This window comes from Mobula birostris, chromosome 1 (genome assembly GCF_030028105.1).
Source record: "Mobula birostris isolate sMobBir1 chromosome 1, sMobBir1.hap1, whole genome shotgun sequence".
In the NCBI taxonomy this organism is placed as follows: domain Eukaryota; kingdom Metazoa; phylum Chordata; class Chondrichthyes; order Myliobatiformes; family Myliobatidae; genus Mobula; species Mobula birostris.
Window position 1 is genome coordinate 139602553 of NC_092370.1, and position 72089 is coordinate 139674641.

The window sequence follows — 72089 nt, forward strand, 5'->3', positions numbered from 1 at the left end:
TGTCGGAGGGCTGGTCGGAGGCTCGAAGCTTTCAGACGGACTCAGAGTCAGACTGTGGTCAGGTGCTTCCAGGATGCTGCATCGGCAAGTTTGCGGCGCTGGAAGCTCATGGCAGGGAGAGTTTCTTCCTTCTACCGTCTGCGTGAGATGTTGGGGCTATCGGGACTTTGAGACTTTTTTTTAACCGTGTCCATGTCTGCTCTTATTAAATTATGGTATTACTTTGCACTGTTGTAACAATATGTTATAATTATGTGGTTTTTGTCAGTTTTAGTTCTGGTCAGTCTTGTGTTTCTGTGATATCATACCGGAGGAACATCGTATCATTTTTTAACGCATGCATTTCTAAATGACAATAAACGAGGACTGAGTGTCCTCATAATCTAATCTAATCTAACAATGAATGCTTAATCAAATAATATATTCACTATATTACTCAAATATTACTGAAATATTAAATACACAACAGCTCCCTGAAGTCATATTGTGAGTATAACCCGTATCTTAACTCTTGAGATTGCTTCACCTCTTAGTGGTTGACATGGCGGCAAAGCATTTAGTGCATTGCTTGATAAGGGTCCAATTTCCACCACTGCCTCTAAGCAGTTTGCATGTTCTTCCCATGACTGTTTGGGTTTTCTCCAGTTCCTTTGGTTTCCTCCCACATCCTAAAGACGATTGATTAGGGTTAGTGAATTGAGGGCATGCTATGTTGGTGCCAGAAGCACGGCGACACTTGCCCAGCACAAATCTCACTGATTTGATTTGATATAAAAGCTGCTTTTCATTGTATGTTCAATGAACATGTGTCAAATAAATCTATTTCATTCTCTTCCTTTCTTTAGAATGTAATTCAAAAGTCTATATTTTCAACATCCTCAAATAAAGATAAAAAGTTGCTTCAAGTCAGTTATAAACTGCTAGTTCTTGATTCTCCCAAAAGAGCAAATACTTCTCTACATCCATTCTATCAAAGCACCTGTTGTGACTATAAATGAACCACACATACTGTAGAGCTGTAGATGTAAAAGGTGTTTATTCAAGCAGGCATTCTGGAAGAACATCTAATTACACCAAGGTGTCATACTTCGTGAGCAATAGGTAACAGGAGGTCATAAATCCATTTGCAGTGCTTATAATTATGTGATTTACTTTGACATTTTGGTTCTGGACAAGTAATTTCATAATATTACATATTCATAAAGAAAGCGCAGCTTATTTGAGAAGACTCCTTTAAATATTCACATTACTGCAGATGTTTCAAAGGGTTCTGAGCAAATAATACCAGATACCCAAAATATAGTTGTTTTATCTCAAAAATGAGGGACAGCTAGATCTTTAAACACCACAAAAATTGATTGTCTAGGGATTAAGTGGCAGGATGGCCACTTAATTCCTTTCCTCAGCTCAGCCTGGGTGTTGGAATGTGAGCCAATTAGCAGGACTGGTCATCTATTATTCTTCCCTGTACAACTTACAATGGCTTAAAACCAGAACACCTCATGTACAATGGCTGGTGTCAATGTCTATAAAGTATTTTGCAATGTTCCATTGTTTAATGAACTCTTTTGTACAGCTGTGAATGGAAGAAATTGGTTTGTCTTTTTCTAAAGTTGATCTCTTACGTGATCTCCCACTGTGAACTTTGGTGTAAAGAGCTGCTGGCCACATAATTATTGGTTGATGTCCCATATTTAGCAGACCCTAACAGCCCATTAGAATATATGCTTAAATCAAGTCTTTCCACTTGACCGACCCCAGCAGATATGTGCCTAGGCTGCCTCATCTTTCTTGAAAAGATAACCTGGTAACAATCTAATATGCCATCTCTGAACTGCTTTCATTGCATTAACATGCTTCAGTAAAGAAGGAGCCAGATATATTTCTTCTCTATCCTATAACCAAGACAATTGTATATTTAATTCACCTTGGATGCCATGGGAGCTAATCTTTTGAATAGCTTTCATGTAGGATTTTGTCAAATGCTCTATTAAGTTCCATCTGTAGCACGTCAACCTCACTATCCCCATCAATAAACGTATTTTCAATTACGTCTTTGAAAGATATGCCAAATGAACTAGAACAGGAATCAAGTTTATTATTTCTGACATGTCATGAAATTTGTTGTTTTGCGGCAGCAATATAGAGCAAAACACAAAATACGCTATCAATTACAATAAGAAAAAATATATAAATCAATGTAAACATATATAAACTAAATATGCTCTATACAAAATAAATTAAATAAGTAGTGTAAAAAAGAACAAATAATAGTGAGGTAGCATTCATGGGTTCATAGAGTATTTGGGGATCTGATGGTGGTGGGGAAGAAGTTATTCCTAAAATGTTGAGTGCGTGTCCTCAGACTACTGTACTCGTGGTAGTAATGAAAAGAGTACTGGGTGATGAGTGACCTTAATAATAGATGCTGCCTTTTTGAGGGATCACCTTTTGATATTAAAATCAACTTTTCCCCAGAACATCAATATCCCTCTCCATTACAATCTTGAAACTTAGAGTTATGGTCACTTTCTCAAAACTGCCTGCCAACTGACCAGTTTCGTCCATAGCATTAAGTCAGTACTTTCCCATTCCTATATTAATGCATTGGCAAAAGAAGCTTTCCTCACTGCATTTTCAAATCCTCCTCCATATAATCTTCTCACAGCAGGGAAAACCCACTATTATAGGAGAACATCTTTGAACATTCAGCTCTTTGTTCACCAGTAGTCAAAGTACTCAAAGTAAATATATTCTCAAAGATCATATATGTCACCTTTCACAACCATAAGATTAATTTTCTTGCAGGCATTCACAGTAAATACAAAGAAAACAAACACTCAAAGAAAAACCAAAATAATGATAAAAACATCGGAAACATGAAATGAAGAGGCCTTGAAGGTGAGTCTATAAGTTGTGGAAATACTTTGGTATTAGGGTGAGTGAAGTTATCCCCTCTGGTCATAATTTATAATGAGAAATACTGTTGATCACACCAGTTTATCTCTAATTGTACCATTAATTGTACCCTTTACTTGCACCATAGTTGGGCGTTTTTCATTGATTCTGATCTAGTTATTACTCTATAGATTTGCTGAGTATGAACATTGGGTTTAATATGGTGACATATATAATAAAATTTACTTTGAAAATGAATTTCAGGGTTGTATATGGTGACATATATATATACTTTGATAATAAAATTTACTTTGAACTTTGAACTTTAATTAGTCTACTAGATTCTGAATGCTACGAGTATTTAAAGATAGCACCTATAATTCTGTTATTTTAATATTTTTTCACATTTTATTCTATTTCTACTCCCCAACCATTTTGCTCAATGCTTTTTGAATTCCCCTTTTCTGCTTTGTTTTGCTCCTTCCTAAATATTCTGTACATAATGGTTTTCTTCTCCTATCTCTGGCTCTTTGCCAGTTCTTTAAATCCTTATCCTATTACCATCAATCCTTCAGTCATCGGAAAGCCTTTATTCACTCTAAGTCCTCCATGATTTTAAAGTGTGTGCTCTAATGTCAATACACCTACCCAATTGTACCTAAATTCAATGACAATTAATTCTTAATTTGTAATGCAGCAAAACACTCTGATGTAAATTTCTCTTCAGATTATCAGTGACCATATATGGTGGTGAGGCTTCACAGAAATTCTATTCATCAGATGGGTTTGTGTGAAATGCACCTCTGTAAATGAAATACCTTTACCATAATGCTTACACATACTGCGTCTTTGACTAAATTTTTAGTATGTGCTTGCATCCTTTAATGCTTCTGAGGAAAATCATGGAAAAGACATTAGCAAATTTTGATTGAGCAACTTCAGATAATTTCATACATTATCCATTCAAATTTTACTTGCTTTTAGTCAATGGATTTCTCAGTATATATACTTAGTGGCCATTTTATTCGGTACACCTATACACCTGCTCATTAATACAGATTTCCAATCAGCCAATCAATACATTAAAGCATGCAGACATGGTCAAGAGGTTCAGTTTCTGTTCAGACCAAACATCAGAATAGGGAAGAAATGTGACCTAAGTGACTTTGACCGTGGAATGATTGTTGGTACCAGACAGGGTGGTTGGAGTATCTCAGAAACTACAGATCTCTTGGGATATTCATGTCAAACAGTCTCAAGAGTTTGCAGAGAATGGTACAAGAATCAAAACGCATCCAGTGATTGGCAGTTCTGTAGTCAAAATGCCTTGTTAATGAGAGAGGTCAGAGTTTAATGGCCAGACTGGTTCAAGCTGACAGGAAGGTGACAGCAACTCAAATAGCTATGCATTACAACAGTGGTGTATGGGGTGCTCAGGAAGCAGTAGCAGTTCTGCTGGTGAGCTTGTCATGTTCTACCCAGGGGCAGCTCACCCACCTTTAGACACCATCTGCCACCCAGCTCTCACCTGTTGCTCAAAGTAACTGTCTGCATGCCACAGTGGCCACACCCTGGTACCCCGCTTTGACAGGCATGCTAAACCAGGTGAGGGTGGCCGGGAACCTCCAACCCCTGTGAGGCAGGAATATGCCTGCCTCAGCATGTGAAGCCAGTTCCAGTGGACTGAGGGGATAAGATCAACTACAAGATCTAATGCCCCAGAAGGTTGTGCTGCCAAGCGTATGGCCAAGTGCAATAGGAATCGATGTGAAAGGTGAGGGGAGTAAAAATATTACTTTAAAAGGATTAAAAGTATTATATATGAATGCACGGAGTATAAGAAATAAAGTGGATGAGCTTGAGGCTCAGTTGGAAATTGGAAAGTATGATGTTGTGGGAATAACAGAGACATGGCTGCAAGAGAACCAGGGCTGGGAAATGAATATTCAGGGATATACATCCTGTCAAAAGGGCAGACAGGTTGGCAGAAGGGGTGGGGTGGCTCTGCTGGTGAGGAATGAAATTCAGCCACTTGTGAGGGGGGGACATAGAATCAGGAGATGTAGGGTCAGTATGGATAGAACTGAGAAACTGTAAGGGCAAAAAGACCCTGATGGGAGTTATCCACAGGCCCCAAACAGTAGCCTGGATATAGAGTGCAAGTTAAATCAAGAGTTAAAATTGGCATGTCGCAAAGGTAATTCTACGGTTGTTATGGGGGATTTTAAGATGCAGGTAGACTGGGAAAATCAGGTTGGTACTGGACCCCAAGAAAGGGAGTTTGTGGAATGCCTCAGAGATGGATTCTTAGAGCAGCTTGTGTTAGAGCCTACCAGGGAGAAGGCAATTCTGGATTTACTGTTTTGTAATGAGCCAGATTTAATAAGGGAACTTGAGGTAAAGGAGCCATTAGGAGGTAGTGACCATAATATGATAAGCTTTAATCTACAATTTGACAGGGAGAAGGGAAGATCAGAAGTGTCAGTATTACAGTTGAACAAAGGAGACTATGGAGCCATGAGGGACGAGCTGGCCAAAGTTGACTGGAAAGATACCCTAGCAGGGATGACAGTGGAACAACAATGGCAGGTATTTCTGGGAATAATACAAAAGGTGCAGGATCAGTTCATTCCAAAGAGGAAGAAAGATTCTAAGGGGAGTAAGGGGTGACCGTGGATGACAAGGGAAGTTGAGGACAGTGTAAAAATAAAAGAGAGTAAGTATAACATAGCAAGGATGAGTGGGATGCCAGAGGATTGGGAGACTTTTAAAGAGCAACAGAAGATAACTAAAAAGGCAACGGGGGGGGGGGGGGGGTGGAAAGATGAAGTATGAAGGTAAGCTAACCAAGAATATAAAGGAGGATAGTAAAAGCTTCTTTAGGTATGTGAAGAGGAAAAATTAGTTATGACCAAAGTTGGGCCTTTGAAGAGAGAAACAGGTGAAATTATTATGGGGAACAAGGAAATGGCAGACGAACTAAACAGGTACTTTGGATCTGTCTTCACTATGGAAGACACAAACAATCTCCCAGATGTAATAGTGGCCAGAGGACCTAGGGTGACAGAGGAACTGAAGGAAATTCGCATCAGGCACAAAATGGTGTTGGGTAAAGTGATGGGACTGAAGGCTGGTAAATCCCCAGGGCCTGATGGTCTGCATCCCAGGGTACTTAAGGAGGTGGCTCTAGAAAGCATAGATGCATTGGTAATCATTTTCCAATGTTCTATAGATTCAGGATCAGTTCCTGCAGATTGGAGGGTAGCTAATGTTATCCCACTTTTTAAGAAAGGAGGGAGAGAGAAAACAGGCAATTATAGACCACTTAGTCTGTCATCAGTGGTAGGGAGAATGCTGGAATCAATTATAAAAGATGAAATAGCGGTATATTTGGATAGCAGTGGCAGGATAGGTTCGAGACAGCATGGATTTACCAAGGGGAAATCATGCTTGACTAATCTTCTGGAATTTTTTGAGAATGTAACTATGAAAATGGATATGGGAAAGCCAGTGGATGTGGTGTACCTGGACTTTCAGAAAGCCTTTGATAAGGTCCCATATAGGAGGTTAGTGGGCAAAATTAGAGCAAATGGTGTTGGGGGTAGGGTACTGACATGGATAGAAAATTGGTTGGCAGACAGGAAACAAAGAGTAGGGATTAATAGGTCCTTTTCAGAATGGCAGGCAGTGACTGGTGGGGTACCGCAAGGCTCGGTGCTGGGACTGCAGCTATTTACAATATACATTAACGATTTAGATGAAGGGATTAAAAGTAACATTAGCAAATTTGCAGATAACACAAAGCTGGGTGGCAGTGTGAAATATGAGGAGAATGTTATGAGAATGCAGGATGACTTGGACAGGTTGGGTGAGTGGGCAGATGCATGGCAGATGCAGTTTAATGTGGATAAATGTGAGTTTATCCACTTTGGGGGTAAGAACAGGAAGGCGGATTACTATCTGAATGGTGTCAAGTTAGGAAAAGGGGAGGTACAACGAGATCTAGGTGTCCTTATTCATCAGTCACTGAAAGTAAGCATGCAGGTATAGCAGGCAGTGAAGAAAACTAATGGCATGTTGGCCTTCATAACAAGAGGAGTTGAGTACAGGAGCAAAGAGGTCCTTCTGCAGTTGTACAGGGCCCTGGTGAGACCACACCTGGAGTATTGTGTACAGTTTTGGTCTCCAAATTTGAAGAAGGACATTCTAGCTATTGAGGGAGTGCAGCGTAGGTTCACAAGGTTAATTCCCGGGATGGTGGGACTGTCGTATGTTGAAAGATTGGAGCGACTAGGCTTGTATACACTGGAATTTAGAAGGATGAAAGGGGAACTGATTTAAACATATATGATTATTAAGGGATTGGACACGCTAGAGACAGGAAACATGTTCCCGATGTTGGGGGAGTCCAGAAACAGAGGGCACAGTTTAAGAATAAAGGGTAGACCATTTAGACCATTTAGGAGTTGAGGAAAAACTTTTTCACACAGAGGGTTGTGGTTTTGTGGAATGCTCTGCCTCAGAAGGTAGTGGAGGCCAATTTTCTGTATTCTTTCAAGAAAGGGTTAAACAGAGCTCTTAAAGGTAGCAGAGTCAAGGGATATGGGGAGAAGGCAGGAGAGGGATACTGATTGTAGATGATCAGCCATGATCACAGTGAATGGCAGTGCTGGCTCGAGGGGCTGAATGGCCTACTCCTGCACCTATTACCTATTGTTTGCTGCAACGCTTTGTGGCGAGCAAAGGGCATGCAAGGCACAGAAGATGTCACGGCTGTCTACTGCAGCCAAGGAAGTCTCCAGTCATGACGATTTTTTGTAATATTGGATCAAGACATTTGAGGTCGAGAGAGTGGGACTGCCCCAGTGCAATGACTTTTTCACGATAAAATTTCCTCCCCGCAGGTTACATCATCAATGGCCACTTTATTAAGTGTGGGAGATAGTTAAAAAAGTGGCCACTGAGTGTATACTGAGAAAAATCAAAATGGAAAAGTTCATGTGAGCAATAAAATCTCTCAATGTTTGCAAAGCTCCAGAAGGGAGTTGCCATGGAAGTCATCAACACCCATGTTTTTAACATCGTAAAGCAATCATATCTGGAAGTTAGTTGTAACATGTCCCTGACTGAATGCTGAGAATAGATGGGCTGTATCCATACTTAAGTGTTGGATTGAACCAAACACTCTCAGAAATTGGTCCAATATTTATTAAAACACAACAATTTAGACAAGTATTATGAATTCGCTTTTCTTTTTTGAAAGAGATAATAAATTAGTTTTGTTTTAATTATGTTTCAAATCCCTCAATTAGTTGATCGCAGATGAGTAAGACAATGTCACTGTATTTTCTTCCTGGTTCATAATTTGACTTTTGGATAAATCTGTCAAGAAATCAGTGAAAAGCAAAAAAGCTAAAGGTTAGCCCATCCTGTATAGTGAACAATTGTGGTCAACTATTGTATGAAATTGTTCCTATTCTCAAATAATACGAACCTCTGGAAGATTCAAATCTGTCAGGAAAAATTACGAGGAAGCTTACGATCAAGAAAAGTTACTGTTCTATCAGGGCAAAATTTTTCAAGATTTGTTCAAATCATTCACTGCAATTTCAATGACGAACAGCAGAACCTCCAGAAAAACTAGGTAATGGCTGATATAGTGTCATAGAGTTGAACAGCATGGGAACAGATTCTCTGGCCCAGCCTGGCTGTGCTATCTAATTTGCCAAAATCAATTAGTCCCATTTGCTTGTATTTAACCCATGTCCTTCTAAACCATTGCTGTCCATTTACCTATCCACATGCCTTATAAGTGTTGTAATTTTATCCACTTCTTCGATTTGCTTTTGCTGTTCATTTTATGTACTCATTACCTGTTGTATCAATATCAGAATCATATTTGTAATCACTGTTTTATATGTTGTGAAATATAATGCTTTGTTGCAGCAGTACAGTGCAAAAACATAAAATTACTGTAAGTTACAAAATAAATAGCTTCAAAGAAATAATGTGGTAGTGTTCATAGATTCATTGGTCTTCTATAAATCTGAAAGCAGAAGGGATAAAGCTGTTTCTGAATGATTGAATGCGAGTCTTCAGGCTCCTGTACCTCCTCCCTGATGGTAGCAATGAGAAGAGGGCATGTGCCATACGGTGAGGGTCCTTAGTGATTGATGCCACCTTCTTGAGTCACCGCTTCTTGAAGATGTCCTTGATGGTCAGGAGAGTTGTGCCATTATGAAATTGACTACAACCCCCTGCAATCTCTTTTACATTGGATCCTCCATACAAGGGCATGATGCAACCAGTCAGAATGTTCTCCACCATACATCTATTGAAATTTGCAAGAGTCTTTGGAGACATACCAAATGCCAAACTACTAACAAAGTGATTGCTTCAGTGTTTTGAGCTCAGGAGAGATGCTTTGAGATGTTGACACCCAGGAACTTAAAGCTGCTCACCTTTCCTCTGCTGACCCTTCTAATGAGGATAGGTGTGTTTTCTCCCAACTTCCCCTTCCTGAAGTCTATAATATTCCCTGTTCTTGCAGATATTGCATGTGAGGTTGCTATGACATCACCGTGCTCGCTGAACAATCTCTCCACTGTACACCTCCTCTTTGTTATCTGAGATTGTACCAACGACAGTGATGTTTTAGTGAATTTATAGATAACATTTAAGCTGTGCGTAGCCATTCAGTCATGAGTGCAGAAGCAACAGTGTAGCTGGCTATGCATGTGTCTTTGATGTGTGTCTGTGCTAACTGTCAGTGAGGAGGAGAGGCTACCACTGATCTGTGCTGACAGCTGTCTCCCGATGAAGAAGTCAAGGGAGGTACAGAAACACGGGTTTACAAACTTTTCAAATCTTTTTATTGTATATATAGGAAAAATAACATGAGTACATTGAAGTAACAACACTTACAATGCCTCAAAAAAAACCCATCATCTTAAAGATTGAAAACAAAATTTTGTGATAACAAAAAAAACCTACTGAGCAGAAAAGTGAGAAAAAAAAGAGAACCCATTAGGTGTACAACCCCGGAGCCATGCGCCATACAAAAAGCTTCTAAAAATAAACATCAAACCACCAGCAAGAAAAGAAAATATACTAAAAAAATTGACAATTAGATCGTGGAAAAATTTTATCAATTAACTCAAATGATAATAACGAGCAAATGAGCCCCATTTTTTCTCAAAATCAAATAAAGGTTCAAAGGTTCAACTTCTAATTTTCTCCAAACTAAGACATAGCATCACTTGAGAGAACCATTGTGACAAAGTGGGAGCTGATGTATCCTTCCACTTCAACAAAATGGCCCTCCTAGCTATCAATTTAACAAATGCAATAACATGTTGGTCAGACACAGAAATACCATGAATATTTTGAGGAACTATTCCAAAAAGCACAGTTAATTTATTAGGTTGTAAATTAATTTTAAGTGCTTCAGAAATTGTTGAGAAAACCGATTTCCAGAACTGTTCCAATATAGAACAAGACCAAAACATATGTGTCAGTGTAGCTATCTCAGTTTTACATCTATCACAATAACTATCAACATTAGGAAAGATTTTAGAAAGTCTCTCCTTTGTCAAATGATAACGATGTACAATTTTAAATTGAATCAATGAATGGCTAGCACAAATTGAGGAAGAGTTAACCAACTTCAATATCCGCATCCAATCCTCTGTCATAAACCTCAAATTAAGTTCCTTTTCCCAATCCTGTTTAATCTTAGATAAAGGATGCTTATCCCATTGTAATAGTAAATTATAAATTCTTCCAATAGAACCCTTAATCGAAGGATTCATACTCATAATAGTATCTAACAGGTCAGCCTCCAATATGTAAGGGAAATTACCTAAATATTTTTGTAAAAAATATCTAACTTGAATGTATTGCAGAAAGTGTGAGTATGAAAGAGAATATTTATCAATTAATTGTTCAAAGTACATCAATCTATCTTCTTTAGATAAATCCAAAAAAGAATTAATACCTTTATTCTTCCAAAGTAAAAAAATTGGATCACTCAAAGAAGGCTTAAAAAAGTAATTTTAGTAAATTAAACTACAAAGTTTAAATTTTTCAAGGTTAAAAAATTGCAGAACAAGGGCCAAATTTGTAGAGAATACTTAATCACAGGATATAGGTTTAAATTAACAACTTTACCTAATTGCATAGGTAAAGGAGCTCCCAATAACGAGGTTAAATAAAACTGTTTTACAACTTTTAGTTCCAGGTCTACCCAAATTGGCCGATCACTCTTATCAACCCAGTATATCCGAAAAGACATATATCGCAGATTAACAGCCCAATAATACATTCTAAAATTAGGCAAAGCAAGACCTCCAACCTTTTTCAATTTTTGTAAATGACATTTACTAATTCTTGGTCTTTTATTATTCCAAACAAAAGATAAAATAATAGAATCAATCTGATCAAAAAAACTTCCTAGTCAAAAAAAACAGGAATATTCTGGAATAAGTATAAAAACTTCAGTAAAATCATCATTTTAACTATATGAATACAACCAACAAGTGAAAATGTAAGTTGACTCCATCTGCTAAATAAATACTTCATAGAGTCTACTAAGGGAACAAAATTAGCTTTATAAAGATCCTTATATTTTTTAGTAATTATAATACCTAAATATCTAAAAGAGTCTGAAACTTTAAAAGGAGTATTATCATATATAGAGACAGAATCATTTAAAGGAAACAATTTACTTTTACTAAAATTAATTTTATATCCTGAAAAACCTCCGATTTCATTAAATAATTTTAGCAAGGCAGGAATGGATTCGTCAGGGTTAGATATATAAACCAATAAATCATCAGCATAAAGAGAGACCTTATGCATGGTCTCATTCACAAAGATCCCATGGATATTTTTAGCCTCAGAAGGAGCAATAACAAGGGGTCCTAATATTAAATTAAACAACAAATGGACAGCCTTGCCTTGTCCCCCATGAATGCTGAAAAAAAGGAGTCCTACAATTGTTAGTTACAACAGTAGCAATAGGGGCTTTATATATCATTTTAATCCAATTTTTTAAATTAACAACAAAGCCAAATTTCTCTAAAACATGGAATAAATATTTCTATTCGACTCGGTGGAACGTTCTTTCAGCATCCAAAGATACAACACATTGTGGAATTTTAGAATATATAATGTTAAATAGTCTCCGAACATTTGAAAAGGAATAGCGACCCTTTATAAAGCCTGTTTGATCTTTACAAATAATTTTACCCAAAATATTCTCCAACCGATCTTTGACAAAATCTTAGCGTCAACATTCAGTAATGAAATAGGTCTATATGAAGCACAGTCAGTAGGATCTTTATCTTTTTTAAGAATTAAAGAAATAGAGGCATAAAAAGTAGAGGGTAAGTCACCTTTCACAAAAGAATCCTTAAACATTTCCAACATATACGGAGAGAGCAACTTTCCAATTTTTTTATAAAATTCTACAGGATAGCCATCAAGTCCTGGGGACTTACCAGATTGCATTGAAAAAATAGCTTTATGAATTTCGGCTTCGGTAATTTGAGCATCGAGAATCTTTTGATCCTCAGCCAAGATTTTAGGAAAAACAATCTTTCGTAAAAAAGCATCCATTTTAGAGGAATCTAACGGACATTGGGATTTATATAACACAGCATAAAAATTTTGAAAAATCTTATTAATTTCTTAATATTCCTGAGCTAAGGTACCATCTTTCCTATGAATTTTCATGATTTGCCTTTTGGCTGCAGCCATTTTTAATTGAAATGCAAGCAGTTTATTATTTTTATCTCCAGACATATAAAATTGGCTCTTTAACTTAAGCAAATAACATTCAATGGGATGAGTTAATAACAGATTATATTGTGATTGAAGTTCCACCCTTTGTTTAAATAAATCAGTATTAGGGGAAATTGCATAAATATTATCTAAATCTTTAATTTGTTTTGAAATTCTATCTAATTCTGCTTTAGTTTGTTTTTTAAGTTTAGCTGAATAAGAAATAATCTGACCACGTAACAATGCTTTAAATGTATCCCATATAACTAATTTAGACATACCCCCTATATCATTAAAAAGAAAAAATTCTTTTATCTGGGTTTCAATGAAAGTAACAAAGTCAGAGTTTTGCAATAATGTCTGAAACATACGCCAAGGTGGGCGGGCAAGAATGACATCATCAAATTCAAAAGACAAACTCAGAGGCTCATGATCAGATATAGCAATAGTGGCATATTCGCAAGTTTTAACAGTAGGCAGGAAGCGGGGATTGATTATAATATAATCGATCCTCGAATATTTTTTATAAACGTGTGAGAAGAAAGAATATTCTCTATTATCGGGATAAAGATACCTCCATAAATCAATCAACCCAAAATCAATCAAAAAGGAATTAATAAATGATGCGGATCAATTTGGAAGTCGCTGATTGGTTGAGCTCTTATCAATCATAGGATTTACACAACAATTAAAATTCCCACCCATTATGAGCATATATTCATTTAAGTCAGGCAGCAAAGCAAACACCTTTTAAAAAAAAGGATCATCTAAGTTAAGACCATACAAATTAACCAAAACAACTTTTCTGTTACAGATTCTTCCTTTAACAATTAAAAATCTACCATTAGAATTTGATTCAATATCCTCTTGAATAAATATATTAGGTTTAATGAAAGTAGACACACCTTTTGTTTTACTCTGAGAAGTAGAGTGGAATTGCAAACCATTCCACCATCTAAAAAATCTATTTTGATCTCCCACCCTGATATGTGTCTCTTGAGCAAAAATTATATCAGGTTGGAATCGGTTAATAATTTTAAAATTCTTCTTTCGTTTAATAGGATGATTCCAACCACATACATTCCAAATTATTACATTAATCCGTTTGAACAGCATACTATAATTTCATTCTACTTTATACATGCACAAAGCACATACCAATACGGGATGATCAAAGATGGCGGTGATGAAGAATACAACCAAATAAAAAACACACATGCTCCGGAACCACCCAATGGGAAAAAACTAACTCTAAACCCACCCACCCACACCGGGAAACCCGAAAAAAGCAAGCGATCTACGATAGAATTCAAAGCTGCTGACTGCTCTGTCTGTGTTTTCTTTCCCTCCGCCCAGTTAGTAAAAAAGTAGAGTTTCCTTGTGAAAAAGACAATAAAGTCTCAGGAAAAAAAGGTATTTACATTCCATCGACTGATAAACAAGAAAGAACCAAAATACTGTTATCTCTTAGAGAGAAAAACCAGCGCCATGTTTAAGTTTAATATTAATTCCCTAAAAAAAGCTTTAAATTCAATTATAAAATGTAATATTAAAACAGAAAAATATATAAAAAGCCCTATTATTAGGAAAAAACTACCAAATAGCTACCAAGTATTAAATTAAAGGAACAAATCGTCTTATCTTCTTCCCTCAGTCATAAAATCTCCAGAGATCATTTGAGCAGAGATACTTAAACCATAAGTCTTTCCAAAGGAAAACCAATAATATGCAATAAAGAACAACTCCCCGTGTTCTTTAATTAGTCTCTCAATGAAATACACAAATGACCTTCATAAATCTTCTTTCCAAAATGCAAATAATGTACAAATAGCCAAACAGACTTTCAGATGGATCATTCAACAGCGGTGTCGGTGACAGTGGCAGGCAAAGCCTGAACAACATCCAGTGCAGTTTTTGGATCAAAAAAAGTACGAGGAGGAGAATTAGCAGGGAAAATTTAAATTCTTGTCGGATACCTCAGATGGGAAAAGATTCTTATCATATGCTTGTTTCATTACCAGGGCAAATTTTGATCTTTGTTCCATTATCTCTCTTGGATAATCTTCGTAGAAGTGGAGCTCAGATTCCATAAATCTAAAAACTCTCTGTTTTCTTGCCTGTCGTATTGTTTGATCTTTAATTTTAAAGTGATGAAAACAAACCAGAACAGATCTTGGTTTACTAGAGTCCTTCGATTTCGAGATAAACGCCCTGTGTGCCCTTTCTATAGCAGGCGGCTTTGATAGAATGGTAGGAAATAAAGTGTGGAAAAGCTTACCAAAGTAAGCTGTTAGATCTCCATCTTCAGCAACTTCCTGCAGCCCAACAATTCTTATATTCCTTCGTCAAGACCTAGTTTCCAGGTCTATAATCGTATTTTGATATCTTTCCAAATGAGTTGTAGCTTCAGACAGCTTTTTCTTAGTTATCTTCAATTCCTCTTCGTGTGAAATAACTTGAGTTTCCAGGTCTTTAAGTTTTCCCAGAAATGACTTCATTTCATTACTATTCTTTTCCAGTTGGTCTTTAATTGATCCATTCTGATCCTGAATTGAATTCAGCATCCAAACGATATCTTCAGCCCATGATGGCATTTCATCAGATCTTCCCTTTTGCACCTTTCCTTTCCCATTACCTTTATCACTAGGTTCAGGTAAATTCTTCCCACTTCTTGTAGACATAGACACATTGATCACCCTCAAGAATCAACAAGTAAAAATTTTAAATTCAAAGCTTAAACTAGGGGGAAAGAAAGAAAACTAAGAGCAGCAGAAAAATACTGCTACTCCATTGGCAGACAGGGGCGGTCCCTCAGGTTTACAATCTTTGTGATTTATATTGGGGGATGATGGTACCGAACACCAAGCCATAATTGATACAAAGCGATACACACAAGATGGCAGGTCTCAGCTCGAAACGTCAACTGGCCTGAGTGGTGAGGATCTTTGATGATGAATATTACTGTCCTATGACAGCGTTTCATGTAAATGGGCTCAATGATTGGGAGGGCTTTACCCGTGATGTACTGGGCCAAATCCATAATCTTTTGTAGGATTTCCCATTCAAAGGCATTGGTGTTGCCATACCAGGCCATAATGCAGCCAATCAATACATTTTCCAGCACACATCTAAAGACGTTCGTCAAGATTTTTGATGTCATGCCATATCTCCGCAGACTCCTGAGATGTAGAAGCATCGTTGTGCTCTCTTTGCAATTACATTTCCATGATGGGTCCGGGGAAGATCCTCTGAGATAGTGGCACCCAGTGACCCTCCTCACCTCTGATCCTCTGACGAGGACTGTCTCAGGGACCTCTGGTTTCCCTCTCCTGAAGTCTACAGTCAGTTCCTCGACTTTGCTGACATTGAGTGAGAGGTTGTTGTTATAATACAACTTAGCCAAATTTTCAGTCTCCCTCCTACATGCTGATTCATCATCACCTTTGATTTGACCCGCAACAGCGGCGTCATCAGCAAACTTCAATATGATGTAGGAGGTGTACTTACCACACAATCATAGCCGTAAAGCACCTGTGCTGATGGAGATTGTGGAGGAGATATTCTTGCCATCTAAACTGACTGGGGTCTGCAAGTGAGGAGATCCACAATCCAGTTGCACAAGGGGTTATCCAGGATCAAATTGCTCCAGGTCTTGGAGTTTACTGATTAGTTTTGAGTGGATGATGTTATTGAATGCTAAGCTGTAACAGATAAAGAACATCCTGATGTGTGCACCTTTGCTGTCCAGATGTTCCAGGATTGTTTGAAGAGCCAATGAGATGGCATCTGCTGTGGACCTGTTGCTCCGGTAGGCAACTTGGAGAGGATCCAAGATGTCACTCTGACAGGAGCTGATATGTTTCAACACCAATATTTCAAAGCACTTCATCACAGTGGATGTAAGTGCCACTGGGTGGCAGTCATTGAGACAGGTCAGCACGCTCATCTTGGGCACCGGTGTGATTGAAGTCTGCTGGAAACCGGTGGGTACCACACCCTGCCAGAGCGAGAGGTTGAAGGTATCCGTGAACACACCAGCCAGTTTGTCAGCACAGGTATTCAGTACTCAGCCAGGTACTCTGTCCAGATCGGATGCTTTCCTCGGATTCACTCTCTCGAAGGCAGTCCGCACATCGTCCTCAGATATTGAGACCGAAGGACCATTGGGAGACATGGGGATGTGCAATACTCTGATGGTCAAAGCGAACAGAGGAGGCATGAGCTCACCCGGAAGCAAAGCTCTGCTGTCCCCCATCTCGCTTGATTTCACTTTATCTAAGTTTGTGGCATTCAAACTCTGCCACAGCCGCCGAGCGTCGCTCATTGATTCCAGTCTTGTCCAGAATCTCCACTTCTTCCATGAGGTGGCTTTCCAGAGATCATACCTGCACCTCTTGTAACATTCTTCATCTCCAAACTCGAATGCCTCTGATCTGGCCCTCGACATATCCTGGATTTCACGGTTCATCCAGGGCTCCTTACTGGGGAAGACCCTGAACAATTTTATGGGAACACACTCATCTACAGCTGTTTTAATAAAGTCTATTACGACCCTAGTGTAGCCATTCAGGTCCTCAGATGAGTGTTACACACGGCCCAGTTTACTGACTCAAAGCAAATCCTGTAACCATTCCTTTTCCTCCTGCAACCACCTCTTTGTTGTCTGGATCTCTGGAGCCTTGCTTTTTAGGTTCTGTCTGTATGCAGGTAGTCAGACTACAGTGAAATGAACTGATTTGCCAAAATACGATATAGGAAAGGAACGACAGGCACCCCTTATTGTAGTGTAGCAGTGGTCTAGTTTGTTGAGACCTCTGGTACTACAGATTATACGCTGATGATGATTGGTTGGGGTTTTCTTCAAACAGGCCTGGTTGAAGTCACTGATTACAATTCGAAATGCATTGGGATGGGTTGTTTCTTGTCTACAGTTGACATTGTGCAGTATCGGGTGTGCTTGCTTATAGTCGCCCGCTATAAGCTGCAGTCAGGATAAACTGCAGTCAGGATTTCAGACGAGAACTCTGAGGCAAAGAGAACGGTCTACATTCCAAGTCAGGGGAGCATGAGGGTGGCATATCTGCCACGCCAGCACACCAAAGAGAATTGACCAAAAAGCACACACTGCCTCTCTGTTCCTTACCAGGGTTCACGGTTTGATCCATTCTGAAAATGGTAAATCCTTCTGGTCTGATTGCTGCGTCTGGTGTGTCCTCTGATAGTCAAGTCTTGGTGCAGCAAAGAATTGAAAACTGCCTCATCTACACACTCACCAACCAAGTCTTGGTACAGCAAACAATTGATATCTGCCTCATCTGCCTCTTATTGTCCAGTGACTGCACACTCACCAACAGGATGCTGGATGGAGAGGCCTCATTTCAGCCTTGTAGCCCTGCTCTCCTGTCATGCTTTTGGCCATGGCAATGAGCCTTAAAGGCTCCGTGCTTAACTGCTCCACATGCTATGGTCGATCATGAGATCTGAAGATCATTTACCACCGATGTGGCAGAGAGGGCCTCAAGATGGCTGTGGCTCAAAAGAGGGGAGCCATGGAGTCATAAGTAGCTAGCCATCTGGACACAAGCTGGGGTGTGATCAGCCCCGGCTGGGTCACCTGGAGGAGGTTGTATGATGTTGAAAGACCCGAAATACCCAGTGATTCCAGGAACATCACTGAAGATGTGTCCAGAAGCATCAATAGATGTATGTACACAGTGAAGTCCGTTTCTAAGAGGAAATTTACATGGTAAAGCAGACTCAGTGGGTCAAGTGGCCTAATTCTGCTTCTGTATCTTATATCTTATCTGATGCAGGGAAGGAATTTGAAATAGAGTCATGAAGCACTTCAGCATGGAAACAGGGCAGTCAGCCTCTCTAGTTCATGCCAAACTATTATTCTCCCTTGTCCCATCAACCCACAACTGGACCATAGCCCTTCATTCCTCTCCCACACACATACCTATACAAATCAAACCAGCATCTACCACTTCTTCTAGCAGCTCGTTCCGTACTCTCGACACCCTCTGAATAAAGAGTTACTCCAGGGGTTTCACTTAAATATTTCACCTTTTACTCTTAACCCAAAACTTCTGGTTCTACAGAGCCTCCTGTCTCTAATAAAGTGTCCCCTGAGTGTATGCTCATGATCTTCAGCCAATCCACCTCATCACTCAATGTGTTGTGCATTCAGAGATGCTCCTCTGCACATGATTGTTGTAACGTGCAGTTATTAGAGTTCCTGTCACCTTTCTGTCAGCTTGAACCAGTCTGGCCATTCTCCTCTGACCTCTCTCATTAACAAGAAGTTTTCACCCTCAGAAATGCCACTCACTGGAAGTTTTTGGGTTCTCACACCATTCTCTGTAAACTGTAGAGAACGTTGTGCATGAAAATCCCAGGAGATCAGCAGTGTCTGAAATACCCAAACTAGCCCTGTCTGGCTCCAACAATCATTCCATGGTCAAAGACACTTAGATCACATTTCTTCCCCATTCTGATGATCAGTCTGAACAACAACTGAACCTCTTGACCATGCCTGCATGCTTTTATGCATTCAGCTGCTGCCACATGATTGGCTGATTAGGTATTTGCATTAACCAGCAGGTGTACAGGTGTACCTAATAAAGTGGCCACTGAGCTGCGTTATGTGTGATGCTGATTGAATAATAAACTGGCCACACATTAGTGCTGCAATTTACTTATAAATGTGCAGGCAGCAGCAATAAAGCAAGGAGTTATGTGATTGGGAAGATCAGCAAAGTTCATCACAACAACAAGGAGGCTGTAACCGATGATTTTAACTTTCTAATTGACTTGGAAATGTTCAAGCCAAATGCAGCAAATTCTTTAGTGCATGGTAAATGAAGATAAGGAATTGGAAGCTATGTAGATTAATTACTTTTCATTAGTCAGCACACAACTACAAGGGATCATATTCCAAATATCCTCGGGATACCTTTATGGAATGAAGGTCAGGAACTCACAAAATAAATGTAAGCAAAAATGTGAAGAGGATAATGAGACTAATAAAAGGCAAATACATAACACCTGCAAAGTAGGTCAGATCATTGTCAATCTCACTGCAGTCTTTCAAAGTTCTCACACTTAAGGAATCATTGCAATAAATTAGAAAATTATGATAGCATTCTACTTTATAAGAAATACACTGGAAAACTCAGTATCAAGGGAACTCCTATGGGATGTCCTATCCACCTATGGATGCCCTGAAAAGTACATTTGAATCCTGAGACTCCTCCACAATGGCATGCTTGCCACAGTCATGGTCAGCAACAGTAACTGTGAGCCTTTTCAAGTTAGATCAGGAGTAAAACAGGGATGCGTGATTGCCCCAACTTTGTTCACCATCTTCATTGCGACAATCATCCACATTATCAAGGACGACCTACCCCCAGGAATCGAAATTGTCTACAGAACAGATGGCAGACTTTTCAATTTGCCCGTCTCAAGTCCAAAACGAAGACATCCACGAGTTCCCTCATCAAGTTCCAATATGCAAATGACAACAGTATTGCAGCTCTTTCAGAAAACCACCTACAACAGATTCTGACTGCCTTCAACCGTGCATACATGAAACTTGGAGTTAACATCAATTCCAAGAAGAATCAGATCATCTATCAACCATCACCAATCGAGACAAATCGGATAGAACCATCAATTCAACTTGACGAAACAACCCTGGAAAATGTGGACCACTTTCCGTATCTTGGAAGTCACCTCTCCTCCAAAATCAACCTTAATGACAAGATCCAACATCGTCTTAAATGCACTGGAACAGTTTTTGGATGTCTCCAAACAAGAGTCTTTCATATCATGACATTCAAACAGACATCAAAATGCTAGTGTACAAAGCAGTGGTAATCCCAATGCTCCTGTATGCATCAGAAACCTGGACAACATACCGACGTCATCTGAAGGCACTTGAAAAGTTCCATCAACACTGTCTTCAAAACATCTTAAATATCATCTGGGAAGATAGAAGAACCAACATCAGTGTGCTAAATGAAGCAAAAACAACAAGCATTGAAGCCTATGTCATCAAGAAACAACTAAGATGGAGTGGTCACGTAGTTTGGATGAAAGACGAACGTCTGCCGAAACATATCTTCTACTCCCAGCTTAAAGAAGGTAAACGTAAAAGAGGCGGACAACAGACGAGATTCAAAGATGTCTTAAAATCCAACATGAAGAAATGTAACATCAACATCAACAATTGGGAAGCCAATGCCAAGGACAGGAAACTCTGGCAAGCCATCATCCGAAGAAGGAACAGCAACTTTCGAAGTCAACAGATGTGCAGAATTAGAAGAAAGGAGAAGAAAATGGAAAGAGAAGCAGCAACAACCAAAGCCCGGTCTGCCATCTGGAACTACCTGTCCTGAATGAAGAAGAACTTTCAAATCCAAGATTGGACTCATAAGCCACTTGAGAGCCCATAAGTAGATCTACAGAACGAAGATCATCATCCTTGACCTCGAGGGATAGCCACGATAATGATGACGACAGTTGCCTGAATACTTGTGGGTGTATCTTATAGATTTTGGTTTGCTGATCCAGAAAATCATCGTGAAGTCTCTTCATCATGCACTATTGTTGTGGAAATGCCTATATTTGTTATTTCAATTCGTAATTCAAGTCAGAATAATTGATGCCAAGATTAAAGAAGGCATTTTTGTTAGTCCACAAATCAAACAGGTCATCAATGACAGGCAATTCAAAGAACATCTAGTGAGACCGGAGAAAATCACATGGAAGGCGTTCAAAAAATTTGTTGAAAATTCTCCTGGCAACTATAGAACACTAAACTATGTGTAGCTGGTTGATAACATGCTTCAACCATACAAAACCATGAAATGCAATATGTAGCTAAAGATTAATTTTCTGCATTCCCGTTTAGACTTCTTCCCTGCAAATCTTGGAACCGTCAGTGATGAGCATAGTGAAAGGTTTCATCAGGACATTGTAGTCATGGAGAAATGGTATCAGGGCAACTGGAATTTATCAATGCTGGTTGATTATTGTTGGACACTTCAGTGAGAAGACCATAGACCATAAGACTATAAGATATAGGAGCAATATTAGGCCATTTGACCCATCAAGCCTGCTCTGCCATGGCTGATCCAATTTTTCACTCAGCTCCAATCTCCTGCCTTCCCCCCATATCCTTTGGTACCCTGATCAACCAAAAATCCATCAACCTCTGCCTTAAATATATGTAAAGACTTGGACTTCACAGCTGCTTGTGACAAAGAATTCCACAGATTCCTGAATGGCCTAATTTGCCATAAAGTATAAGCAATTTAAGAATATTTATTTTTGAGTTGTATATGGCTGATAGATCACTGTTAAGACTATTAATCTGATTTCTAATTAATTCACTTGCCTTATCTCTTACACAATATAAATAAGTCTCTGGAAATCACAATTAAACTAGAGGGATTGCCTCACCTTTACATTGTGCTTTGCTTTGAACACACAGTTTAATTATATGTCAATTACATGTTAAAATAAGAGCCTTCTGGATGCTGAAACTGAAACGGTCCCACAAATTTTCTTTGCAACCTTCACTAGGTCAAATGAGTGCAGGTTGGTTGATCTTTCCAAACATAGCAAGCTTTCTAGCTCTAAGAAAACAGATTAGATGGTACACTGCAGCCTGATCCGACTGTCACTCAAGTTCCAGGTAACATAGCACTTCATAGATTATAAGGTATAGTTAAAGTGGAGGTTGATAGGTTCTTGATGAGTAAGAGTGTCAAAGGTTACGGGGAGAAGACAGGAGAATGGGGTTGAGAGGGAATCAGGCTTAATATCACTTACATATATCGTGAAATTTATTGTTTTGTGGAGCGGAATATTGCAATAGATAATAATAAAGAAGAACAATAAATTAAATATATAAAAAATTGAATGAATTAATTAGTGCAAACGAGAGCAATAAAGATAGTGAGCAACACACACAAAATGCCGGAGGAAGTCAGCAGGCCAGGCAGCATCTATTGAAAAGAGTGAACAGTCGATGTTTCAAGCTGAAACCCTTCATCAGGACTGAAAAAAAAGATGAGGAGTCAGAGTAAGAAACTTGGGGGAGGGGAGAAAGAAACAGAAGGTCATAGGTGAGCCCAGAAGGGGGAGGGGAGAAGTAAATAGCTGGGGAGTTGATTAGTGAAAGAGATACAGGGCTGGAGAAGGGGGAATCTGATAGGAGAGGATAGAGGCTATGGAAGAAAGAAAAGTGGGGGTGGGGAGAACCAAAGGGAGGTGGTGGGCAGGTAAGGAGATAAGTTGAGAGAGGGAAATGGGAATGGGGAATAGTGAAGGAGGGGGAGGGTTGAGGGCATTAGCAGAAGTTCAAGAAATCGATGTTCATGCCATCAGATTGGAGGCTACCCATACGGAATATAAGGTGTTGTCCCTCCAACCTGAGTGTGGCCTCGATGTGACGGTAGAGGAGGCCGTGGACTAACATGTCAGAATGGGAATGGAAAGTGGAATTAAAATGGGTGGCCACTGGGAGATCCCACTCCTTCTGGCAGATGGAGCATAGGTGCTCAGTGAAGTGGCCTCCCAGTCTACGTTGGGTAACACTGATATATAGGAGGCCACACCAGGAGCATGGATACAGTAGATGACCCTGACAGATTCACAGGTGAAGTGTCACAATAGTGAGGCAGTGTACATTGGTTCATTGTCCATTCATCATAAATCTGATGGCATGTGGAAGAAACTGTTCCTGAAATGCTGAATGTGTCTTCAGGCTCCCTTACCTCTTCCCTGATGGTTGCAATGAGAAGAGGGCATAGAAATTTCCTCAAACTCCTAATGTAATATTATGTAGCTGCTGTCATGCCTTCTTTGTAATTCCATCAGTATGTTGGGCCAAGGATAGATCTACAGAGATGTTGATGCCAACGAACTTGAAACCGCTCGCCCTTTCTACGTCTGATTCCTTGACGTGTATTTCCTGGACTTCCCCTTCCTGAAGCCCACAATCAGTTCCCTGATTTTACTGACATTGAGTGAAAAGTTGTTATTGTGACAGCACTCAGCCAGCTGTGCTACCTCACTCCTGCATGCCTCCTCACTAACTACCACCTGAAATTCTGCCAACATCGCCATCGGCAAAGTTACTGATGGCGTTTGAGCTCTGCCTAGCCACACAGTTTTGTGAGTAGCGAGAGTAGATCAGTGGGCTAAACATGCATCCTCAAGATTCCTTGTACAGTTCTGGATCACTCATCTTGAATGCCACTAATCTATCCCTCAGCAGAGTACGAATCTCTGAGTTCATCCACAGCTTTTGTTTTGAGTATGTCCAGTGTGTTCTCGAAGGCACACACTCAATCACACAGGTCTTGATGGGGTCATTGTCAACTGTAGCTTATTCATTCAGATTCAGAGATGAATCCCTGAATATTGTCCAGTCTACTGACTCACAGCTGTCCTGTAAGCTCTCCTCTGCCTCCCTTGACCATACGTTCTTGGTCCTCACCACTTGTTCAAAGTAAATTAAGTTCAAAGTAAATTTATTATCAAAATACATATATGTCACCATATACAGCCATGAGATTTGTTTTTTACGGGCATACCCAGTAAATCCAAGCAAGTGGTACTGTGGTCTCTAGTTGTGCCTGTACACTGGGGGCAGGAGTACAGCAAAGTGTGGGCATGGGATGGCACAATAAGCATTCTCGATGCAACACTCACAACACGCTGGAGAAACTCAGCAAGTCGGGCAGCATCCGTGGAAACAATGAGTCGACGTTTCGGGCTGGAACCTTTCATCAGGACTGAAGAGGGAAGGGGCAGAGCCCTATAAAGAAGGTGGGGGAGGGTGGGAAGGAGAAGGCTGGTAGGTCCAGTTGAAAAACCAGTAATTTGAAAGACAAAGGGGTGGGGGAGGGGAAGCAGGAGGTGATAGGCCGGAAAACAATGGGTAGTAGAAGGAGGCGGAACTATGAGGGAGGTGATAGGCAGCTGGGGGAGTGGGCAGAGTGAAATAGGGATAGAGGAAGAGAGGGGGAGGGAATTACCGGAAGTTGGAGAATTCTATGTTCATACCAAGGGGCTCTCGATAGTGGGTAAATGGTAAGCAAGTATGTTGGCTCCTCTGGTTCCACAGGTGAAATATTGATGGTAGTTGTTCAGAGACCTCTCCAAGCTGGCCTCATTGAAATCTCCCACAATGAGAGGGAAAGCATCTATGCGTGCTGTTTTATGACTGCTGATCACAGTGCTCAGCTCCTCTGGTGCCCGCCTGATGTTGGCCTGAGGTAGAATGTGCTCCGCTACTGGGATGATGGCAGATAACTCCCTTGGCAGATGAAATGGATGGCATCTGACCGCCAGATGTTCCAGGTCAGGTGAGCATGACTGAGACAGAACCACCACATTTGTGCATCACAATGAGTTAATCATGAAGCATACAACAACTCCCCTACCTTTAACTGACTCCTTGTGGTGCATGGTAAAACTCTTTGGGCTGCAGTGCAGCATCTAAAATGGCAGGGATGAACCATATTTCCATGAGGCAAACTACACAGCAGTTCCTGATGTCCCTCTGGTACTGCAATCTTGCTCTGAGGTCTTCAGCTTTACTCTCTAGAGACTGTATGTTTACCAGTAGGTGGTCAGGAGCAGAGTCCAAGGGCTCCGTGCTCAATCATACCTGCAACCCAGAACGCCTTCCTCACTTCCTCATTCTTAAAGTGGAATTACACTTCCAACCTGAGTCTGCTGTCTCTGGCTGGCTAATTTTAAGGATCAATAGATGTTTTAATCATCTTAAAAATGATGTTATTTACTGAAACGTGTTGCTCGGATTTCCAGCTGATATGCTGCAGATTTCCTCTTGTTTGTTTACTGAAGTGTTGTTTACATGGTGGTGACTGTGACTTTCAGCCATAATGGTCCTAAATGGGAATATTTGGTGATTCCCATTGGAGCTGCACACACAAAGGGTTGCCACTTACTGATGCCTTCTTATCATACTTGATCACCCAAGCAGACTGTATGCGCCAAATGATCTAATTCTGCTCCTATCTCTTATGTTTTGTGTCTTGGGTCTTAATCAATGTGGTTTGGGATTGGACTCTGTAGTTCATGTTTTGATGTGCTTCTGGTTACTCCTTCTTTGTTGGTGTTTCGGGCCAAGACCCTTCATCAGGACTGGAAAGGAAGGGGGAAGAAGTTAGAAGAAGATAGGTGGAGAGAAAGGAGTACAAGCTAAAATGTTGATAGGTGAAGTCAGGTTAGTGGGAGAGGGGGTGAATTAAGAAGCTGGGAGGTGATAGGTGGAAAAGGTAAAGGGCTGAGAAAGAAGGAATCCAATAGGAAAGGAGAGTGGGCCATGAGAGAAACAGGAGGAGGAGCACCAGGGGAGGTGATAGACAGGAGAGGAGAAGAGAAGAGGTACGAGCAGGGGCAGAAATAATTTCAAAGACACTTTTCATAGTGCTCAGCTAAAGTAGATTCTAGTTAAAAGCATGGACGGAAAGGGTGAGGAAAAACAGTCTTGGATAACTAAGAAAATAAAAGCAGTCATCAAACTAAATGCTCATTCATACAAAGTCACCAAAAGGCAGTGTGATACAGGGAGATAGAGAAAACTTTAAAAGGTAACAAAGAATCACCAAGTCAGCAATAAGGATAGACAAGATAGATTATGGAAATAAACTAGCACAAAATATTAAAACAGTATTTTTTTATAATTGTATAAAGCAGAAAAGGGTGGTTAAAGTGAAGATAGGTCCCTTGGAAGATGAGAAGGGGGAATTAATATTGGATAATGTAGAAATGGCCAAATTCTTGAACTACTATCTTGTGTTGATCTTCATGGTGGTGGACACATCTAACATGCCAAAGAGAGATGTCATGGATGTGGTTGAAGGTGAGGACCTTAATATAACCGTTTCACTAAAGTGGTTATGATGAGTAAACTAGTAGACCTAAGGGTATACAAGCCTCCTGATTCCAATGAGATGCATCCCAGTGTACTGAAAAAAATGACAGGAATTATAGTACGTGCATTTCTAATTATTTATCAAAATTCTCCGGACTCTGAGAAGGTCCCAGAGTATAGGGAAACAGTGAAATTGGCATCACTGTTTAAAAAGGATGTGGACAAAAGGCAGGTGACTATAGAGTAGTAGGCTTAATATCTGTAGCTAGGAAAATGCTTGAAGCTACCATTAAGGAAGAAAGAGCAAGACGTCTGGATAGAAGTGGTTCCATCAGTCAGACACAACATAGATTCAGGAAGGGCAGGTCCTATTTCATAAAACTCCTAGAGTTCTTTGATGATATAATGAGTGCAGGGGATAGCGGGGAACAGATGGATTTTGTATACTTAGATTTCCAGAAGGCATTTGTTAAGGCATTGCTCAAAAAGACTTATCCATAAGAAAAGGATACATAGAGTATGGAGTAATGCATTAGCATGGATAGAGCATTGGTTAACCAATAGAAGGCAGAGGGGTGGGATAAATGTGTGTTTCACTGGCTGCCAGTCAGTGGTGGGTGGAGTGCTATAGGACCCAATGCTGGCCCTCCACTGTTTCACAATATTTATCAATGACTTGGAAGCGGGGACCAAGGATAGTATATCTAAGTTTCTTGATGACACGACGTTTAATAAGACAGCAAATTGTACAGTGAATCTGGAGTTGCAACAGGTTATCAAGAAGGAAAATGGAATGTTGGCTAGAGGGATTGAATTTTAGATCAGTGAGGCTATACTGTAACTGTCCATGGACTGGTGAGGGCACACCTAAAGTATTGTGTGCAGATCTGGTGTCCGTACTTGAAGAAAGATATAGTAGCTTTGGAGGTGCTGCAGAGGAGGTTCACCAGTTTGACTCCGGAGATGAGGGGGTTAGCCTCTGAGGACAGTTTGAGTCACCTGCGATTATACTCACTGTAATTCAGGAAAATGAGAGGGGATCTTATATAAAATTATGAAAGGGATAGATAAGATAGAGACAAGAAAGATGTTGTCACTGATCAGTGAGAATAGAACTATGGGACATAGTGTCAGGATTCGAGGAAGTAGAATTAGGGTGAAGATGAGCAGAAACTGCTTTTCTGGGAGAGTAGAGAATCTGTGGAACTCTCTGCCCAGGAAAGTAGTAAAGGCCACCTTGTTAAATATATTTAAGACATTGTTGGATATGTTTTTGCATTGTTGTTGTTCCTTTCCACGCCTTGTGGTACATTGGACAGCAACCCCACTGTTTCTTTATCATTTTTTTAAACCTGTTTTTGTGTATGAGGCCCAGTTGCTAGCTTGACGCTCAACCCAGCGTGGATGGAAAGCATTTAAGGAGCCAGCCAGATTCGAACCTGGGACTACTCACCTCAAAGTCCCGTGCGGATGGCACTACACCACCGACTGCAAAGATTCTTGCATAGTAGCGGAATTGAGGGTTACACTGATAAGGCAGGTAGATGGAGCTTAGTCCACAGCCTGATCAGCGATGATATTGAATAGCAGAGCAGGCTCGATGGGCAAGATGGCTGACTCCTCCTCCTATTTCTTATGCTCTTATGTTCTTATTTTTTAAAGCTCGTGGGAATGAGTGAATGAAAAGTGTTCCTCCATGGGAAAAGTGTACATTCTGTTTTAGGTGACATACAACAATCCTAACTAGGTGCACAGTTCTGGTTCAGATTGTCATGGGCAGGCTAGGTTTTAATTTTATCCACAGATCTCTACTGGAATTTAAGTAAATATACATATTAATACAACTGCTTCCTGAGCCAACTTGTATTCTTACAGTGGTTTTGAATTGAACATATTCTGTGTGGAACTTTTCTTATTCAAAATCCTTTTGCAGTGCGCACCATGGCAGCTCTTCAGGAAGTCAGCTCAGCGTTACTATATTTTTATTTAGAGATACAGCATGTTAACAGGCCCTTCTGGCCCAAAAAGCCCGTGCCACCTAGTTAATCTACTAACCCAATACGTAGGGGGGAACTGGAACACCCAGAGGAACCACACATGGCCACAGGAAGGACCTAATAACACCTTGCAGTTAGAGGTGAAATTGAACCTGGGTCGCTAACGCTGTAATAGCGTCACACTGACTGCTGCTCTACAGCGCTGCCCGCTTCTCAGGGGTAAATGGACAGAGAACACATGGCCCTGTCAGCCAAGCTCATATCTTGAAAAATGAATGCTAACTAAATACATTAGCCATCTGATAGTGAAGTGAAATACTCTGTAAAAGTGTGCAAAACTATTAAGTCAACAGTGCATTTGCACATTTCCCACTCTGGTATACTGTATTTGATGTTCACATTGTGACCACTGGCAAAACCAAATGCAAATCAGGTGGCAGTTTTGCGGGTACCTACACTCACTCCACAGGAATGCCTGTAAACTTCTACTTGCCTGCCATTTTAGTTCACCATCCCACTCTTATTCTGACTTCTCCATCCCTAGCATCCTGCACTGTTACAACAAGGTTCAAAATAAGTTCAAGGAATGGCACATTATATTTTTAATTAATCATGTTGCAGCCAATAATGAATTCTCCAAATTCAGGTAACTTGCCCTTTCTAAAGATTAACTGTATTTTTCACATGTACATTGAAACATACAGTGAAGTCTGCCATTCTGCTTCAAATCAAATCAGCGAGGATTATAATGGGCAGCCTGCAAGTGTTGCCACTCTTCCAGTGTCAACACAGCATGTCTACAACTCACTAACCCTAAACTGTATGCCTTTGGAATGTGGGAGGACCCTGGAGCACCTAAAGCAAACCACACACAGTCACTGGGGAGAATGTCCAAACTCCTTACAGGCAGTGAGGGAATTGAACCCCGGTCGGTGATTGTTGGCTCTGTAAAGTGAGGACCTAACTGTTACATTACTATACCTCCCCTTTCTGTTGCCATCAGGACTGACTTGCTGTTTCTCCATTTTTGTTTTGTATTATAGTATGCCAGTATAACCACCTAAACTTCACAACAGCAGCAGAGACAAAGCAGCTTAGCTGTCCACTAATTTCATCCTATTATTGGTGATCCCTTTTTGCTTTCCACTCCTCTACTTTTTCTGCTACTTAGAATAAATTGCTTTCTCTCTTTCTCAGTTCTGCTGAGGGGACTTCAAGCTCAAACCGCCCAGTCACCAAATAACCTGTTAACCTGCATATTTTTGGAATGTGGGAACTGGAGCACCCAAAGGAAACACATGTGATCATGCAGGGGGATTGAATAAAATCTTTACAGGCAGTGGTGGAATTGAACCTGGGTCACAGATGCTTACTGCTATGCTAATGTGCCACCCTTCCAGCATGGAAAATTTCTAGCATTTTTGTTTTTTCATTCTAAAGGAACAATTACTGCTTATTAAAAAATACTATACATGATACATATGGTATAGATTGTAATATTTTAAGTAATCTTTTTAGGATTTTAAAGTTTGGACAAGGTGAAATACTGAATATTGCATTTATAATATTCACTGTAATGATTTCTGTCTTATCAATCAAGCACTTGTGTCTTTTCCCTGAGCACGAACTAATTGCACCTTGATAATTTTGTAATGCAGCCTGCTAAAATGATTCTGCACTATACAGATGAGTTCATGGTGAAATTTTCAAGAGATGCCACCTACTGATTTCTCAGATTTGCATCATGTCTCCTTTGGTATGCGCAGAAAAATGTAAAGATGTAAATTTATGGCTCTGGTGGCACTGACCAACCATTCAGCTGTTAATATCCATCAATACCCCTGTTTTATTGCCATTATTAAAAAAACGGCCTTCCATTGCTCAGTGACTGTGTTTAAGGCTATAAAGTTCTCCTCTTAAGTCTTTTGCTGCTATTAAAGCTGGTTATGCAATTGATCTCTTCACCAAATTAAGCACCTGTCTAAAAAAGACCAAATATATTTTAAACCCAAGAGCTTCTGCAGATGCTGGAAATCTTGAGCAACACACTCAAAATGCTGGAGAAACTTATTAAGTCAGGCAGCACATGTGGTAGGGAATAAATAGTCAAAGTGTTTGGCCGAGGCCCTTTATCAGGACTACAGCAGACTTAAAACTTGTAGTTCAAATTCAACTATATACATGTAACAGCTAAAAGAAACTATGTTCCTCTGGGACCAAGATACAAAACAAACTACATACAGGCACACACAGCACAGAACACATTAGCGCATAAAGTTAAGATAGCACATGCAGTCACAATAACAGAAATAATAATAATACTATTAGCCCAAGTGCCTGAGTGGTATGGCCTGTAGATTGATGGTGCATGGGATGTTTTCCTGGAGCTACATTCTGCAAGAACACATACACCTTGCACTAGTACAGCTGCAGACGAGTGCAATCCAACTTGTCTTCCACTAGAGGGCAGCACCAACAGGCAGGGCACAGACTCCAACATGCCAGCCACACCTCTGCTCTCTCCCACACTGCCTCTGGTGTCTCCTCTGTAATAGATGAAGCCACAACATAGAGTCATAGAAAATTACACCACAGAGACAGGCCCTTCAGCCCATCTAGTCCATGCTAAAACTATTAAATTACATACTCCCATCAACCTGCACCGGGCCCATAGCCGCCCATCCCCTTACCTATCCAAAACGTTGAAATGTTGAAATCAAGCTCGCATGCTGGCAGCTCGTTACACACTCTCGTGATCCTCTGAGTGAATATGAGGGCTTGGTCTACGCAACATTTGAGGCCAAGCAGGTCTTGCCAATGAACCAATGAACTGGACTCTGTATTGCAAATGTGTAACAGGGTCTTGTGATCACAAGAAAAACATCCAAAACAATCATCTACAGCATTTGTTGGACTATGCACTGTGTCCGACTCCTTCTTCTGTGGGTGGCTGTAGCAGGTGATGACGCAGTAGTCAACAAGCACATGATACAAAGCTCCAGCGCTCTCCAGCAACTCAATAGTGAGGTAGACCAGCAGTTCTTAGCATTCTTAATACCCAGCAGTGTCTTACCATCATTAGAAGGATGAACAATAGCACTATCGGTTGGACCTAGAGAGTCTGCTGTGACCAAGAACACTGCTATCTTCCTGGAAGATGCCAGGTATATGATTATACCAGGTATATTAGTAACAGCTGTGAACCAATTAAATGTAACATATACAGCTATTTTACATCGTGTCCTATTTCATTTACTTTTTCTAAAATATGTTATTTTTTGAGAATTTCTATCCAGTTGATTCCTGGGGGATATAACTCAATTTTATTTGATCCTGCCCTGCTTTACCTTAGTCAGCCATGTATCTTCCTGTATCAGCCTTGAAATTAAGTGTCAATTGTCTAATATTTGTCATCAAAGCAGAACTTGATCCTCTCCCAAGGAAATAATAAAGCACATATTTGTTTTCCAGCAGAGGTCACTGAATGACAACATCACAAAGCTACACTGGAAGCGTAATCAGTTTTTGTTAGTGCATGCTTCATATTTTCTTACGGAAAACATACTGACTGTTTCGCTGATGCTTCTTACATCAGTGTTGTTTCTACATCAGTTGATTGCATACTGTACCTAACACGGCAATTAATTTATTTCCCAAATTTCTACTGGGTGAGATGTAGATGCAAAGTAAAACATGATCTTAATCTCATTCATGGACAGATTTCCTTAAAGTATACAACCAGTTAGAGACAGAATGACAAAACTAAATACTTAAAAGTACCTCCAGTACATAGTAAAGTGACCACTGGGTGTATGTTTGCAGAGTTCTGCTGCTGTAGCCCATCCACACAAGGTTTGATGCACTGTGCATTCAGAGATGCTCTTCTGCACACTACTGTTGTAACATTTGAGTTACTGTCACCTTCCTGTTGGCTTGAACCAGTCTGGCCATTCCTCTCTGACCTCTCTCATTAACAAGGCATTTTCACCTTCAGAATTGCCACTCATTGGATGTTTTATTGTTTCTCAGACCATTCTCTGGAAACTCTAGGGACTGATATGCGTGAAAATCCCAGGATATCAGGCAGTTTCTGAGATGCTCAAACCACCCTGTCTGGCACCAACAATCATTCCATGATCAAAGTCATTTAGATCACATTTCTTCCCCATTCTGATGTTTGTTCTGAGCAACAACTGAATCTCTTGACTATGTCTGAACGCATTTATGCTGGCATGTGATTGGCTGATTAGATACTTGCATTAACAAACAGGTGTGCAACTGTATCTAATAAAGTGGCCACAAAGTGTATGTTCTCTGATAATGTGGAGAAACAACGAATGAGCAAGCTATTTTCTACTGCAAGTTATGCAGTAAGGCTACTATTGTCACATGGTTTTACAATACCTGAAAAAAGTTTAGAAATAATATATATATAAATCTCTTTAAAACACATTTGAAACTTAACAATGTGTCTTGCAAACTGTGCCAAAAAGTTTGCCATATATATTTTCAAAGTGTGCACCTAATGTCATTCAATAATTATGAAGTGCACTATTGAATCTGAACTGTAAATAAGATAACCTTCTTTAATGGGAACAAATGAGATTATTTATAAAAAGACAAAAGTCTAGCAGTTGTCTTTGTACAATAATGAATTGTCTGGACTGACCAGGAGAAATTATCACCCACGAATGTCATAAATGGCAATTCTAAATCATGAGTAATTTATTCAAATATATTGGTAAATTGGTTTGTTATTGTCACATTATCACTCCTGTATTCTTTATATTTGCCACCTGCGATTTCAACAACAGTGATGTCACTGGTGGATTTGTAGATGGTGTTTGAGTTGTGCTGAGCCACACAGTCAGCAATGTAGATAAAGTAGAGCAATAGATTATGCTCCTATCTTGAGAGTTGTTAGTGTCAGCAAGGAGGCAATGCTTTTGCTGATTCACACTAACTGTGGTCCCCCAGGATATTTTTTTCTTTTACCACCCCTCCCCCCAATTAGGCAGAAAATACAAAAGCATCAAAGAACGTAACACCACACTCAAGGACAACTTCTATAAGACTATTGAATGGCTTCCTAGTACAATAAGATGGAAAGATGGACCTCACAATCTACCTCTTTATGACCTTGCACCTTATTGTTTACCCGGATGTAATTTCCCTGTCACTGGACCACGTTATTCTGCATAAACACAAGCGATTCAGATGCTGGATGTCAGATTAACACACAGGAGATGCCAGTGGAACTCAGCAGCTGAGGCAGAATCTATGGAGAGGAACAAACTGTCAATAACTTAGGCTGAGACCCTTGTCTTGATGAAGGGACTCAACCCGAAATGTCAACTGTTTATTCCTCTCCATAGATCTGTCTGGCCTGCTGAGTTCCTCCAGCATTTTGTTGTACTATTCTGAACTCTGTTATTGTTTTCCCTTGTACTATCTCAATGCACTGTTGTAATGAAATGATATCCCTGAACTTGAATGTTCAAGAAGATCAATTCATCTCTGCAAGACAAGTTTTATTTCACTGTACCTCTCTATATGTGACAATAATAAACCAATTTATCGATTTAAAAATGTTGCCAACACGCTCATTCAGAATGGTTACTATTCAAACAATAAAGCTTTCCAAACCTATTTAATTTTCAGTTACCAGTTTCAAGTAATTCTGTATTAGGACTGCCTAACATCTGATTTTAAAATGCTAGTGGATAATTTTATGAATTTATCTCCACTTTGAAGAGCCTCCCCAATAGATGTATGCATCAAGTAAGTTGAGGTTTGTGCTCAACCCAGACCAATTAAAATCTTGCAAATTTTACCTTCTCTATACAAATTGGGAAAAATTCCCAACTAGTAAACATTTATTCCAATTATGTTGTGTGTGATCAGAAAAATAACTTTCAGAAAACTCTGTATAATTAAGAATCTTCTGGAAGAAGATGGAGCCAGTGAACAACAAAGGTGACATGCTCAAGATGGTTTATGAACCTATTCTTTTCAATTCTCTTATGTTTTCTTTTTATTTCAAATGTGGTTCTGGTACTGTTGGAGCCTGTGATCTACTGTTCAACACCTGTGATTTACCTTTTGGTGTTGTGTTTTCGGGCTGATCGAGTGATCTGGTGTTTTGCTGTCTCCGACAGGGTTCCATGAGGCTGTGAGCAAAACGTGCGATGTGAAGGCCTGAAAGTCTGGAGACATGGTGCTGGCCCATTATCAACTGAATATCTCACCAATTTTGCCAATTAAAGCACTGAGAAAGATTGAAATCATTGAAGCGGGTGTTAAGCACTGTCTACCAGCCTTTTGCTCGCTGCTGTCAGCGGAATGTGGCTACGCGTCACAGTCTCTCTCTCTCTCTCTCTCTCGCTGTTCTCAAAGGAAGGTTGCTACATCAGAATTATGGTGCCAGACCAAGATTTATCAACGCGGTTTGTGGATTGGACTCTAATTCACATTATGATGTGCTCCTAGTTTTCTGGTTGCTCCTTTTCTCAGTGCTATTTTGTCCAATTTTGAATCAAGGCGGCCTGCAGATAATGAACATTGAGATGAACTGAAATGTGCTTTTTTTATTTTTATATTCTTTGTTTCTCGCTCACTTCTTCAGTTACCATCTGAGGAAATTGTTTTTTTTTTGTGTGTGGCAGGGGGGTTGGAATGGTTGATCTTTTCTCTTTGAACAAGTTCTATTGTTCTTCTTTGTTTCATGGCTGTCTGTGGAAAAGACAAATCTCAGGGTTGTATACTACATACAGACTCCGAAAATAAATGTTCTTTGAATCTTTGAATCCTTTGAATTAAAGACCACAATGTAAATGCAAGGAGGGAGATAACATAGAAAACATAGAACATAGAAAACATAGAAAACCTACAGCACAATACAGGCCCTTCAGCCCAAAAAGTTGTGCCAAACATGACCCCACCTTAGAAATTACTAGGGTTATCCATAGCCCTCTATTTTTCTAAGCTCCAAGTACAAGTGTGAAGAGCTATTGGAGACAAAAGGTATTGATGGAAAGAGTGTCTCTTCCTGGAAGACAGAAGAGAAAATTGTGATAATGTTGTTGCTGTTAGGGGGTAGAAAGAAACAATGCAATAAATAGTTATTATCATTGGGGAGCAGGTATAGGAGTCTAAAGATGCACATTCAATGATGTAGGAACAGCTTCCATTCACCATCATATTGTTGAATGATTCATGAATACTGTTATTTTTGTTCTTAATAAAGACAAACCTGGCATGGGTAAGGCTAGCACATTTTATTCTGAACACTATTCAACTAGCACATGTGTGACCAGCTCACCAGCATTATTTTCAGTTTCAGGTTGAACAGACCATATTGCCCATTGGGAACTGAAGTTCTTTATTATGTATATACATAATAACACATCTTCACCTTCAAGAAAAAACAAGCACAATGCTATGTCTTCAATCACCTACAAGAAACCATAATCATGTCTAACAAAGATATCTATATTAACTTCAATTGTAATCAGTAAATACAGTCCATTATTCACCCATCAACTTTCAATCAGTCTCTGGGGTGGCTTGATGATCCTGTTTAGTGTGCTATTTTTTCCACAGATGTCATTTTTATTTGCTGTGTTAATATTAGTGTATTTCTCTATCTGTCCATAGTTGGCTTCCACTGAACTCTCTCCATTGCTGACACATATTTCTTAGATAAGGAGCCAAAACTGTTCACAATACTCGAGGTGAGACCTCACCAGTACCTTATAAATCATCAGCATCATATCCCTGTTCTTATATTCTAGACCTCTTGAAATAAAAGCAAGCATTGCACTTGCCTTCCTCTCCACTGACTCAACCTGCAAGTTAACTTTTAGGGTGTTCTGCACAATAATGCCTTAGTCCCTTTCCATCTTAGATATTTGGATTTTCTCTCCATTTAGGAAACATTTGGCACATTTATTTTTTCTACCAAAGTGCATGACCATGCATTTTCCAACACGCATTTAATTTTGCCAGTTACTTGCCCATTCTTCCAATCTGTCTAAGTCATTCTGCAGCCACCCTGTTTCCTTAACATTACCTGCCATTCCACCAATCATCATATCACCTACAAACTTGGCGATAAAGCCATTTATTCCGTTATCTAAATCATTGACATACCGCATAAAAAGAAGCATTCCTAACATTGATCCCTGCGGAACACCAGCAGCCAACCAGAAAAGGATCACTTTATTCCCATTCGCTGCCTCCTCCCAATCAGCCAATGATCTAACAAAGTAACTTCCCCGTAATTTGGCAAGCAGCCTCGTCTATGGTACCTTGTCAAAGGCCTTCTGAAAATCTAAATATACAACATCCATTTCATCCCCCTTATCTATCCTACTTGTAATCACCACAAAGAATTCCAATAGGTTCATCAGGCAAGATTTTCCCTGAAGGAAACCATACTGACTTTAGCTAATATTGTCCTGTGTCACCAAATATTCCATAACCTCATCCTTAACAATTGACGCCAACATCTTCTCAACCACTGAGGTCAGGCTAACTAGTCTATAATTTCCATTCTGCTGCCTTCCTCCTTTCTTAAAGAGTGGAATGATATATGCAATTTTACGGTCCTCTGGAACCATGTCAGAATCCATTGATCCTTGAAAGATCATTACTAATGCCTAAACATTCTCTAGCGCTACCTCTTTCAGAACCCTAGGGTGCAGTTCAATGGGTCCAGGTGGCTTATGCACCCTTAGGTCTTTCAGCTTTTTGAGCAACCTCTCTTTTTAATAGTAAATGCACTCGCTTCTCTTCCCTCACACCCTTCAACACCTGGCACACTGATAGTGTCACAATGGGGGGGGCATTGGGAGCAAGGGTGGACGCAAATGCAAGACACATTTTGGGAGGTTAATTACATTGAGTTTATTGTTTGATACCAGGAGAGCAAAGCAGAAGCAGGAATAGCGAACTGGACAAGGACTCAGGACTACGACTAGGCTGGGACTAAGGGTCTGGGCTAGGACTCGGAATCGGATCCCAGAACTAGAGGAGACATGAAGAGGCTAGGGTATGGACTCTGAGCCAGGGACTGGGCAAGGACCCAGTACCTGGGTCTTGCCTCGGGCTTGGACCCCAGAACCAGGCATGGACATGACATGGGCTAGGAAGAGTAGCAACATGGAAAAGCAGAGCCTCGGTCTCAGGAGAGCAGGTACATGGAACCATGGACACATACACAGAACACAGAGCCAGGACCCCTCATTGGGTACAGGACATAGGGCTGGAAATCATGACCCCCCGTGGGGCAATGGCAAGGCGGCCTGACTTACCCCATGGAGGCGAGGACAAGACAAGACAAAACATGACCCCCCACGGGGCAACAGCAAGACGGCCTGACTTACGTCACGGAGGCGAGGGCAAGACAAGACAAAACATGACTGCCTGCGGGGCAACGGCAAGACGGCCAGACTTACCACACGGAGGCAAGGACAAGACAAGACCGACACGAAAGAACACCAGACAGTACCTATCTAGCTCAGACAATAGAACTAGACCGAAGTGCAGGCGAGGGCTGAAGGCGAGAGCTAGAGGCGAGAGGGGCAGAGAAGGGTTTCAGACAGGGGGGTAGGACAGGAATCACAAACCGCCAGGGCCCAGACTCGACTCGGAATTTGAATGCCGCCAGGACTGGGACTTGAATCGGAACTTGAATGCCCCCGGAGCCAGGACTTGACTTGGAGCCTCCGGGTAGTGGCGAGCTCTCGACTCGGCCTGAGAACAGTAGACAGCGGTTCTTGATTCCCTCCGGCAGGTTAACTGACGGACCTACCTCAGTGAGGAAACTTTGCAGGCTCGCTTTGGCGAGGTAACTTGACGGGGTTGCTCCGGTGAGGAATGGCAAATTACCGGCACTCGCTTCGGGCAGAGACAAGACTTGATCCGGCCAGATGACATTGGCACGCCGTACGTTTGGTGACTTTGCAGACACTCTCACGTCGAACAGCTGAAAGCCGGAGACTATAAACTACCGGTTCAGCCGAGAGTAAATTGCCTCTAATCACCAAGGCTGAGGGGCACAGGAAAACAGAGAACCAAAGGGAAGCAGGGAGTCAATGGTCCGGATCGTAACATAAACAAAGTGCTGCAGACGAGGGCTTATTAAAATATAAAACTGCTTATTTATTTGTAATTTTATTTCTTTACTCGTGTATTTGCACAATTTGTTGTCTTTTGCACATTGGTTATTCGTCTGTCCTGTTGGTATGGTCTCTCATTGATTCCATTACGTTTCCTGGACTTACTGTGAATGCCCACCAAAAAGTGAATCTCAGGGTTGCATATAGTGACATAAATAAATTATGATAATAAAATTACTTTGCACTTTGAACCTCTTGATTATAATTCAATGGTAATAAACTTGATTCTCAGCAACAGACAAAACGCTGGAGGAACTCAACAGCTCAGCCAACATCTATGGAAAAGAATAAATAGTTGACATTTCAGGCCCAAACTATTCATCAAGACTGAAAATGAATGGGAAAGAAGCCAGAATAAGAAGGTGGGGGGGAGGAGAAGGAGTACAAGATGTCCGGTGATGGATGAAAGCAAGTCTCAACCCAAAACACCGACTGTTTATTCCTCTCCATAGATGCTGCCTGATCTACGAAGTTGCTCTGAATTTTCAGCATCTACAGAATCTTTTGTGCTTAATAACAGATTCTGATGTTGCTATAGAAAACAGCTGGCAGATGTTAGCACACACTGCAGGCACTTGACACAAGTGGTCCTGGAAAATCGCCATAATATTTATACAAGCAATAATGTGAGGATGTGTGCTTTTCAATATTGGAACAAAACAAATTGATGTGAATAATGTGCACACTGGGATAATTGGACAAAAGTGCAGGGAATATAATGGGCCTTAGTAAGATAGAGGAGGCAAAGGGTTGCGTGAACACAAATTCAACAAACCTTCAGTGAACAATTAGAATTCCCAGCCATGGCACATTGATGAGATCATAGTAAGGGGAATGATAGATAAATGCTCTTTAAGGAAGTGTGAACAGTGGTAGATGGCTGAGAAAGTGTGAGAACATACACCAAAATTAGGACCATCCTACATTTCAGAATTAAGATAGACGGCACCAACTGAAACTCAAATTCCAAGGGACCTCTGGTTTCCAATGTATGCATAGCACAGTGAGAAGTTCCAGTTGGGTATCTGACTAACTAACTTCAGCAAAAATAGTTCTGGCTCTGATGAGCTACCAATCACCTTTCATGTATTGTTATTATACCTACCATTCCGATAGTCAAATCAGTGACAGAAACAGGCCACAGTGACAAGCTTTCTCGCAGGTTGGCGACGCTGGTTTGAAAAGAGAGCTTTGCCGGCGTTCAGCTCATTCTTATGCCCAGTCAGCGGCAGGAGCAGGCCACAGGGATGAGCTTTCTCAGTGACATTTGTTTAAAAGTACAGAAGGCACTTGCGGGGTGGCCGTTGTTGGGAATAGGCCAGGGATGAGAGTAGGAGTGTCAGGCTTTGGTTCAAAGGAGGATTCAGTTCGAAAGAGGCGTTGGCTCTAGGTAAGCTTCTGTTAAGTTTCCCTTTTTTTCCTCTCACTGAACCTAGTGTAGCAAATAGCTGTTGAGTGTTCTTCATGATGGATTTGTAGTCCTGGGAGATGCAGAATTATCCAAGGAAGTACATCTGCATGATGTGCACCCAGCTACAACTCTTCGAAGGCTGTGTTAGGAATCTGCAGCAGCAGTTGGGCGACCTTCAGTTAAAACGGGAGAGTGAGAAGATAATCGATCAGAGTTACAGGGTTATAGTCACACGGAAGTTGCAAGAGGTGGGTAGTTGGGTGACTGTCAGGCAAAATGGAAACGTGAATAGGCGGTTCGCACAGAGCACCCCTGTGGCCATTATTCTCAAAAGTAAGTACACCATTTTGGATACTGTTGCAGGGGACAATCTCCCAGGGGAATGCCACGGAAACCAGGTTACTGGCACTGAGCATGGGTCTATGGTGCGGAAGGAAAAGAGGGAGAAGAGGGGAGCAATAGTGGTAGGGGACTCAATAGTGAGGGGAACCGACAGGAGATCCTGTGGATGTGACGGGACACCCAGATGGTATGTTGCCTCCCACGTGCCAGAGTCAAGGATATCTTGGGATTGTATCCACAACATTTTGGAGAGGGAGGGAGAGCAGCCAGATATCTTGGTACATATTGGTACCAAAGACATAGGAAGGAAAATCAAAGAGGTCCTGAAAAGAGAATGTAGAGAGTTAAGTAGAAAGCTGAGAAGCAGGACCTCTAGGGTAGTGATTTCTGGATTGGTGTCTATGCCAAGCGCTAGTGAGGGTAGAAACAGGATGATATGACAAATTAATGCGTGGCTGGGAAGCTGGTGCAGGGGGCAGGGCTTCAGGTTCTGGATCACTGGGATCTCTTCTGGAGAAGCTGAGACCTGTTTAAAAGTGATGGGTTGCACCTGAACCCGTGGAGAACCAATATTCTTGCGGGCATGTTTGTTAGAGCTGTTGGGGAGGGCTTTAAATAATTTGGCGGGGGGTGGGAACCAGAGTGAAGGGATCCAGAATTGAACAGACTGTCAGGGAGGAGATTGCTAAGCACCTGTCAATGATCTTTGCATCATCAATGAGGACAGGAGATGTTCCGGAGGACTGGAGGGTTGCGGTTGTTATTCCATTATTCAAGAAAGGAAGTAGAGATAGCCCAGGAAATTAAAGGCCAGTGAATCTTACCTCAGTGGTTGGTAAGTTGATGGAGAAGATCCTGAGAGGCAGGATTTGTGAACATTTGGAGAGGCATAATATTATTAGGAATAGTCAGCATGGCTTTGTCAAAGGCAGGTCGTGCCTTACAAGCCTGATTGAATTTTTTGAGGATGTGACTAAACACATTGATGGAGGTAGAGCCATGGATGTAGTGTAAATGGATTTCAGTAAGGCATTTGATGAGATACTCCATGCAAGGCTTATTGAGAAAGTAAAGAGACATGAGATCCAAGGGGACATTGCTTTGAGGATCCAGAACTGACTTGCCCACAGAAGGCAAAGTGTGGTTGTAGATGGGTCATATTCTGCATGGAGGTCAGTCACCAGTGGTGTGCCTCAGGGATCTGTTCTGGGACCCCTACTCTTTATGATTTTTATAAATGACCTGGATGAGGAAGTGGAGGGATGGGTTACTAAATTTGCTGATGACCCAAAGGTTGGGGGTGTTGTGGATAGTGTGGAGGGCCACCAGACATTACAGTGTGACATTGATAGGATGCAAAACTGAGCTGAGAGGTGTCAGATGGAGTTCAACCAAGATAAATGTGAGGTGGTTCATTTTGGTAGGTCAAATATAATGGCAGAATGTAGTATTAAATGTAAGACTCTTGGCAGTGTGGAAAATCAGAGGAACATTGGGGTCCGAGTCCATAGGACCCTCAAAGCTGCTGCGCAGGTTGACACTGTGGTCAAGAGGGCATACAGTTCATTGGCCTTCATCAAACTTGCGATTGAGTTTGAGAGCCAAGAAGTAATGTTGCAGCTATATAGGACCCTGGTGAGACCCCACTTGGAGTACTGTGCTCAATTCTGGTCACCTCACTACAGGAAGGATGTGGAAAACATAAAAATTTTGCAGAGGAGATTTACATGGATGTTGCCTGGATTGGGGAGTGTGACTTATGAGAAAGGGTTGAGTGAACTCGGCCTTTTCTCCTTGGAGCGATGAAGGATAGGAGGTGACCTGATAGAGATGTACAAGATAATGAGAGGTATTGATCGTGTGGATAGTCAGAGGCTTTTCCCCAGGGCTAAAATGGCTAGCACGAGAGGGCATAGTTTTAAGGTTCTTGGAAGTAAGTACAGAAGAGATGTCTGGGTTAAGTTTTTTACGCAGAGAGTGGTGAGTGTGTGGAGTGGGCTGTCAGCCGTGGCGGTGGAGGTGGAAACAATGGGGTCTTTTCAGAGACTCCTGGATAGGTACATGGAGCTTAGAAAAATAGAGGGCTATGGGTAAGCCTAGGTAGTTCTACGGTAAGGACATGTTCAGCACAGCTTTGTGGGCTGAAGGGCCTGTATTTTGCTGTAGGTTTTCTATGTTTCTATGTTAGTCAGGCTGTCAGGAAAGGTAGGCAAATGATGAGACATAACTGTAGCCAGCAAGGTGTGTATCAGTGCATTCAGGATGCAGAATCAAAAAGGTAGTAAATACTGTTCTCAAAGTGTTATATCTCAATGCACTGAGTATAAGAAGTAAGGTGGATGATCTTGTTGCACTATTACAGATTGTCAGCTGGAGATGATGTTGTAGTCATCACTGAATTGTGGCTGAAGGATGGTTGTAGTTGGGAGCTAAATGTCCATGGTTACACATTGTACCAGAGGGGTAGGATCGTAGGCAGAGGGGGTGGCTTGGCTCTGTTGGTAAAGAATGCCATCAAATCAGTGAAAAGATGTGACATAGGATCAAAAGATGCTGGATCCTTGAGGGTTGAGTTAAAGAGTTAAAAAATACACGTGGACTAAGATGTTAAGGCGTGCTAGCGAGGGCAAGAGTTGTCGGATCAGGCAGATGAATGCCTGACTGAGAGACTGGTGTAGGGGGCAGGGCTTCAGATTCTTGGATAATTGGGATCTCTTCTGGGGGAAGTATGACCTGTTCAAAAAGGACAGGTTACACCTGAACCCGAAGGGGACCAATATCCTGGCGGGAAAGTTTAATAGAGCTGTTAGGGAGGGTTTAAACTAATTTGGCAGGGGGACAGGAACCGGAATGATAGAGCGGAGGAAGGGGAAAACAGAAATAAATCTAAGATAGTGAGCAGTAAAGATGTCAGGAAAGACAGGCAGGTGATGGGGCAAATGTGTAGCCATTGGGATGAGTTGAAGTGCAATAAAGTTGCCGTGAAATCAAAGCAAAAAGTATCAAATACTGGTCTTAAGGTGTTATACTTAAATGCACGCAGCATAAGAAATAAGGTGGATGATCTTGTTGTACAGCTACAGATTGGCAGGTATGATACTGTGGCCATCACTGAGACCTGGCTAAAGGATGCATGTGTCTGGGAGCTGAACGTCCAAGGATACACAGTGTATCAGAAGGATAGGAAGGTAGGCAGAGGGGGAGGTGTGGCTTTATTGGTAAGAAATGATATTAAATCATTAGAAAGAGGTGATATAGGATCGGAAGGTGCAGAATCTTTATGGGTTGAGCTAAGGAATAGCAGGGGTAAAAAGACCCTGATGGCAGTTATTTATAGGCCTCCAAACAGCTGCAGGGATGTGGACTACAAATTACAACTGGAAATAGAAAAGGCTTGTCAGAGGGGCAGTGTTATGATAATTGTGGGGGATTTTAACATGCGAGTAGATTGGAAAAATCAGGTCGGCACTGGATCTCAAGAGAGAGAATTTGTAGAATGTCTGTGAGATGGCTTTTTAGAACAGCTTGTTGTTGAGCCCACTAGGGGATCGGCTGTACTGGATTGGGTATTGTGTAGTGAACCGGAGGTGATTGGAAAGATTGAGGTGAAGGAACCCTTAGGAGACAGTGATCATAACATGATTGAGTTCACTGTGAAATTAGAAAAAGAGAAGCCGAAATCTGATGTGTTGGTGTTTCAGTGGAGTAAAGGAAATTACAGTGGCATGAGAGAGGAACTGGCCAAAGTTGACTGGAAAGAGACACTGGCGGTAAAGACGGCAGAGCAGCAGTGGCTGGAGTTTATGCGAGAAGTGAGGAAGGTGCAAGACAGGTATATTCCAAAAAAGAAGAAATTTTCGAGTGGAAAAAGGATGCAACCCTGGTTGACAAGAGAAGTCAAAGCCAAAGTTAAAGCTAAAGAGAGGGCATACAAGGAAGCAAAAATTAGTGGGAAGACAGAGGATTGGGAAGTTTTTAAAACCTTACAAAAGGAAACCAAGGTCATTAAGAGAGAAAAGATTAACTATGAAAGGAAACTGGCAAATAATATCAAAGAGGATACTAAAAACTTTTTCAAGTATATAAAGAGTAAAAGACAGGTGAGAGTAGATATAGGACCGATAGAAAATGATACTGGAGAAATTGTAATGGGAGATGAGGAGATGGCAGAGGAACTGCACAAGTATTTTGTATCAGTCTTCACTGAGGAAGACAGCAGGATACCGGACACTCAAGGGTGGCAGGGAAGAGAAGTGTGCACAGTCACAATTACGACAGAGAAAGTACTCAGGAAGCTGAATAGGCTAAAGGTCAATAAATCTCCTGGACCAGATAGAATGCACCCTTGTGTTCTGAAGGAAGTAGCTGTGGAGATTGCGGAGGCATTAGCGATGATCTTTCAAAAGTCGATTGATTCTGGCATGGTTCCGGAAGACTGGAAGATTGCAAATGTCACTCCGCTATTTAAGAAGGGGGCAAGGAAGCAAAAAGGAAATTATAGACCTGTTAGCTTGACGTCGGTGGTTGGGAAGTTGTTGGAGTTGATTGTCAAGGATGAGGTTACAGAGTACCTGGAGGCATATGACAAGTTAGGCAGAACTCAGCATGGATTCCTTAAAGGAAAATCCTGCCTGACAAACCTATTACAATTTTTTGAGGAAATAACCAGTAGGCTAGACAAGGGAGATGTAGTGGATGTTGTATATTTGGATTTTCAGAAGGCCTTTGACAAGGTGCCACACATGAGGCTACTTAACAAGATAAGAGCCCAATGGAATTACAGGAAAGTTACATACGTGGATAGAGCGTTGGCTGATTGGCAGGAAACAGAGAGTGGGAATAAAGGGATCCTATTCTGGTTGGCTGCCGGTTACCAGTGGTATTCCACAGGGATCAGTGTTGGGGCTGCTTCTTTTTACATTGTACATCAACGATCTGGATTATGGAATAGATGGCTTTGTGGCTAAGTTTGCTGACGATATGAAGGGCATGACTTCAGGATTGAAGAGGGACCAGTAGTGCTGAGGAAACGGAGAGTCTGCAGAGAGACTTGGATAGATTGGAAGAATGGGCAGAGAAGTGGCAAATGAAGTATAATGTTGGAAAGTGTATGGCTATGCACTTTGGCAGAAAAAATAAACAGGCAGACTATTATTTAAATGGAGAAAGAATTCAAAGTTCTGAGATGCAACGGGACTTGGGAGTCCTCGTACAGGATTCCCTTAAAGTTAACCTCCAGGTTGAGTCAGTAGTGAAGAAGGCGAATGCAATGTTGGCATTCATTTCTAGAGGAATAGAGTATAGGAGCAGGGATGTGATGTTGAGGCTCTATAAGGCGCTGGTGAGACCTCACTTGGAGTACTGTGGGCAGTTTTGGTCTCCTTATTTAAGAAAGGATGTGCTGACGTTGGAGAGGGTACAGAGAAGATTCACGAGAATGATTCCGGGAATAAGAGGGTTAACATATGAGGAACGTTTGTCCGCTCTTGGACTGTATTCCTTGGAGTTTAAAAGAATGAGGGGAGACCTCATAGAAACATTTCGAATGTTGAAAGGCATGGACAGAGTGAATGTGGCAAAGTTGTTTCCCATGATGGGGGAGTCTAGTACGAGAGGGCATGACTTCAGGATTGAAGGGCGCCCTTTCAGAACAGAAATGGGAAGAAATTTTTTTAGTCAGAGGGTGGTGAATCTATGGAATTTGTTGCCACGGGCAGCAGTGGAGGCCAAGTCATTGGGTGTATTTAAGGCAGAGATTGATAGGTATCTGAGTAGCCAGGGCATCAAAGGTTATGGTGAGAAGGCGGGGCAGTGGGACTAAATAGGAGAATGGATCAGCTCATGATAAAATGGCGGAGCAGACTCGATGGGCCGAATGGCCTACTTCTGCTCCTTAAGCCCTTTGTCCTCCTCTGTGGGATCTGCTATATTGGATTAGGTTTTGTGCAAAGAACCGGAGGGGATTAGGGAGCTTAGGGTAAAAGAACTCTTAGGAGACAGTAATCATAATATGATTAAGTTCAACTTGAAATTTGATAGGGAGAGAGTAAAGACTGATTAGCAGTATTTCAGTGGAGTAAAGGAAATCACAGTACTATGTGAGAGGACTTGGCCAAAGTAAATGGAAGAAGTTTCTGGCAGGGATGACAGCAGAGCAGCAATGGACACAGAATGCTGGAGAAAGTCAGCAGGTCAGGCAGCAGCTATGGAAAAAAGTACAGTTGACATTTTTGGATGAGACCCTTTGGCATTTCCAGCATCTACAGATTTTCTCTTGTTTGAGAGCAGCAATGGTGTGAGTTTCTGGGGAAAATGAAGAAGGTGTAGGATAGATGTATTCCAAAAACAAAGACCTACCAAAATGGCAAAATAGTACAACCGTGGCTGACAAGAGAAATCAAAGCTCATGTAAAAGCAAAAGAAGGCATACAACAAAGCAAAAATTAGTGGGAAGATATAGGATTGGGAAGCTTTTAAAAACCTATAGAGAGCAACCAAAAAAAATTAGGAAGGAAACGATGAAATATGAAATCAAGCTAGCAAACATAATCAATGTGGATAGTAAAAGCTTTTAAGTATGTAAAAAATAAAAGAAAAATGAGAGTGGATGTACCTAGCTCTGCTAGAAAATAAGCCTAGAGAAATAATAATGGGGCCAAGGAGATAGCTGATGAACTAAATGAATATTTTGCAACAGTCCTCACTGTGGAAGACACTAGCAGTGTGCCAGATGTTGAAGGGTGTGAGGGAAAAGAAGCGAGTGCAGTTACTATTACAAGAGAAAAGGAGCTCAAAAAAGCTGAAAGACCTACGGGTACACATGTTACCCAGACCAGATGAACTGCACCCTAGGGTTACGAAAGTTGTAGCAGAAGAGATTGTGGAGGGATTAGTAATGATCTTTCAAAAATCATTGGACTCTGGCATGGTGCTGGAGGACTGGAAAATTGTAAATGTCACTCTGCTCTTTAAGAAAGAAGGAAGGCAGCAGAAAAGAAATTACAGACCAGTTAGCCTGACCTCAGTTGTTGGGAGATGTTGGAATCAAGGATGAGGTTATGGAGTATTTGGAGAACCAGGATGAGATAGGACAAAGTCAGTATGGTTTCCTTAAGGGAAATTCTTGCCTGTCAAACCTATGGGAATTCTTTGAGGAGATTACATGTAGGACAGATAAAAGGGATGCAGTGGATGTTGCATATGTGGGCTTTCAGAAGGCTTTTGACAAAGTACCACACATGAGGCTGCTTACCAAGTTCAGAGTCCATGATATTACAGGATAGTTACTAGCATGGTTAGAGTATGGGCTGATTGGTAGGAGGCAGTGAGTGGGAATAAAAGGATCCTTTATTGGTTGGTGGCCATTGAGTAGTGGTGTTCCATTGAGGAGTCAATGTTGGGACTGCTTCTTTTTATACTGTATACCAATAATTCAGATGTTAGAACAGATGGCTTTGTCACTAGGTTTGCAGATGGTACGAAGATTGGTGGAGGGGGCATTTAATGTTCAGGAAACAGGTAGGCTGCAAAAGAAAATAGACAAATTAGGAGAATGGGCAAGAAAGTGGCAAATGAAATACAATGTTAGAAAATGCATGGTCTCGCACTTTGGTAGTAGAAATAAATATGCAGACTATTTTCTGAATGGGGAGAAAATCCAAAATTCTGAGATGAAAAGGGGCTTGGGAGTCCTTGTGCAGAAATCCCTAAAGGTTAACTTGTAGGTAGATTTGGTGGTGAGGAAGGCAAATGCAATGTTAGCATTCATTTCAGGAGGTCTAGAATACAAGAGCAAAGATGTGAAGCTGAGGGTTTATAAGGCACTCGTGAAGCCTCACCTTGAGTATTGTGAACAGTTTTGGGGTCCTCATCCATGAAAAGATGTGCTGGCATTGGAGGGGGTAAAGAGGAGATTCACAAGGATGATTCCAGGAATGAAAGGAATGTTTGATAGCTCTGGGTCTGTACTCACTGGAATTTAGAAGGATGGGGGGTGTGGATTTCATTGAAACCTTTCAAATATTGAAAGGCCTAGACAGGGTAGATGTGGAAAGATGTTTCCTATTGTGAGGGAGTCTAGGACAAGAGGGCACAGCCTTACTATAGGGGGTGGCCTTTTAAAACAGAGATATGGAGAAATTTCTTCACCCAAAGGGTGGTGAATTTGTAGAATTTATTTCCACAGACAGCTGTGGAGGCCAGGTCATTAAGTGTATTTAAGGCAGAGCTTGACAGGTTCTTGATTAGACACAGCATCAAAGGTTACTGGCAGAAGCTCAGGGACTTGGGCAGAGGAGTGGAAACATGGATCAGCCATGATTAAATGGTGGAGCAGATGACAAGCCAAATGGCCTAATTCAGCTCCTATGTCTTATGGTTTTATGAAAAAATGTGATATATTTTAATTCTTGAGGAGACTCTTTCACCTGATCTGCTCCGCAAGAATTCTTGAGATTGATTGAATAGAGATTTGTAACTTTGACGGTATTGGTCTCTGGGTAGGTTTTTCAACCACAACAACTACCATGGTGTAAGAGTCAGAATTCAATACAAGCTTTTGCCAGATTTTCCTTGCAATAATACAGGCCTGTTAGTCATTGTCTTCACTGAGATACTAAATGTGGATACCTTTCATGGTTGCATATGATGAATCATAGTCACAGTTTGAAGTACTCACATCTGCAGATTGATGTCCTTATTATGAGAGTGGATGTTTCTAACTAATTATCAAACTGTCAACTGCATACTTACCAATTTACCTGACCTTCTATTCTCTCTATGAATGATAAACCCATTGGAGCCACTTACAGTACTGTGCAAAAGTCCTAGGCACATATATATAGTTAGGGTGTCTAAGACTTTTGCACAGCACTGTAGTAATTTTATGCATTGCACTGTACTGTTGCCGCAAAAAAAAAACAACTTCCATGCAATTGTGAGTAATGATAAACCCGATTCTGAGATGGGTCTCTATTGTGGACAGAGTGGGAGGGGGGCAGAGAGAGGGAAATCATGGTTGGGAAAAGGGGAAGGGAGAGGGAAGGGATCAGGAAGCACCAAAGAGACATTTTGCAATGATCAATAAACGAATTGTTTGGAATCAAATTTCCTTGCCTGGTGTCTCAGGGGCTGTGTATGTCTGTACCTCTGCCACAACCACCCCCCCCCCCCCGCCACTTCTGGCTCTCCTTCTCTGCCACCTGTTCCACATCTCTCCCATGGTGTTCCACCCTTGCCATTCCCAACATCCTTTGCTCTTGCTGGATTTACAAACTCGCTATCTGCTCCAACTTGACAAATACAGTACTATGCAGAAGTCTTAGGTACCCTAACTCTATATATGTGACCAAAACCCTTATGACCCACTAGTATCTGAATTTAAATGGATTGAAGTTCCTACCTTCAATATTAAAGTTTAAAAAAATGTCAAGCAACATCACCACTATAGATGATAAAAATTTGTTTTGAAAATAGTGTTGAATCATGCTGATGGTGAACTGGTGATTCCCTAGAGATTAGTAATGAACTGGAGATCAGATGCATTGCTGCATCCTATCAGACTTTTTCTTCTTCAGCCCTTTGCCTCTTCCACCTATCGCCTCTCAACTTTTTACTTTACCCTCTCCCCCACCCGTCCACATTCTCCCTCACCTGGCTTAATCTCTTTTCTGGCAGCTTGTACTCCTTCCCCTTCCCCTTTCTTATCCTGGTTCTTCCCCCTTCCTTCCCAAACATCATGAAGGATCTTGGCCCAAAATGTCAACTCTTTATTCCCCTCCATTGATGCAGCCTGGCCTGCTGAACTCCTCCAGCATTTTGTGTGTGCTTTCAAATACAATTCTTCTAGTATTAATCTCATTGACCAGGATCTGTGGGAGTTTCTTTAGCCACTGCGCCCTCACAGAGCTCCATGGCAACCATCATCTCCCAGTCGTAGAGAGTCTGTACTTATGGACTGAAACCATACTGTTGTAGGTGACAAACTGGCAGCTGATGAATGAACACTACTGAATAGCTATCAGGACCTGCATTCAAAGATAAAGAAACTGGCAACATAAACACCACTTCTGTGCATTTATGAGGAGGTAAAATGAAGATCTTTTGTAAAAGGTCCCAGTTAGTTGGCTCCCAACAAAGAATCAAATCAATGTCTAAGCAATTACATTAAAGCTCTGTGGTCACTCTATTAGGAATCTGCTGTACTGTACCTAATAAAGCAGTCACTGAGTGTATGTTCATGGTCTTCTGCTGCTGTTGTCCATCCGCTTCAAGGTTTGACATGTTGTGCATTCAGAGATGCTCTTCTGCACATCTCTGTTGGCTGGCATGGTTATTTGAGTTACTGTCACCTTCCTATGAGCTTGAACCTGTCTGTCCCCTGTCCTCTGACCCCTCTCATTAACAAGGCAGACAAGAACTGCTGTTCACTGCTTTTTTGTTTTCATTTGCACCATTCTCTTGAAAGCTCTAGAGATTGTTGTGCATGAAAATCCCAGGAGATCTTTCTGAGATACTGAAACTACTCCGTCTGGCACCAACAATCATTCCACAGTCAAAGTCACTTAGCTCCCATTTCTACCGCGTCCTGATGTTAGGCCTGAACAACAGCTGAACTCCTTCACCGTGTCTGCATGCTATCATGCATCGAGTTGCTGCCACGCTATTGTCTGATCGGATATTTGCATGAACGAGCAGATGTAAAGGTGTGCCTAATAAAGTGGCCACTGAGTGCATGTACTCTGAGCGATGATCTACCCCACTGAAAGGTTTGTCACTCCCTGACCTGAAGCCATTGACCGTGGATTCCTCTCGATACTTTCTTGCAGCTGGATTGATGAGCCAGCTGTTTAAGGCTCAACCTGCCTGGCAAGCTGCAAGGAGAGCCTGCCTCCGCTGATCCAACATCGGCCTAAGTAAGTTCCAGCTGGCTCTGCAATCATGGCTGCAGTTCCCTTTACTGCTGGAAGTACCACAGCCCACAACAGATGGAGTCTGTGCACTACTGAACTGTGCTTGCTCGGATGACGACCTCACTCCACGTGGAAGAGGGGAATGGATCAAATGTTAGTAATGCAACTGTCACACACTCACAAACCAGAAGGTACAGAAATCTTACTCACACAGCACACTCATAATAAATACACTCCTTGATACAACTTAATTCAGATCATTGTAGAGAGCTAACAGGCTGAACTGTGCTTGCAATGCGCAAGTTTCTTTCTTTGTTGATGTTCCCATTGTTAAAGCAAATTCTGCATTTACTGTATGTTTTGACATACACATGGTAAATAAACTTCAATCTTGAATCTAGTTCAATGTATATTTTATGCATTCTACTTTGTCAGCAGTTTGCATAACATGGAACGCAGAGCATAGAACAGCATAGTACAGGAACAGGTACTTTACCCCACAGTGTTGTCCCAAAGCAGCTAAACAGTAAATCAAAAACTCCCAAACACTAATCCCTCCTATCTACACAATGTCCTCATCCCTCCACCTTCCTCACATTCATGTGCTTATCTAAACTTCTCTTAAAAGCCTCTAACAAGAGAGCATCTGCAGATGCTGGAAATCTAAGCAACACACACAAAATGCTGGAGGAACTCCAGCATCTATGGCCAGGCAGCATCTCTGGAAAAAAGTACAGTCCATGTTTCTGGCTGAGACCCTTTGGTAGGACTAGAGACAAAAAAGATGAGGAGTAGATTTAAAAGGTGGGGGAGGAGAGAGATAAACATAGGAGAGAAAAAGTGGGATCTCCCAGTGGCCACCCATTTTAATTCCACTTCCCATTATCATTCCAATATGTCAATCCATGTGTCACGATGAAGCCACACTCAGGTTGGAGGAACAACACCTTATGTTCCGTCTGGGTATCCTCCGACCTGATGGCATGAACATCGATTTCTCAAACTTATGGTAATGGCCCCCTTCACCATTCCTCATCCCCTTTTCCTTCTCTCACCATCGCCTCACTCTGGTGCTCCTTTCCCTTTTCTTTCCTCCATGGCCTTCTGTCCCCACCTATCAAACTCCCCCTTCTCCAGTCAGTATCTCTTTCACCAATCAACTTCCCAGCTCTTTACTTCATCCCCCCCTCCCAGTTTCACCTATCAACTTGTGTTTCTCTCTCCCCTCCCCCACCTTCTAAATCTACTCCTCGTCTTTTTTTTTCTCCAGTCCTGCTGAAGGGTCTCGGCCCGAGACATCGACTGTACTTTCTTAAAAGCCTCTCATGTATTTACCTTTACCACCGCACCAGGCACAGCATTCTGGGCATCCACCACTCTCTGAGTGAAAAACTTACCCCTCACGTCTGCTTTGACCCTACCCCCTCACCTTCAATGCATGGCCTCTGGTGTTAGACATTTTTCCCCTGGGAAAAAGATACTCCCTGTCTACTCTACTTATGCCTCTTATAATCTTATAAACTTCTATCAGATCTCCATTCCAAAGAAAACAACCCATGTTTGTCCAGCCTATCATGAGAGCACAAGCTCTCTAAACCAGGCAGCATCCAATGGCATAAGAACTTCAGTCAGTATCTGGGTTCAAGCACACCAAGGAAGAGAACGGTTTATTTTAACTGCAGGTGCCTTTTTATACCAGGAAATCTTGAGTACTTGGAGTCACAGAGAGATGTAGCACATAAACAGTCCTATGGCCTACTGTGACCAGGCCACTCACCAATCACCAACCACCCAGTTCCAAATGTAAACAGTTGAAGATTGCCCTTAATGAGGTAATTATTAGAAAACTCATTCAGAAGCACCACAGAATAACTCATGCAGAAAATGGTATGATGCACTTAGCTAGGGACATCTTCATACAATCAATTACAAGAATTATACAATCAGAATCTGAGAAAGTTATTTTAGAAGGCATTCTGCTGCTCAATCCATACCATTAAAAGATTGTTTAGACAATTCAGTCAATGCACTGGATCCTCAGCATTCTCCAAAAGCAACCTCATCTTTCTCAACATCCCTTAAATCCTTTTGTCATTTACCTTAAATCTATGATCCCTAGTATTGAATTCTGAGGAAAACAAGTCCTCCTCATTCAGCTTCCTTAACCCTTCTATAATATTACATACTTGATTAAATCCCTCCTCCACCTCCTGTCTTCCTAACAGCTTAGCCAATCTCTCCTTAAAATTGAAATACTCCTGCTCCAATGATGTCTTTTAAATCTCCTCTGTACCTTTTTTGGAGCTACTATATTCTTCCTGAGATTACAAGAATTATTTGAGATATAACGTGACAGGAGGAGGAAATTCTCACACGTATTGAGTATTCTAAACTCTGGCCAATAAAAACAAATATCCTATAAAGCTTCTTAAATTTTCCATAAGCCAACAATATTATCTTCAAATGTGTATCAGTTAGAAAGATAGCAGTCATAGAGATTACCACCATCTGCAGGTTCCTTTTTAAATTATATACCATCCGAATTTGGTCACTAATCATCTAAATCTTCAAGCTCCTTACTGAGTGGCTCCGTAGGAGTACGGTAACCTGAAGGACAGTTGGTTCCAGGCAGTGGCTCACCACCATTTTCCCAAAGAAAATTTGTGATGGGCAATAAATGCTGGCTCCAAAAATCACTGGAGTTGGAGTTAGAGGTGGGTGGAAATCTGGAAGTCAAGACCTGAAGGGCAAATAAGGTCCATCCATGCGAGTCTGTACATAGAGACCTGGCAAAGTTTTGAGGGTAAAGTCAAAGGTCAAAGCCTGTAGGTCAAAGACTGAAGTTGGCGACCAGAAGGAGTCATGAGGATCCGAAGAAATCGCGAGGGTTTGGGTCACTGGGATTGGAGGTTAAGGTGCAAAAGTTCCATGATCAATATTCTGAGGTGAAATCTGAAGTTTGAGGCTTGAGAATCCAGACACACTCTCCCAGAGATGGCCTGAACTGAACCTGACTGCTTTGTTGGCACCGGAATGTGTGGCAACACTTGTGGGTTGCCCCAAGCGGGTCATTGAATCTGTTGGTTGTTAACACAAATGACGCTTGCACTGTATGTTCCAATGTACAAAGTGACAAATGAATCTGGAACTCATCTCTCTGGAACAATCATCCGGAGCTTAGCTGCAAGTAACTTTAAATGATATGTCACCATAGCTCTGCTCATTTATGAGATGGTCCCAAGGACGATTATTCCAGAGGAAAAGCTGGAGATGCAGGGTTTTTTCTGTTTAGATCAGAGAATATTGATAACATATGTGAAAAAATATAAAACATTTTAAAAATAGAATTATTTCAGCAGAGGGTAATTATTCCCTTGTGTAGAAATAACAAGATATCAAGATATATGGGATGTTATGAGGAGTATAGGTAATGTAAACACAAGCAGATTTTTCCATTGAGATTGGGTGAGACTAGAACGAGGGGTCTTAGATGAAAGGTGAAATATTTAAGAAGAAACTTAGGGGAACTTCTTCACTCAGAGGGTGGTGAGAGTGTGGTACAAGCTACCAGTGGAAGTGGTGGATATGAGTTCGACTTCAACATAGAAACATTGAAACATGGAAAACCTACAGCACAATACAGGCCCTTTGGCCCACAATGCTGAGCCGAACATGTCCTTACCTTTAGAAATTACCTAGGGTTACCCATAGTCCTCTATTTTTCTGAGTTCCACGTACCTGCCCAGGAGTCTCTTAAAAGACCCTATCGTTTCCAACTCCACCACCGTCGCCGGCGGACCATTCAGTGCCCTCACCACGCTCTGCGTAAAAAACTTACCCTGACATCTCCTCTGTACCTACTTCCAAGCAACTTAAAACTGTTCCCTCTCATGCTAGTCATTTCAGCCCTAGGAAAAAGCCTCTGACTATCCACACGATCAATGCCTCTCATCATAGCTGCAACATTACCTCTCGGCTCCTAAACTCAATCCCACGGTTGATGAAGGCCAATGCACCATATGCCTTCTTAACCACAGAATCAACCTGCGTAGCAGCTTTGACTGTCCTATGGACTCGGACCCCAAGATCCTTCTGATCCTCCAAATTGCCAAGAGTCTTGCCATTAATGCTATATTCTGCCACCATATTTAAACTACCAAATGAACCACCTCACACTTATCTGGGTTGAACTCCATATGCTACTTCTCAGCCCAGTTTTGCATCCTATCGATGTCCCGCTGTAACCTCTGACAGCCCTCCATACTATCCACATCACCTCCAACCTTTGTGTCATCAGCAAATTTACTAAATTCTCCCTCTACTTCCTCATCCAGGTCATTAATAAAAGAAGAGTAGGGGTCCCAGAACAGATCCCTCAGGCACACCACTGGTGACCGACCTTCATGCAGAATATGACCCATCTACAACGAATCTTTGCTTTCTGTGGGCGAGCCAGTTCTGGATCCACAAAGCAATGTCACCTTGGACCCCATGCCTCCTTACTACCTCAATAACCTGTGCGTGGGGTATGATGTTAAATGCTTTGCTGAAATCCATATACACTACATCTACGGCTCTACCTTCATTAATGTGTTTAGTCACATCCTCAAAAAATTCAGTCAGGCTCATAAGGCACAACCTGCTTCACAAAGCCATGTTGACTATTCCTAATCATATTATTCCTTTCCAAATATTCATAAATCCTGCCTCTCGGGATCTTCTCCAACAAATTCTCCATCAACCACTGTAGTAAGACTCACTGGTCTATAATTTCCTCTGCTATTTCAACTCCTTTTCTTGAATAATGGAATAACATCCAGAACCTCTCCTGTCCCCATTGATGATGCAAAGATCATCACTAGAGGCTCAGTAATCTCCTCCCTCGCCTCCCACAACAGCCTGGGGTACATCTCATCCGGTCCCAGTGAGTTATCTAACTTGGTGATTTCCAAAAGCTCCAGCACGTCCTCTTTCTTAATATCTACATGCTCAAGCTTTTCAGTCCGCTGTAAGTTATCCCTACAATTGCCAAGATCCTCTTCCGTAGTGAATACTGAAGCAAAGTACTCACTAAGTACTTCTGCTAACTCCTCCGGTTCCATACATACTTTTCCACTGTCACACTTGATTGGTCCTATTCTTTCACGTCTTATCCTCTTACTCTTCACATACTTGTAGAATGCCTTGGGGTTTTCCTTAATCCTGTCTGCCAAGGCCTTCTCATGGCCCCTTCTGGCTCTCAAAATAGCTTTCTTAAGTTCTTTCCTGCTAGCCTTATAATCTTCTAGATCTCTATTTTTACCTAGTTTTTTGAACCTTTCGTAAGTTCTTCTTCTCTTTTTGACGATATTTACAACAGCCTCTGTACACCACAGTTCCTGTACCCTACCCTGTCTCATTCGAACGTGCCAATGCAGAACTCCACACAAATATCCCCTGAACATTTGCCACATTTCTTCCATACATTTCCCTGAGAACATCTGTTCCCAACTTATGCTTCCAAGTTCCTGTTGATAGCCTCATATTTTCCCTTACTCCAATAAAATGTTTTCCTAACTTGTCTGTTCTTATCCCTCTCCAATGCTATGGTAAAGGAGATAGAATTGTGATCACTATCTCCAAAATGCTCTCCCACTGAGAGGTCTGACGCTTGACCAGATTTATTTCCCAATACCAGATCAAGTACAGCCTCCCCTCTTGTAGGCTTATCTACATATTGTGTCAAGAAACCTTCTTGAACACACCTAACAAACTCTACACCATCTAAACCCCTCACTCTAGGGACATGCGAATCGATATTTGGGAAATTGAAATCTCCCACCACAACAACTCTGTTATTATTACACTTGTAACCCACCAGGCTTTCCGCTCACGTTTGTCCAGGTGAATCAGCTTTCAGCCCCGCCAAACAGGGTTTTCAAGTTTGGGTGGATGTGGTGTAATATACACCCGTTCACAAACCCACAATGCAAAATATCAGACAGTACACCAGATACAATCAAATGATAAACTTTATGAATCTTATTCTGAATATAGGATTAGTAGGAAAATAAACAAAAGTAAAAGGGCCCAAAGTTAAAGTCTCAATATGCGTTGGAGCTCACTCAGCAGGTATTCCTCCACAAATGACCTCTACCGAAACTTCACCGACCCTCGGATCCTCAGATTCCAGGATACGCTGTCCGGTGGTCTCCCAGCCTTCCTCTCACTCTCTTCAGCCAAAAACCCTGGCTCCCAGACATACAAGAAAGAATAACATTTCTCCCGTTGGAAAGCCACCCGTTATCTATAGTTATAACCCAAACATTACTGCTGCAGAGAAACCATTACCCCATCAGTTAACATTACAGAGAAGCCATTAAATTAGCCTTAGCAGTTAATATTACAGAGAAATCCTACACACCTTTCCAGAATCTGTCTCCATATCTTCTCCTCGATGTCCCTGTTTCTATTGGTTGGTCTATAAAGAACACCCAGTAGAGTTATTGACCCCTTCCTGTTCCTACCTTCCACCCACAGAGAATCTGTAGACAATCCCTCCATGGCTTCCTCTTTTTCTGCAGCCGTGACACTATCTCTGATCAACAGTGCCACGTCCCCACCTCTTTTGCCTCCCTCCCTGTCCTTTCTGAAACCTCTAAAGCCTGGTACTCGAAGTAACCATTCCTGCCCGAGCCATCCAAGTCTCTGTAATGGCCACAACATCATAGCTCCAAGTACTGATCCACACTCTAAGCTCATCTGCTTTGTTCACAATACACCTTGCATTAAAATAGACACACCTCAAACCATTGGTCTGAGCATGTCCCTTCCCTATTACCTGCCTATCCTTCCTCTTGCACTGTCCCCAAGCTTTCTCTATTTGTGAGCCTACCACCCCTTCCTCCGTCACTTCAGTTCGATTCCCACCCCTCAGCAATTCTAGTTTAAACTCTCCCCAATAGCCTTAGCAAACCTTCCCACCAGGATATTTTTCCCCTGGGGATTCAAGTGCAATCTGTCCTTTTTGTACAAGTCAATCCTGCCCCCAAAGAGGTCCCAATGATCCAGAAATCTGAATCTCTCCCCCTTGCTCTAATCCCTCAGCCACACATTCATCCTCCACCTCACTTTATTCTTATGCTCACTGACATGGCACAGGCAGTAATCCTGAGATTACCACCTTTGTGGTCCTGCTTCTCAACTTCCTTCCTAACTTCCTGTAGTCTGCTTTCAGGACCTCCTCTCTTTTCCTGCCTATGTCATTGGTACCAATATGTACCACAACCTCTGGCTGTTCTCCTTCCCATTTCAGGATATCGTGGACATGATCAGAAACTTTCCAGACCCTGGCACGTGGGAGACAACCTACCATCCGTGCTTCTTTCCTGTGTCCACAGAATTGCCTGTCTGACCCCCTAACTATAGAGTCCCCTATCACTGCTGCCATCCTCTTCCTTTCCCTACCCTTCTGAGCCACAGGCCAGACTTTGTACCAGAGGCGCAGCCACTGTTGCTTCCCCCAGGTAGGCCGTCTCACCCCAACAGTCCTCAAACTGGAGTACTTATTGTTTAGGGGGACTGCCACAGGGGTACTCTCTAACTTCTGACTCTTGTTCTTCCCTCTCCTGTCTGTTACTGTACCCACTTATCTGTCTCCTCGGATCCCAGTGTGACTACCTCCCTATAGCTCCTCTAAATCACCTCCTCACTCTCCCTGACCAGAAGAAGATCATCGAGCTGCATCTCCATTTCCATATCCTGGTACCTAAGGAGCTGCAGCTCGACGCACCTGGCGCACATGTGGCCGTTCGGGAGGCTTGGAGTCTCCCAGACCTCCCACATCTGACACCGAGCACAGAACATCTGCCTCACACATATACTTCTGGTCTGTATTCTACACAGGTGACCTACCTCGCCTCGACCAATTAATGCTGAAGCCCCGTTGAGCCAAAGCCCTCTTACTTTGTCCCCCTCTACTCTGTTGCCCATTCCTATTCCTGTTGCGTCCATTCTATAAAGCTGTCTCCTTTTAAACTGTTCTCGCTGTTTTCACTGACTGATGTCCACGTGCTTGTGCAGCTGTGTCCCGATCAAACTGCTGAAGAACTTAAGAGAAATTTGAGTAAGTGCGGTACATGACGGAAGAGGTATGTGGAGTTATGGTCCAAGTACGGGTTGATGGCACTGGGCGAAATAACAGTTTGTCATGGATTAGATGGGTCAAAGGTCTTGTTTCTGTGTTGTCTTGCTCTATGACTCTATAGCAAGTGAACACAGTTTTGAAGTGTTTGACAGAAGACATACAGGGTTAAGGTAGAGGAATAGGGGAGTGCAGCTAGGCTCAGTGTTCTTGCAGAGTGGTGACACAGATGAACGGCCTTGTCTTGCCCATGAAGGTTCTACCATTCTTCCAAAACACTCAGATCTTGCTTTGACCGTTACAAAATAAGAAGTTGGAGCGTAAATGGGCCATTCCAGCTCAGACACTGTTGTGCAATTCAACAAGGCCAAATCTTATGTCCAATCTGAAACACCTTTTCACTACTGTGAATGTTTTTAAATGGCAGAAAGTTCTTATGTTATCTGTCTATCTATCTACATATCTATCACTATCTTTTAATTTGTTTTTGGTTGTTGATCTTTGTAGATGGCACAGTAACGTAACAGAGCAATCGCTGTAGAGCATCTGCAATTGCCAGCCGAGGTTTGATTCCCGTCACCGTCTATAAGGAGTTTGCACAATCTCCCCATGACCTCGGGTGGTTTGGTTTCTTCACATGTCCCAAAAGACCTGAAATTTGGGTTACTGAGTTATGAGCATGCTGTGTTGACACTGGAAGTTTTCAAAGTTCAAAGTACATTTATTATCAAATTACGTATACTATATACAACCTTGAGGTTCATTTTCTTGCAGCTATGAAACAAAGAAATGCAATAGAATCCATGACAAACCCCACACAGCAAAGTATGTCAAACATCCAATGTGCGAGAAAAGAACAAACCATGCAAACAATTGAAAAAGTAAACTTAATGCACAGAACATGAAACTCGGAGTCCCCGAAAGTGACTCCACAGCCACAAAGCCGAGCCGAGTCTTGTAAAACCTCCTGGAGTAGAGAGCTGAATATTGGCTCATCCTTCACCCTCAGCCTTGATGCCTTAATCTTTTTAATCTGCTTTGATGCTTAAATCAGCTGAACATCAGTTTGTCTTTCACTCTCAGGCCCAGACCCCACAGCTTCGATTCGGCCCGAAGTCTGCTCCAGCAAAGGTTACCGTACCATACCTGTATTCTCCAGAGTAGCATGGTGACACTTGGAGCATGCCACCAGCACAATCCTCAGACATTGATGCAAAACAATACACTTCCATGTATGTATCGATGTACGTGTGATAAATAAAGCAAATCTTTATCTTCTAAATCTTCATTTTCTAATGTCTCAGAAGCCTTCAGAAGATTTGGCTTTTGATAGTTCAGTCTAAGTGTGGCATAACTGGACGTTTGGTATCTCAATACTTAGGTTAAAGTGGGATAGAAGAATCTGGAATTCCGACTGTTTTGTTGTAAACCTGAGACATCTGCAACCCTGATTCCCACACCACACTCACCCTACGGTTTAGTACCAGCAGCATGGAGGGAGTTGCCAGTCAGCATTGAACTCAATGTAGGACTGCTTTTGGGACTCTAGCTCCGGATTTTTCCCTCAGGGTTTACTCTTGAAGACTTCCCCATGAGTGGGTATAGCTACAAGGCAGCAGAGATTTGAGGTCAGAGTTTTCCTTCTCCTAGTTGAGCTGCCAACCACGGCTGATGAGCCCCATCTGCCCAAAGCGACTGGTTTCAAGGCACCGGTAACCCACCTTTGCCCCTTCTCCTGTCGGTAGAAACAGGTCAGCCAGCCTTAGTAGCTAAGCCACACATGAAGGCCAGGAGCTTGACATGACTGCCAGAAGCTATTTGAGGCGCACGGCATTGGGAACATTTAATAGGTAATGGGAGCTTGTCTCCACACCACCACCAGCTATAACCCTAAGGAACAATGACATATGTCAGTGATAATAAACTTGATTCTCTTCTATACTGTGACTAATTGAAAGAAGAGGTGTTTTACTTGAAGCATACGTTCAGCTTCACTGAAACATTGTCAGATGGCAAACGTACAGAAATCAGAGTCGGTGTGAGAAGGAACATTAACGGCATCTGGGACCTCAAGTCCTCCCTTGCAGGTTGAATGGAGCTGAGCTCCAACACTGTCAAATATTCTATGTTCGATTTCCCCAATATACATTGTGTCCACTGTACAAAATTGAAAGAAAAACAAGTGAATTGCTGCTTCAGCTGTCAGGAATCATTGAAATCCTGTATAATGAGTAGGTTGACGAGCAAAGGTGCTGGTGAGAAGGTATAAGGGAGGGATTGATTGATAAAACCTCCAAGAAGACTGCAACCTTGTCATAGTTTGGAGGCTTGCATGCCTCAATGACCCAGAGAACCATATTGGCTGGAGCCAGGGCTTTATGCTTTGGCTCTTGATAGGGTCACCCATGCCAAACAGGTCAAAGGACAGAGGCCAGACTAAGAGTGGTCCACCTGTCCTCCAGGTTCGGGGGTTAAGCTCACGGCTAACAACCCTGACTGGTAAAGCAAATTTGTTACGGGAGCTGTGAAAACCGAGGGGAAGCTACTGACACGATGAAGGAAGCCTTGAACACCACCTGAGATGGAGGACCTTCATTGCTGCCCTAAATGACAGGCAGAAAGTATAAGTTTTTGTGCCAGCGGATTGGCACATAATTTAGGCAGTCATGTTTTTAATTTGCAAGGGTACTTCTTTTGAGGTAAAAAAATTTAATAGCAGCAATGTGCATTTAAAAATGGAATTTTATGTGGGAAAGTGTTTTCAGTGAAGACATGAAACTGTCCATTTCAGTGATTAAATGAACTGTTCTGATCATAGGTTACACTGAACGACAAATAGAAATGGATGGACTTTTCGCGGTGTTATACCTCATACTTATGGTCATTGTGATGCACGCAATTCATCCCATTCTGACAAGCTGAAACTCAAAACTGCAGACAACAATTGACAGGAACAGTCACAGAGATCAAGAAGTATACTCCAGGTTATCTGGATTTGTTTTGTGATTTAAGGGGGATGCTGCTGACTTCAGGACAATGTTGAGTGCTCGTAAAACCATAGAGAATTCTCAAACCGTGGGTACAGCAATCAGTTTTTTAGCTGTGTACTCAATGGATACATCAATAGAAACACTTCTGTTCTGACATCATTAATAAAAGCTTTGTAAAATGATTCAGAGTTTCAGGGCCCACAGAGCAGAAATTTCCCAGCCTTTACACAATTATCGATGGCTGCTGCTTGCCATACTGCCTACTTTGCTGCTGACCACAGCTTTGCAGATGTCTCCCATTTTCTAAAATTACTGAGGAGTATATCTGTCTCATTGTATTGAGGAGGCTGCATTCCTGACATTGGGAATTGCCAGCGTTGCTGTCTTCCCTCAGAGTGCAATAGCCGTTGACTATATTCACAATCCCTTGACAGCTCCTTAGAACAACCAGATCCTTTTTAAGTGGAAAAGTTCTTTGTTTCCTTTACATAGGGGGTGATGTGCATTATGGGAAGGTGAGAAAATTTACTTGCAGAATTTTTTTCCAATATTTTCAGCTTTTGATATTGGCCTAAGGAATGGATTCTGTGTGCTGGAAGGGAGGGCTAACATCTACTTCCAAACCAAGATGAATGTGAAAAAACAATACTATACAACTGCTCTGACTGTCAGTCCATAGAACACACTGAACAAGCAGAGAGACATCATTGTAGAGTCCTGCATCCAACCAGAGGAAAACAACTTGGGGATCTGGTCAGGAAACACAAGCAGCAGCAGGAGGACCAGTAGGTAAGGTTCTCTGGGGTGTTCCTGCCAACAGCAGAAGCTTGTACTGTTATCCACTGAATAGATAAGGAAAGTTATGTTCAGAGAAACAGAGTGATCATTGTCATGCAGCCATAAATCCTACGCAAACCAAACAGTCCCCTCCACATCTCATTTGTTATGAGTACAAACTATATCTAAAAATAGGTAAATGAGTACAGATGAGCCATAAATTCCTTTACATCAGCGGTCCCCAACCACCGGGCCGCGGACCAGTACCGGCCCGCAAAGCATGTGCTGCTGGGCCGCGAGGAAACAATACGATTTGGTGATATGAGTCAGCTGCACCTTTCCTCATTCCTTGTCACGCATACTGTTGAACTTGAACGCATGCGAGGTCATTACCTGTGCGTCATCCATGTCAGTGAGGGAAGGAGATCAACTCCTCGAGCTTGCAAATGACGGCGGGCTGAAAAGTATGTTTGACATACATCTCTGCCGGCATTCTGGATCAAAGTCAAGGCTAAATATCCTGAGATAGCCATGAAAGCACTGAAAATGTTGCTTCCATTTCCAACATATCTCTGCGATGAATGTAACAAAAACTAAATTGCAGAATAGACTGGACATAATGAACCCCCTTCGAGTATCGCTGTCTCCCATCGCCCCTCGATAGGATCGTCTTGTTGCAGGGAAACAAGCCCGGGGCTCCCACTGATTCAGCGATACTGGTGTGTTGCAATGATTTTATATGTTCATACGGAGAAAATATGCGCTGTGTGTTTAATATCCAAACGTTACTTAAAATGTTATGATGCTATTGACTTATAAGTGACTTATATAACCATATAACAATTACAGCACGGAAACAGGCCATCTCTGCCCTTCTAGTCCATGCCGAACTTTTACTCTCGCCTAGTCCCACCGACCTGCACTCAGCCCATAACCCTCCATTCCTTTCCTGTCCATATCCTATCCAATTTTTCTTTAAATGATAATATCGAACCTGCCTCTACCATTTCCACTGGAAGTTCATTCAACACTTACTTCAAGCTCCCCTGTCCTCCCCTGATAATTGACTTATCACTATGTTCATGCGAGGAAAATATGCGCTGTGTGTTTAATATTAAATTCGTTAGATAAACCCTTCTAGAAACGAAATTGAGTGTATTAGCCACTTATCACCTATATTCCGGTCGTGATTAACACCCTCCCCCCCACCAAAATAGAATCGCCAAAAATGATTTGTAGAAAAACATCGGCACATACACGCATGCGCAAGCCACAAATGTGCACTGGTGCCCGCACAAGGCTTCATGGTCATGGTAGTCTTTCTTGGGGTAAACACAACGTATTTGACTGCTACTCTTGTCTGTTGGCAACCCTACCCCCCCCCCCACCCCGGTCGGCTGGTCCGCAAGAATATTGTCAATATTAAACCGGTCTGCAGCACAAAAAAAGTTGGGGACCCTTGCCTTACATGCTCCAGTGACAACACCACAAAATATACCTGATGGGTACCTTCTTCGTAATTGCATCAATATGCTGACCTGAGGAAGATGTTGACACCCAGGCACTTGAAGTATTCATCTGTTCCTCTGCTAAAACCTCGATGAGGACTCCCGCCTTTCCCTTCCTGAAGTCCACAATCAATTCCTTGGTCATGATGGATTGGAAATATAAACAATGGATTCCTATAACTGGTAAAATTAGAAATGCTAACAATGCCCGAAGTCCATATATGCCAGGTTCTCCTGAATGGAATCAGGTGGGTCTAGCCAGAAAAATAGTTCAACACAAATAGGTAGCCTAAAGGACCTTCTTCTGTGCTCAGAACTCTATGAGCTGATGAATTATAGAGTATGACTCTAAATCCTTCCTCTGTGAACTCAAAGCTTCTATTGAACAATGCAGGGCCTAGATAGAGTGCATGTGGAGAGGATGTTCCCTATAGTGAGGAACTTTAGGACCAGAGGGCACAGCCTCAGAATACAACAATGTCCCTTCTGAATAGAAAGGAGGAGAAATTTCTTTAACCAGAGAGCGGTAAATCTGTGGAATTCATTGCCACAGATGTCTGTAGAGGCAAAATCATTAGGTATATTTAAAACTGAGGTTGATAGGTTCATGAGTGTGTCAAAGGTTACAGGAAGAAGGCAGGAGAATGAGGTTGAGAGGGATAATAAATCAGCCATGGTGGAATGGCAGAGCAGACTCAATGGACTGAATGACCTAATTATGACTTATGGTATTGTGGTGACCTTTCCAATGCAGCGGTGAGAAACAAACAGAGATATTTGACGGGGATCAGAAGCAGCTATTTATTACAGTTCAAACCCACAAAGCTGAGAGTTTCACAGGGAAAAGTTCAGGCCTAAGAATATGGTAAAAGGTCACACCACAGAATGGGACAGCCTTAGAAGGCCCAAGGTAGGGAATTCATCAGGGAGAACAAGATGTGATCCGTTACCTGGAAATATTCCGTGCAGGCAGACTCCATAGATGGACATTTCTGTGCTGTGTGCTCTGTGGTTCTCGACTCTCTCTCAGTAGCTCTCCTGGAGCCTCCAATAATACTTAATGCCATTAGTATTAATACAGATGCACTCATTGAACAGGTTGCTCAGCAACCAAAATACCTGATGATTTAAGCTCTCTCTGTGAACTTTGGGACACTGCTTGAGCACTCTCTTATTCTGTTATTGCCCTCTGAGCTATACTGATGATAGCAGTGCCACTTTTAAATTACAGAACAGTGGGATGACAGATGGTACAATTGATTGCATTTGATTCTGACCTCTGGTTCTGTCACTGTCAGGATTTCTCGACTGGTTTTATACTATAGACCATGTACTATGGACCATATATTATATACTATGGACTATTAAACAAGGGCTCCGTGGATCCCAGGATTGGGAACTACTGGTCTATGTGAAAATGATAGGTTCTCCATGTAACTGCATATGTTTTCTCCCACAACTAGATTAATGTTACTGGTGTTGGTGTCTGTCTTGACGGCATGTGAAGGAGAAAGAGAAATAAGCGAAAAAAATAGGATTACAAAGTCAAAGTAACTGTATTATCAAAGTACATATATGTCACCATATCCCACCTTGAGATTTATTTTCTTGCAGGAATTTACAAGAAAATAAAGAAATATGTTAGAGTTTCTGAAAATCTACATAGACTGACAGTAACCAATGTGCAAAAGAAGAAAAATTGTGTAAATAAAAATAAATAAATAATGTTGAGAACATGAGTTGTAGAGTCTTGAAAGTGAGTCCACAGGTTGTAGAATCAGTTCAGAGTTGAGGTGAGTGAAGTTCTCCACGCCAATTCCAGAATCTGGTGGTTGTAGGGTAATAACTGCATGACCTAGATGATGGGAGTCCTTGAAGATGGATGCTGCTTTCATGTGTCAGTGCTTCTTGTAAATGTGCTCAGTGGTGGAAGGGCTTTGCCTGTGACCTTTGGAACGGCTCCTAGAGTTATCAGAGATTTGATGGACCAAATTGCCTCCTCTGAGGTGATAAGGAAATATCAAATAGGAAGTAAAGAATAAATCATTTACCAATGACCTTGACAGATTAGAAATTCCAGCTTGTAGAGTTCCAATTCATGTTGCTGCAGTTTAGAATATACAGTATGTCTTATGAAGGGAAAACGTTAGTGTGCTAACATAGAACATGACAAGAAAGGCCTAATTCTAAAAGCCCATGTTTTAAAGAGATTTGGTATGTCACCAAATACAATCGCAAATTTCTACAGATGTACCATGAAGAATATTCTGACAGACTGCATCAGCATCTGGTATGGTGGGGGCGGGGGGCTTCTGCACGGGATCGCGAAAAGCTCCATCATGGGCACTAGCTCCCCAGCACTCAGGATATGTACAAGGAAAGATGCCTCAAAAAGGCCGCATACATCATTAAGGACACCCGTCACCCAAGATGTGCCCTCTTCTCATTGCTACCATCATGGAGGAGGTACAGGAGCCCGAAGGCACACACTCAATGATTCAGGAACAGTCTGATTCTGATTTTGATTAAGTTTCACCTTCAGTGTAAGATCACCTGAAAATGCGCTTTAATCCAGGTAAAATAAATGCTGAGTTGTTTGGCACTGAAAATTAACATATCAATGTGATTTCATTTTTTTGCTTATGTCTAGATGACATAACGCAATGCTATCGATAAGTTTCATCTGGGCATTTGGAATCAAAATACTCCCACTAATCATTCATTCACGTTAGTTGATTTGAAGATATCTGAAAATAAATAATGTTGACCTAAGAGCTGCAGAGCGTAATTAATAAAAATACAGACAGGATCCAGGGACATGTTCAGAATATTTGGAGCAGAGGAGAGATAAGTAGAGAAATCTGGAGTCTGGAGCCTTATGGTTGAGTGCCCATCTGGGCCAGGGAATTTACTGGGAGATTATGAGCCGGAGTGGGGTTTAGAGGAATAGTGGGAGGCCACAAGTAAGCAAGCAATTTAAAACCAAAGCGGTCCTGGCTGAATCAAGCTTTCATCTCAGGCTAGTCCCTGAGGGGTCAATAGAGAAGATCGAAGACTGAATGTTGGTTGGAGATCGAAGCCCCATGGCAGAAGCCCTGGGCCTGTGAGTCTGAGAATCCATTGGGGAAGGCAGGGGCAATTTTTCTGTGAGTCTGCACATCCACATGAGCCTGGAGGCCTGGAATCCTGTCTGTGTGAGAGTTGGTGGGAAGGTGGACGGGAGGAGGAGGGCTCTTTTCATTAGGTTTTATTGTTGCTTGTTGGCTTCCGCTTTGTTATGTTCTATGTCATGCTGAATATTGTGGGCATGCTATGTGGGCACTGGAGTTCCAAAGGGGTCGGTGTTGGGACCGCTTCTTTTTATGCTGCATATCAATGATTGAGGTGATGGAATAGAGGCTTTATTACCAAGTTTGCAGATGATATGAAGATTACTAGAGAGGCAGGTAGTGTTGGGGAAACAGGTAGGCTGCAGAAGGACTTAGGCCAATTAGGAGAATGGGGGAGAAAGTGGCAAATTAATTACAATGTCGGAAAATGCATGGTCATGCACTTTGATATTAGAAATAAATGTGCAGACTGCTTTCTAAACAGGGAGAAAATCCAAAAAAATTGAAGATACAATGGGACTTGGGAGTCCTTGTGCAGAACAATCTAAAGGTTAACTTGCAGATAGAGTTGGTGGTGAGAAAGGCAAATGCAATGTTAGCATTCATTTCAAGAAATCTATAATACAGGAGCAGGGATGTGATTCTGCCGTTTTATCAGGCACTGGTGCGGCCTCACCTTGGGTATTGTGAACAATTTTGGGCTCCCCATCTAAGAAAACACTTGCTGGCATTGGAGAGGGTTCAGGGGAGGTCCACAAGGATGATTCCAGGAATGAAAGGGTTATGTTACAAGGAATGTTTAATAGCTCTTGGTCTGTACTCACTGGAATTTAGAAGGATGATGGGGGATCTCATTGAAACCTTTCGAATGTTGAAAGGCCTAGACAGAGTAGGATGTTTCCCATGGTGAGGGAGTCTAAGACTTGAGGGCACTGCCTCGGGATTGAGAGGCATCCATTCAAAACAGGAATGCGAAGAAATTTCTTTAGCCAGAGGGTGGTGAATTTGTGGAATTTATTACCACGGACAGCTGTGGAGGCCAGGTTGTTGGGTGATTTAAGACAGAGATTGATAGGTTCTTGATTGGATATGGCATCAGAGGTTACGGGTAGAAGGCCAGGCAGTGGGCCTGAGGAGGGAAATAAAGGATCAGCCATGATTGAATGGTGGAGCATATTCGACGGGCCAAATGGCCTAATTCAGAATCAGATCAGAATCAGTTTTATTATCACTGGCATGTGATTTGTTAACTTAGCAGCAGCAGTTCAATGTAATACATAATCTAGCAGAGAGAGAAAAAAAATAAATTAAATAAAACATCATAATAATAAATGAACAAGTAAATCAATTACGTATATTGAATAGATTGAAAAAGAAACATGTAAAAACAGAAATACTGTATATTAAAAAAAAAGTGAGGTAGTGTCCAAACCTTCAATGTCCATTTGGGAATCCGATGGCAGAGGGGAAGAAGCTGTTCCTGAATCGCTGAGTGTGTGCCTTCAGGCTTCTGTATCTCCTACCTGATGGAGACAGTGAGAAAAGGACATGCCCTGGGTGCTGGAGGTCCTTAATAATGGACGCTGCCTTTCTGAGACACCGCTCCCTAAAGATGTCCTGGGTACTTTGTAGGCTAGTGCCCAAGATGGAGCTGACTAGACTTACAACCTTCTGTAGCTTCTTTTGGTCCTGTGCAGTAGCCCCTCCATACCAGACAGTGATGCAGCCTGTCAGAATGCTCTCCACAGTACAACTATAGAAGTTTTTGAGTGTATTTGTTGACATGCTAAATCTCTTCAAACTCCTAATAAAGTTTAGCCGCTGTCTTGCCTTCTTTATGACTACATCGATATGTTCGGACCAGGTTAGATCATCAGAGATCTTGACACCCAGGAACTTGAAGCTGCTCACTCTCTCCACTTCTGATCCCTCTATGAGGATTGATATGTGTTCCTTCTTCTTACCCTTCCTGAAGTCCACAATCAGCTCTTTCATCCTACTGACGTTGAGTGCCAGGTTGTTGCTGTGGCACCATTCCACTAGTTGGCATATCTCACTCCTGTACACCCCGAGGAGTGGTAGTGGGGACAAACTCCCTCTACCTAAAAGTGCTCCTCATGGCATGCGCCTCAAATAGCCTCTGACAACCAAGTCCAACTCCTGGCCTTCTTGTGTGGCTTAGCCTCTAAGCCCAGCAGAACTATTTCTACTGACAGGAGAAGGGGCGAATGTGGGTCCCGGTGCCTTAAAACCAGTGCTTCGGGTAGATGGAGCTCATCAGCCTGGGAAGACAGTCCATCTAAGAGAGGGAAAGCTCTGATTTCAAACTCTGCTGCCTTGTGGCCATACCCACTTATGGGAAAGGCTTCGGGAGTAAACCCTGAGGACAAATCTGGAGCTGGAGTCCCTAAGGCAGTCGGAAGTTGTTTTCAACCTCGCTCTGGCAACCCCTGAGCCGACACTGGTGCTAAGCTGTATTGGCCCTTGCCCTTCCCTTGGACAACATCGGTGGCATGGAGAGGGGAGACTTGCTGTTTGGGCAACTGCCAGTCCTCCATACAACCTCGCCTAGGCCTGCGCCTTGAGAGACTGATGCAAGACTTTCCAGGCGCAGATCCATGGTCTTGTGAGACTAACGAATGCCATCTACACCCTCTTGTCACCACCTGAGATTCTTCCTAGCTGTATCGTCATTTGAGCTATGCCTAGCCACACAGTCATGTGTATATAGAGAGTAGAGCAGTGGGCTAAGTACATACCCCCGAGGTGCACCAGTGCTGATCATCAGCGAGGAGGAGATGTTATCACCAATCCGCACAGACTGTGGTTTTCCGGTTAGGAAGTCGAGGATCCAATTGAAGAGGGAGGTACAGAGGCCCAGGTTCTGCAACTTCCCAGTCAGGATTGTGGGAACGATGGTACTAAATGCCGAGCTATAGTTGATGAGCAGCATCCTGACAGAGGTGTTTGTGTTGTCCAGGTGGTCTCAGGCCATGTGGAGAGCCATTGAGATTGCATCGACCATTGACCTATTGTGACATAGGAAAATTGCAATGGGTCCAGGTCCTTGCTGAGGCAGGAGTTCAGTCTAGTCATGACCAACCTCTCAAGCATTTCATCACTGTTGATGTGAGTGCTACCAGGCGATAGTCATTAGAGCAGCCCATGTTATTCTTCTTAGGCACTGGTATGATTGTTGCCTTTTTGAAGCAAGTGGGAACTTCTGCCCATAGCAGTGAGAGGTTGAAAATGTCCTTGAATACTCCCGCTAGTTGGCTGGCACAGGTTTTCAGAGCCTTACCAGGTACTCCATCAGAACCTTCTGCCTTGCGTGGGTTCACTCTTCTTAAAGACAGTCTAACATCGGCCTCTGAGACGGAGATCACAGGGTCATCAGGTGCAGTAGGGATCTTCACAGCTGTAGTTGTGTTTTACCTTTCAAAGCGTGCATAGAAGGCATTGAGTTCATCTGGTGGTGAAGCATCACTGCCATTCATGCTATTGGGTTTCGCTTTGTAGGAAGTAATGTCTTGTAGTCCCTGCCAGAGTTGCCATACATCTGATATCACCTCCAACCTCATTTGAAATTGTCTCTTTGCCCTTGAAATAGCCCTCCACAAATCATACCTGGTTTTCTGGTAAGGCCTGGGTTGCCAGACTTGAATGCCACAAACCTAGCCTTCAGTAGACCAAGTACCTCTTTGCTCCATCCACGGCTTTTGGTTTAGGAATGTACAGTAAGTCTTTGTGGGCACACACTCATCCACACAGGTTTTAATGAAGTTGGTAATTGCAGCATACTAATCCAGATTCAAAGATGAATCCCTGAATACAGTCCAGTCCCTCGATTCAAAGCAGTCCTATAGGCACTCCTGTGCTTCCCTTGTCCATATCTTCTTGGTCCTCACTGCTGGTGCTGCAGTCTTCAGTCTCTGCCTATACTCAGGGAGTAGAAGTACAGCCAGGTGATCAGACTTCCCAAAGTGAGGTCTACTCCTATGTCTTATGGTCTTATGGAAATGTGTGGTGACACTTAACTGTGGAAAATGAAAAAGAGTTGAAGTCTCAAGTTGAAGAATTTTTGACAGCTCCACAGATGTTGTCTGCCTTACTGTGTTTATGTAATTTTTTTATTTAGCGAC